The sequence below is a fragment of the Athene noctua genome, chromosome 24 (genome assembly GCF_965140245.1).
Source record: "Athene noctua chromosome 24, bAthNoc1.hap1.1, whole genome shotgun sequence".
Lineage (NCBI taxonomy): Eukaryota > Metazoa > Chordata > Aves > Strigiformes > Strigidae > Athene > Athene noctua.
Genome location: NC_134060.1, coordinates 4,572,871 through 4,632,714, shown reverse-complemented (window position 1 = coordinate 4,632,714; position 59,844 = coordinate 4,572,871). Strand labels below are relative to the sequence as shown.

Below are 59,844 nucleotides of genomic sequence, written 5' to 3'. Positions count from 1 at the left end.
AAGGAGTGGGGTGCATGGAGCAGGACCCCAAGAGAGGGGTCACCTCCACCAGGTTCGTCTGGGCCCCATGGCGTGGCTTTGCACCCTGGTCCAAAGGGTCGCTGGGCACTGTCCTGCCCGTGCCACACACCTCCACAGATCCCCTGGGGCTGAGACAGGGGATTTGCCCATGACCCCACTCCACACGGGGCTGCTGTGCTCAAACTCACCCAGGACCAGAGCAGAGGAGGACGTGTGATGTGACCTTAACTGTCCCCGCGTGGGCATAGTGACTCTGCAGGCTGGGCGTCAGGAGTAAGCCAGGCAGGAATTAGGCACGTTAACTTCCAGGGCAAAACAAACCAATTGCTGAGGTTTAACCAGATCAGTGACTTAAAGAGCTTTAGCGGGGAAGAGAGAACTCAACCAAGACACGCTTAGCACGGTGAGGCAAGCACAGGGGCTGGGCAGCCAGCCTGGCAGCCACACGCAGAGGCAACAGGCTCCCAAGACATGGTAGCCCACCAGAGCCAGGGCAAGACCCTGCATGGGGACATGGGGACAGGCTCCACCGGGCTGGGGGTGCTGTGAGAGTGGGGCAGGGGGAGACGGGGTGATGGGGACAAGGGGTGTCCTTCATCACCTGAATAGCCCCGGGCAGTGTCCCCCCACCTCCAGTGCTCTTCACCCAGGGGACAGGGCAGCTGCAAGCTCACAGTGACCCCCCGTCCCTTGGGCCTAGGGGGGGTGTCTCAGGTCTTCAGTGGGGGGTCTGGGCAGGCATGGGGAGATCAAACCCAGCTCTGGGTCACACACCCAGCCCCTGCAGACACCCCCGGGCACCGGCTGCTCTGGCCATAGGACAGAAAGAGGCCAAAGTCCCACTGTGGTGACTTCCAGCCCCCCCTGGAAGCTCGGGGGGAGCCCAGGCTGGGTTCAGTTGCTGGAAGGGGCAACTCAGAGGCTAGAGGGGCAATTCCCACCCTCTGTGGCTAATTGGGGCCGTAACAACCTCTTAAAGGAGTAAAGGCTGGAAGGAGGGAGAGGGCGTGAAATGGAGATCGGGGGGGTCCCAAGAGGAAGGGGGGGACTGGAGAAAACGTCCTTTAAGTGCTAACACAGCTCTGTGCGGGGAAACGCTGGGCTGCGGGGAGCGGGGGGATGCTGCGGGGCTGAGGCCAGGCTTGGCTGGGGACCCCAGCGTCGGGGGGGGTCACGTCCCAAGGCCGGGGCTGGAGGAGGGAGCCGGGGTCCGTCCCCCCCCCTCCCGCCGGCACCGCGGAGCTGCTGCGCGTCGCCGGGCTGCTGGAGGCGGCTCCTGCAGTGCCCTCTTGCGACGGCGACTCGAGGGGCTCCGGGCATCCTCGGGGACCTCCTGGGACCTGGCCTGGGCACCTTCGGGGGGGGCAGCCCTGTCCCTCCATCACCATCGCCCTCGCCCCATCCCTGTTCCCCTCCATCACCCTCCCACTGTCCCTGTCCCCCCCTGCCCTTGCTCCCACACCAACCTTTCCCTCTCTCCACCGCTCTCACTCCATCCCTGTCTGCCCCCCCCCAGTCACTCTCAACCGGCCTTTCAGCAGAATTTCAGCTCTGGGGAGTTTCTGTCCCTGCCCATCGGTGCCTGCCCCCCTGCCGCTTGTGCCAACAGCGGGCCTAGCCCGAAGGAATTATCAGCAGAAAGGAGAGAAGCTGGGTTTAGGTATTAACATGCCACATTAATTTTATTTTTCCCAGAAAGTCTGTAACAAGATAATCTCATAAAACCAACAAGTGTTGGTGCTATTTATGTAACATTATTGCTGGCTGCTGGCAGGAGGGCAGAAAGGCGAGCGGGGTTACGTAAAGCTCCCAGGGCAGGGGATGCTCCCCACGCCGGGCAGCGAAGGATCAGGCTGCTGCTCGGGGGTTTCCCTCTGGAGGTGTAGGGGGGGGTTCTCCCCAAAATTCATGCCCCACATGGCCCCAGGACCCTTCGGCAGGACTTTGCCGCTGTCCCCATTGTGCGTGAGCAGCTCGGTCACGGTGTTAGCTGGAGCTTTCTGGGGGTGGCACAGGGCTCCTGCAGGGTTCACAGGCCAGGTCGCTCACAAAACTAAACCAGGCTGGTCCCTGGCTGGCACTGTGGGAGGCTCCTGGGTGGTGGCTGGACCAGCCTTGTCCATCCTGAAGTGAACACGGACGTGTAGGTACCAGCACAGCCACGTCTGTGGTGTGGGGACAGCTCTTGCTGCACCCCACAGCACGGCTTTGGGAAGCCCCAGCGGGCTGGGGACGGGTGTCTTGCAGGAGCTGCTACAGAACTCACCGGGTGAGGATTTACCTGCAGAGACGTGGCCCAAAACCACGGCCCAGGGCTTCGTGCAGATGCAGGTGGTGACGTCTGCTCCCACGCAGCAGAGGCTGCGTTATCCCAGCCACGAGCAGCCACCATGTAACGAGACTCTGGGGTTAGTTTTTATATTCTTTTTATTCTTTTTCCTGAAGCAGGTATTGCGTGCGCTCCAGCATCAGCCTGGAGAGCTGCTGTTACTCCTCCACTCCAAAAGCCAGGTCTCGGCTGTGGCCACAACCTCCCTCCCCATCACCCCTCTGCAAGGTTTAACTGCTCTTCTAGAGGGGGGACACCCCGGGAGATGGAGGGGGCCCCAATTGCCTGCCCCCATCCTTTGAAATCCCCAGTGTGGGGGTCCCTGGGTACCTGGAGCAGCCTTATTTCAGCTAAATGTGCACTTATTTGCAGGGTGGAGCTGGGAGGAGACCTGGGATCTTCTTCTTGCCCTTCCACCCACCCACCACATCAGCCTCCCCTGCCCGGTAGGAAAATGGGAATAAGTGTGTGAATTGTAATGGATGTCACATTCCAGCTAAAGGTACTCCAGAAACACAAAGCGTGATGAGACCATAACCTTACCCAGACAAAAGGGTGGAGAGGAACCGTTGCATTGAAGGATTTTGAATGATTTTGGTCTTACTGGTTTAATGGAGTTGATTTTTTTTTTTTTTTTTTTCTTTTTTAAGGTCTTTCCCTGCAATTCCTTTAAGTAGGTTCTGCTCTAATCAGGTCAAAAGCTGATTTGCAAATAATCACCAGGGAGGCAAAATCATCGAGGGATTTAAGACCAAGCTGTGCATTTCATACTATTAATTGAAAGCCTGGGAGAGATAATGTGTCCCTTCTCCTGGATGAGACCTGTAAGCTGCTATTAGCAGCAAACTCCCCACCCGGCTCGGGGAATCACCTCCTGGTTGGGATTACAGCCCTGCACACACGGGAAAACCTCCAGCCGGCAGTGGTTTAGTGAAAGGGCAGAAATTAGGGAGCATTGAGGAGATACGGGGTGTCAGAGCATCTGTGAGCTCCACGCAGGGCAGCACAAAACCAAAAACAACTGTCTGAAACCAGGGATTAACAGGAGAGAGACACATCCCACCCCAGCGCGTGACTGGTCATGCTGGTAGCTCAAATATTTCTCTGGCACCCATTTTCTGCACACATTCACGTGGAAGTTGTACCTTATTTGTGACCTTATAGCAATTTTTCAGGACAGACTATGTCTGTATGTGTGTGTATATATATATATAGGTACATCTGCAGTGCCTCACAGAGACCCCAGACACCCACAGTGCTGCAGGCAGCTCCTAACACATTTTCCACGTCCCCACATACCCGGAGGAGGGAAGAGGTCACTAATCAAAGACCTCTGGTATTAATTACACGCCGTTACCAGGGTTTATTTGCTAATCCCCATTCTAATCACCCTCTTGGTTATATTTCAGCCAGCACCTAAGGACACCGCATGTAATGAATAAAATATATCAAAGTTTACTTCTGCTCGCGTCCCGCTGCAGAGCGCAGGCAGCACCGTGCTGCAGGCAGGAGTCCGGCAGCAGCACCAGCCGGCGCAGAGGCGAGAAGCGAGGATTACACAACAGACCTGCTGTCTCACACCAAGGTAGTCGCGGCACATTCATGAGTCAGTGAAATCTCCCCCCACCTCCTCCCCCCCCCCCCCCCGCCCCCCCTCCAACCCAAATGGAGTGTGGGGTGTTTGGTTTTTTTTTCAATTTAAAAAATAAATAATTAAGGGGGGTGAGTTATTGTTTTCCAGCAGGAGGAAGGGATTTGTGCAGCCTCCAGGGAAAGCCACTGCGGAAGCTTGGCGCAGCAAAAGCGAGACCCCGTTTCGGCAGCTCGGCCGCGGGATGCCGTTATCCCGGGGACGGCGAACGCTGCGGCTGTGTTCGGCGAAGGAGCGGGCTCACGGAGTTCTTCACCGGCTGAACCGCTGCGGGTCCCAGCGGGGAGGGGATGATGCTGTCAGGTCCCAGTCCCCTGTCCTGAGGCCGGCTCAGGGCTGGTGGGGCAGAGATGGGGACAGCGATGCCGGGGCCCTGCACAAACCTTCTGCCCGGAGAGGGGTGCTTGGTCCAGAGCCCACCTCCACCTCCTCGTGCCTTCTCGCCTCTCTGGTGCCCACAGCGACAGGGTGACATTGGGGGTCTGCAAGGACTCGGGGAGGCTTCAAGTGTCACCTGCTTGCTCAGTCATCAAAGCAGTCCCAAAAATCCAGCTTGGTGGGAGACTCGCGGTGCCGGTGCCATCGTGAGGACCAGTCTTCTTCTGTTCTCTGCCCCCGCGGGGGTGCACAGTCTGGAGCTCAAATCACTGTCCAGGGACGGTGGAAGTGGGGTGACCCCGAGCCTGCTCGATCCCACACTGAGTCTTGCAGGGGGGGCACACGAAAGCTGCACCCAAGCCCCAGCGTGAGGCATGGTCCCACCAGTGTCCTGCTGGCCCAGGGTCTTGGGGACCCCTCCTGGGGGGCAGTGGGGCTTGGACAGGGAAGGGGCCCTGCCCCACAGTGGCTGCCCTGAACCTGCTGCCTTTGCAGGGGGAGGTGATCCCAGGCTGGGTTGGGGGTGCTGGCAGCAGATTCCCCTATAAACACCCCCCCCCCCCAAACCTGGCAAGATCCTCCAGGGACCCCAGACCCTGTAGGGTCCCTCGTGCACCCCAGACACTGCTGGGTTTCCCAACCCCACGGGGGTTCCCAGACCCTGCTGGGTCCCCAGTCTCACTTGCCCCCCCCCACAGTCTCACAGCTCACTGCACACCCCTGGACCCCAGAGCCTGCAGGGTCCGTCAAGCACCCCAAACCCTCAGGGTCCCCCAGGGACCCCCCCCCCCAGATTCCTCAGGGCACCCCAAGGTCCCCAGACCCTGCTGGGTCCCCTGGAGTGTCCCAACCCCACAGGGTCCCCTAAGGAACCCCAAACACCCCAGATCCCAAAGGGTCTCCCCCCATCAGACCCCTTAGGCCACTGCTGAAGTCCCCAGATCCTGCTGGGTCCCCCCAGCTCATAGGATCCCCCAGACCCTGCAGGATCCCCCTGGGACTCCCAGGAACACCTAAACCCTCCTGACCCACTGGTCCCAACCCATCAGACTCCTCAGGACACCTCTGAGGTCCCCAGACCCTGCTGGGTCCCCCACAGCCCGTAGGATTCCTTTGGGACCCCCAAATCTGTCGGGTGCCAGCCCATCAGATTTCCCAGACCTTGCTGGGTCCCCCCAGCCCACTGGGTCTCCTGGACACTTCATACCCTGCCGGATACCCCCCAGGATCCCCAAACCCACAGGTACCCAACTCAGACTCCCCAAGACCCTCTAGAAGACCCCAGACTCTGCTGGGTCCCCCCACCCATGGGGTCCCCCAGATCTTGCAGGCTGCCCCCAGGACCCACAAACCCTGAAGAGTCCCCACCACCTCCTCAAGGATCCGAGGCCTCGCTGCGTCCCCCCACCCCATGGGGTCCCCCAGACCTCTTACGTGCATCAGGGTCCCCCTGGGACCCTCAAACCCTGCAGAGTCCCAACCCATCAGCCTCCCCAGAACCCCCTCAAGGACCCCAGACCCCGCTGGGTCCCCCAGGTCCTGCAGAGTCCCCCCGGGACCCACAATCACTACAGGGTCCCAACCCATCAGCCTCCCCAGGACCCCCTCAAGGACCCCAGACCCCGCTGGGTCTCCCCACCCCATGGGGTCCCCCAGATCCTGCAGGGTCCCCCCCAGAACCCCCAGACCCTGCAGAGTCCCAACTCATCGGCCTCCCCAGGACCCCCTCAAGGACCCCAGCCCCTCCAACCCCCCCAGCAGTCCCCCCCCCCTTTAGGCGGGGCTGCGGGGCGCGGCGGGCAGGCGGCGGGTGGCGGTGGCCGGGGCGGCGGCTCCGCGGGAGCGGGCGGGGGCCCAGGGGACGCAGCTGCGGAGGGCGCGGGCCGCGGCCAGGAGGGCGGCGGGACGGGGCCGGGGGCGGCGGCGGAGCCCCTTCTGCAGCCGCTGGCTCTGCGCCGCCAGCGCCAGCTGGGCCTGGGCCACACCGGCCCCGAGGCGGCCCAGGGCCTCGGCGCGGGCGGCCAGGCGGAGCTCGGCGTGCCGCAGGGCGCAGTGCACCTGCCGGACCCGGCCCTCCAGCTCCGCCGCCGCCCGCCGCCGACCCTCCGCCGCCACCAACCGCCGCCGCGCCGCCGCCAGCTCCACCGACCCGGGGCTGCTGCTGTTGCCGCCGCCGCCGCTGCTGCTGCTGCTGCCGCCGCCGCCGCCGCTACCGGTGGTGGTGGTGGTGCCGGTGTTGGTACCGTCGCGATCGGCGCGTTGCTCGCCACCCGCCACCGGACCCGGATCCGCCGCTGTCGCCGCCGCCATGGGAACGGGAACGGGAGCGGGGCAGCGCCGCGGAGAGGATATATAGCCCAGGGGCGGTGCCGGCTCCGTGCGGCTCGGCCCCGCCGGGGGCGGCTCCGGCACCGGCTCCGCACCGGTACAGGGCGCGGAGCGGAGGGGGGGCGACGCGACCCCGGCCCAGCCCGGCGCGCCCCGGCGGGGGATGCTTGGGCTCGGTATGGCCCGTACGGCCCCGGGCTTGGTATGGCTCGGTACGGCACCGGCACGGCCCCGGGCTTGGTAAAGCACGGCCCCGGTACGGGCACCGGCCCCGAGCTTGGTACGCACGGCTCCGGGCTTGGTACAGCACGGCCCCGGTACCCCCGGTACGGTATGGCCCGGTACACCGCTGTCCCGGTGGCGTTAGCAATTGGGGGTGCCCGAAAACTGGGGGGTGGTTGCTGGGACATGTGGAGCTGGGGAGTGGAGGGTTACTGGGAAAGACTGGGCTGGGAGGGAGTTACTGGGAAGGGTTAGTGGAGGGGTTATTGGGAAAGGCTCTAGGCTGGGGAGGCTTACTGGGAAAGGTGGGGTGGGGGGTTACTGGAAAAGGCTGGCCTGGGAAGGGATACTGGTGAGATTTACTGGGAAGGGTTAGGGGGAAGGACTGGACTGGGACAGGTTACTGGAGTGGCTGGTTTCATGTCTGCAGTGGGATGAAGCAGCTTAAGAAGCTCCTGGAGCTGGCTGGGGGATGCTGGTGTCCCAGCTGCCAGCCTGGGGCAGGGAAAAGGATGGGGGCAGCCCCTGTCCCCCCCCCCCGGGTCTGTGGCTGGGGTGCCCCAGCCTTGGGGTTGTAGATGTGGCACCAGGACAGCGTGTCCTTGGTTGCATGACTGTCACAGCAACGTCGCTGCCAACGTCATTATCGTTTAAGACAGCGTTAATAGAGCTGAGAGTGGGCTGAGACGGCACAGGGAGGGGGCTGGAGTGGGAGGGGGCTGCTGCCACCTTGCTCCCCCCAAGGAGCCTGATTTTTTGGGGTTCCTCCTGCCAGAGACATCATGTTCCACGGCTGCATCTTCACGTAGGTGTGTGTGGTAAAGCCTGCTCATATTTCGCATCAGAACAGCACAGAGGATAAAAGGGATGACAGGAACCAGGTGCTGAGGTCTCATCCCACCCCCAGACAGGAGCAAAAGACTAAACCAAAAAAAAACCAACCACAAACCCAAACCCAACCCAGCCTAAATCTGTTCCAGTCAGAGCCACATCCAGGCCTGCAGTGGATGTCACCCCCACCTCACGTGGGCTGGTGGCAGCTTTGCCTTACCTTACCTTAGGGGGAAAAATAACCCATCCCTTGTGCATTGCCTCGCATTCCTGCTCTTGCCAGCGCTGCCACACGTCTGCCAGACATCGGAGCAGCGTCAGAGGCTGCTGCGTCACCGCTCCCGGCCCCCGCTGCCTGCTTGTCCCTTCCCTGCCTGTCTGTCCACTGGCTCCCACCCCATCTCCACTGCCCGCTGTTGGAGACACGGCCGTGACATTTGCTTAAGCTCTGCAGGCTGCGTTTCAGGCTGTAGGAAAGCTGAAGTCCAGGCTGAGCTGTCTTCATGTCTCTGATGCAAATGATGCTATAAAATGGGATTTGAGGGGTGCTGCTCCATCGTAGGTTCAGGGGCAAAGCTCAGCACTTGCTCCCTCTGCCTCCAACCCAGAGAAACTGTGGGGACAGGCAGGTATTAAACAGAACATCCTCCTCTCTGATTTTTTGCTCTGCTTTGGTGGAACCTGGACCCCCAAGGGTACCCCCAAGGGGGGAAAGGGCCAGGGTCTGTCTTTTGGTGATCTTTCCCCGTTTCCCCAGAGTGAAACCTCAGAATCACTGAGGCTGGAGGGACCTCTGGAGGTACTTGCTCCATCAGTTACCTGCTCATAAAATAATTGCTTTTTTGGGTCACCCCCCAGGTCTGTGCTGCTCATCACCTTTGCAGCTCCAGTCCCTGGTCCAGGGTGAGAAAAGGAAATGGAAACGGGGAGAAGCTGTGCCTGGACATGAGTTTAAGAATAATAAGGCTGGGGATGTGACTGAGCCCCCTGCAGCGGCTGCATCCCAGCTGTCATGGCACATCCCAGTAGATGAGCAGACAGAGGCTGGTAAAGGCAAATAATAGAAAAATACAAGAAATGCCCCTGAACCTCAGGGCAAGTCACTGCCTGAGCCCCCAAAACCCTCCCACGCTGCTGCGGGATCTCTGCCTGGGCTGATGAGCTATTAATGATTTAGCAGAGGAGTCTGAAATTAGCAGTGCTCAGAATAAACCTCTTTGATGCAAAAGCCACCGGTTAAGAGCGTTGTTCTCCCTTCCCTGGCAGCAACCTCCTGCATCCCGCAGCCGTACGTGGAGACACCGCCCGCCGGGATAGGGCAGCACCTGCACCCCGCAGCCGGTCCCGGTACCCCGGGGATGCCGTGCTCTGCCCCGGGGTAGGACGTAGCCAAGGGCTGTGCGCTGGCCTCATCTCCAGCTTCTTTAAAACCCCACATTGGGATGTGCTCCAGAAAAGTGAAGCCTTATTATTAGGCAGTAAATGATTAATGTTAGTGCCATCTCTCCCAGTCCCTCTGCAATTTTCTCCCCTGGTGTCCCAGTTACCAGCGCAGGGGGGGGACCCAGGTGGTGCGCTCTCATCCTGGCCCCCTTTAAGGGAAGGAATCCTGTGTCAGGATTCAGGTTTAAGCCCCAGGACTCCTGGGTCGACCTAGCTCCCTGCCCCACTGTCCCAGCCCCAAGGCTGGACTGGAGCCCTGGCACACGGTGGCAGCTCGGCTGGGAGGTGATGGGAAATGTGGGAACCGAGGGGCACTGAGCAGCGTGGTGCTGGGCTCAGGAGGCCACACCGTGCTGCTCAGCTCGTCCTGGAAGTGCCAGGCTCAATGGGGCAGTGCTGGCAGAGGTTTGGTGACCAGAATTTGTGCTGAAAGCACCTGGCAGAGAAGGAAACAATGCATTTCCAAGCAGTGCTTTGAGTTATACACAAATGAAAGCCCAAGCAGGGAAATGACACCAGCTGGAATTAAGTACGGTGTTCCTGTGCCAGAGGCTTAAATAAATAAATGCGGTCTTTGTGCCCTTTAGAGAAGGAATGAGCTTCTTGGCACTGGCACCATCCTTTAAATTGATTTCTCTCTCCCCTCTTTCCTCTCGGTGTGTGAGCCGAGCAGCTGCCGCTCTGACTGCAGCCTCAGTGCTGTTCTGCCGGGTTCCTGCCCTGCTCCCCACTTTCCCTCCCGGTTTCCTTCCTTTCCTCCAAACTTTCAGGGAAGGATCTGACACCCCCCCCCCCCCCCCCCCCAAGAGTGAATCACCAGCTCTTTGGAGAGAACCACTGAGTCACCAAGTGGCAGCAAATAGGATGGGATGAGCCTGGCAGCTCCAGTGCCTGGGGAGCACTGGGCATCCCTGCAGCACGTGTCCCTCGGTGCCACCGCTGGCCCCAGGGGCACTTGGGCAAGAAACAACCGCTCCCAGCAGGAGAAGGGATGGATGATGCTGGTGCTTCGCAGGGTGCTTCGCAGAGAGGGTGAAATCACCCCCCACAAAGGGTGTGGGTCCCTCCGTAGCTGCAGTCAGGTGGGAGAGCAGGGCTTGGGGGGGCGCAGGAGGAGTGGCCAAAGGCTTTGGGGGTGTCGAAGCACTTGGGCATGGCCTGGGTGGAGGTTCATCCTGGGGTAGGTGGGCTCCTGACTCCAGTGTGAGGCACCCAAACCCGCAGGCAGCACCTGGGGAGGCACAGGCGAGATGCTCTCCCTGGGGTGCAGGTCCTGTGGGATCCCAGGGGACACACGTGGCCACCCCACACCTGCAGATTTACAGCCCTCGGCAGGGAGGTGCTGCCTGGTGGAGGCAGCACAGTGTGTGTGGGGGGTGTTTGCCTGCAGGGGAGTTAAAATGACAAGGAATGGTGTAGGGCAGGCTGGGGGGATCCTCAGGGTGAGGACCCTTGGGGACAGGGACCCTTTGGGACAGGGATCCTCAGTGACCTGAATCCATGGGGATTGGGATCCTTGGGGACAGGGATCCTTGGAGGTGGGGATTGTTCAGGGCAGGGACCCTCGGTGACAAGGATCCTCAGGGATGAGGGTTCTTTGGGACAGGATCCTTGGGGATGAGGATGCATGGGACAAGGGATCCTTTGGGACGGGGATCCTCAAGGAGTGAGACCCTTAGTGCTGGAGACCTTGAGGGTGGGGACCCTGGGGACAGAGATCCTCGGGAAAGGGGAACCTCAGTGACAGAGATCCTCGGGGAAGGGGAGCCTCAGTGACAGAGACCCTTGGGGACAAGAATCCTCAGCGACAGGTCTTGTTTGGGACACAGACCCTTGGGGATGAGGATCCCCGGGCAGAAGGGTGCTTTAAGATGGCGTTCTCGAGGCTGGGGGTCCGTGGGGACAGCGGGTCCATGGTGATGGGGGGCCGTGGGGTCGGGGATCTGTGGGGACAGGGGTCTGTGGGGACAGTGATCTGTGGGGATAGGGATCCGTGGGGACAGGGGGCTGTGGAGAGAGGGGCCGTGCGGACAGGGGTCCGTGGGGCCGGAGGGTCCGTGGGGCCAGGGGCCTGCGGGGACGTGGGGCCGGGGGGTCCGTGGGGCCGGGGGGTCCGTGGGGCCGGGGATCCGTTGATCCGTGGGGCCGGGGCCGGGCCGGGGCAGCTTCGCCCGCCGCGCTCTGCTGTCCCTCGCGGCGGCCCGTCGGGCGGGTCACGTGTCTCACCTGGCCCAGGTGGGGCGGGGCCGGACGCCGTTCCCTGGCTGGCAGGTAACGCCGGGGCGGGGGGGCCGCGCCGCCGCCGCCGGGAGTTTTGGGGGACACACACACCCCCCCGGCTCTGACCCCAGCTCCGGCCTCAGCCCCGGGCCCGGCCGCCGCGGCAGCGCCCGCTACCGCCGCTTCCCCCGGCGGGGCCGCCCGTCCCGGGCCTGGGGGCAGCAGCAGGCCGCGGCCGGGAGGGACGGCGGGAGGGAGAGGCGGGCGCTCCCCCCCTCCCCGAGGATCCCCACGGTTCTCCCCGCCGAGACCGGGGTGCCCCGGGTGCCGTCCCCCTGCCCCGGGCCTCCCCCGAGACAGGGGCCGTGTGCCCCGGCCCCTCGCTCAGGGCTGGGGGCCGGCCGCCCCCCGCCGCCTCTTGTCCCCGTGCTGTCGTCGTTCCCCCCGCTCTGTCCCCTCCCGCTGCTCTGGGACCTTCCGTATCCTCGCCCCGGGGGCTGATGTCGGGAGGAGCTCTCCCGCGGCGGGGGTCGCGTCTCGCTGCCCACTACTGAGGCCGGCTTGGCTTTGGGGGGCTGAAGGGGGGAGCGCGGGGGGGAGCCTCCGCGGGAAAGGGCAGGCCTCGCCGGGACGGTCGGCGGTGCCGCTGGGAACCAGCTCTTCTCCACTGCCAGCTTCTCTTTTCCCCAAAACCCACCGTCTCGAGGACGCCCGGGGGCCCAGGGTAGGCAGAGGGGTCTCCGCTTGTCCCCAGGCAGGTCTCCCCCCTTTGCAGCGCTTCGTTTGTGAGAAGGAAGGGGCAAATCTGTTTTACCTGCATTGTGCTGGAGTCCTGGTTGTCAGCTGAACAGGGGATGTTGGGGGGGGGCGGGGGGCAGAGGGAGGCATTTGGTGAGAGGCAGTTCCTTGGCCGGGTTGTTTATATCCCAGGGAGGTGAGCGAGGGGACACAGAGGAGAGGCCGGATCCGTGTTACTCTGGGCCAGGGTCTCCATCGCTGCCAGCAGAGCAGTCAGGAGTCCAGGAGCTTTACCAGGCAGCTTTCGTCTCCTGCCAAGGCTGCTTAGAAAACTCAGAAACAGCTATTGATGCTTCCATATATCTAAGAGAAGTTGTATCTGTGTGTAAATCTTGTATCCTGAATTTAGATCCTCTGGCCCCTTTTTAAGTTAATGCTTTGCCTTCCCCAGCTTCAAACAGCACCAGCAAGATGCTTATTTGCTTTACTGAGTAGATTCACAAATTGATTTAGCGTTTTTTAAAAAACTTTCAAAGGAAATCCTGTCCTCTGAACAATGAAGATCTTAGACCCCGGCTAACCCTTAGACGCGCAAACTGTCTGTGAATCCCTCCGTGCTCTTCTGAAGCAGATGTTGAAGTTGTTCAGAAGGATCTTCTCTATTCACACAAGGTGCCTGCGTGAGAACAGACAAGGCTCCCAACGATCTTGTGAGTATCAACTCAGCTGTGGATTTTAGTCTGAGCTTTTGTTTGTGGCTGTCTTAAGCAGTTGGCTGCGGGTTCGGGTCTGGTCCATCACTTGTGCTGGAGAAGCTGCTGGATCGAGGAGCTGTGCCTGTGTGTGCTCCTGGGGAACTTTTCTGTGATCCAGTGGTCACGGAAACATGAGCTGGGATGGGAAGGGGGTGAGCTCAGCGCTCGGGGCTGGAGATGCAGCTGGGGGTTTGTGCAATGTCAGGCAAGTGGCTTAGTCTCTAAGCCTATGAATCTTTTTCTGTAGAGCTGAGATAATGCTCTTCTCTATGTCAAAAATGCTCTGAAATTCCAGAATATTATATATTGTTATATAAAGGATTGTTACTGTGCAATGCAGATGTTGGATCTCTTGATGAGGCCTCAATATTGAGAGAAACACCCCAGTAAGCAGTTCTGTGCTTAGATCAGCTCAAATGTTTTCCATTTGTTTTTCAATTTTGAACTGCATTACAAAAATGGTGAAGCTGAGGAAGAAAACCCTGTTGTTGTGAAGTGAAAGCAATCAAAACTCTCAGCTGATACTGAGTCTAGGGAGCTCTGCCTGCTCAGCACTGAAATTGGAGCGTCTGGGGCTTTTATATTTAACATATTGTCCAGGAATGTGCAAAGGGAGCTCCTGGGACATGAGCTACTTACGGATTTTTATAAGCTAATGGAGCCAAAATATTCCTGGAAAGCAGTGGTGTGCTGTAACTGCCTGGTTTTCAGTCTGCGCCTGTTTCTTTGTGGAGGCAGCGTTGCTATTTGTTTTTTAAAAAAGGAGGAAAAAGAGACAATGCTCTAACAAAGTAGGACAGATTTATTTATTCATGCTTGAGGTGCCCTATAGAAAGTATATAGTAGAGCAGCAGGGATAGTCCAAAAACACTTAAGCTATGGCTGGGCTCTCACTGCTTATTAATTAGCCTAATTAGTATTTAAAAGGATCTCTTGGGGGTGAAAGCAGTGTTAGCCAAGAAGCTTAGAAACCGTGGACAATTTAGGGGCCCACTATAGTCTGGGATAAAAGCAGCAGCAGTAGAAGTGGAGAGTGACAGCCTTGACCTGACTTCCCTCACCATTTCCCGGTGCTGAGCTTTCTTCATGAGAGGGAGATTTAATGTGCCAAACTCTGCGTGTTGGATCTGTGGAGCTAAAGTGTGACGTGGTACCCTGTAAAAAGAGTTTTCTCCTGCGTGCAGACCTGGGGCAGCTGTGTTAGTACGGTGTCAACGAGAAAAACAGTTGAGCTGTAGGATTTCTCTAGAAGGTAAAGGTTTTGCTCCCGTGAGGCATGATTTGAGACCAAGTTGTTGACAAGATCTTTTCTTTAATCCAGATGAAGACAGTTTTCCTAGGGAAATCCTTAGGGTAACAGCCTTAGCACGAGTAGCAAAAATCATCAGTGTCAGTAACGCTGTCATTGCTAAATCCTCTAGATTTGAATAGCATCGAATAACCTGGAGACTGAATTGGCAGTTTGTATAATGATTGATTGCTTGTCATCTCCTCCTGGGCACGGTGTGTTTTGAAACAGATAAGCGCTGTCAGGGCCCAGCTTAATCCTAAGGAATGCAAGACAAAGGGGAAGTTGTTTAAAAGAAGATACTTTCCCTTAGGAGCCTGTCAGCTGGCTCCACCTACGGCTGTGCCGCTCATTTATTGCTCTGGAGCCTGACTTGTCTTCCAGCTGCATTGAGGAAACCTCTTCTGAAGGTTACAGGGATTTTGATGTCTGAAAAACAGTCCTTTTAAAACACAGCTCTTCTGATTCAAGCGTCTACTGAAAGGAAGCAGCAAAGCCAGAGCCGTCGGAGGGCCCTGAAACACAGCCTGGATTCCCTCTCTATGCGACAAGTGAGAACAGCATGGGTCCTAATGCAAAATATTTCTGTAAATAATTGAAACGTTGAATTTGAGAACTGCTGAATTTGAATGTTAGAGTCCTCCTCCGCTGAGCAGCGGCTCACTAAGGTGGGGCTGGTGACAGATGCTTGACTTGAGACCTTCTTCTTCTCCAGGTGTGTGAGGGGTGAGCCATGCTGGGCCGGAAAACAGGACTCCCCCACGACCTGAACAGCCACCGCCAGCTGAACCAGTCCTACCAGGAGGCCGTGCCCCTGCGGACCAGAGCATCCAAGGAGACAGATGTCAGTTTGGAGGTGTTCAGTGGCTCGACGCCCGAAATCAAACAGAGCCGGAGCAGAGCCCAGCAGATGCGGGACAGGAAAAGCCGCAAAGCTGATGTCAAAGACTCCAACGGGAGAGAGGCAGAAACAATCACCTTTATTTCTGGTACAGCGGAGGCTCCCCCAAACCAGAGCTTCTGCTGTTCCTCTCTGTCTCAGGCCTGGAATACATACAAGGCTGTTTTCTGTTGTATAGTGACCTGTGGGGGCTGCTTTCAGGACTGCAGTGTCTGTATCCCCTATCCGGGGCCCACCGAGACCTCCACTGATGATGGAAAGAACGGAGATTATAACGGGCGACTGCCAAACAGCCCCGCCAACGTCTCTCCCACTGAGAAGAATGGGAACCAGATCAAAAAGTCCAGCATGGGTAGCAGTTTCAGTTACCCAGATGTGAAACTGAAGGGCATTCCTGTTTATCAAAACAGGAGCCCCAGCCACCACCTGGAATCGGATTCGTGCTGCAAAGAGCTACTCCCAGAGAAGCCCTTCAGGAACAGCATAGAAAAGCCACCACTCCCCAGCAGCCACCGGAGTTCAGAGGAGTATTATTCCTTCCACGAGTCCGACCTGGACATCAGCGAGCTGAACGGCTCCATGTCCAGCAGGGAGATCGACGTCCTGATCTTCAAGAAACTAACGGAGCTCTTCAGCGTCCACCAGATCGATGAGCTGGCCAAGTGCACATCAGACACTGTCTTCCTGGAGAAGACCAACAAGATCTCAGACCTCATCAATAGCATAACTCAGGACTACAACCTGGACGAGCAGGATGCTGAATGCAGGCTGGTCCGAGGCATCATACGCATCAGCACCCGGAAAAGTAGGGTCCGGCCCCATATTTCTATCCCAGCCAGCCAGAGCCACGAGGAGAAGTCCAGCAGAGGCAATGCCCCAGACAGCGGGAACGAAACGATGCTAGAGTCCATGGTCATCAGCCAAGACGGTACGTGTGGGTTCCTTGGTGTCACTGCTTCAGTAAAAAAGGGTTATTTTATCACAGCCATGGAACAGGGTTTGCACGCTGATGTCTGTCTTGGGGCTGGGTTTGTTCCCCTGGGATGTGTGAACAGAGGTCCTTCCCCATTACTGGAGACCTCTGCTCCTCACCACTCACTGTGTCCTGGCTTCCTTCATAGTATCTTTCACTGTCAGTGCAGTTTGTTCTGAGCAATATAAGGGCTTATTCTGCTGCTACTGCAATGATTCCTCCGCACCTCTAAGCTAGGCAGAAAGACCGTGAGTCAAACTTAACTGGTATGACCAGACGAGCTGGCTTGTGCCAGAGGATGTCCAGTTGCTAAGCTGTCTCTCTCCCCTGTGTTCTACCAGGGCTCTTTGCTAATGCCACCCTTAGACTGCCATGACAGGGGGTCTCCTTGGAGCTGAGAATTCCTCTACACGGTGGGTTGAGGAGCAGTCAGTAATACCCCTGCAAAGAGGAGGGGAGGGCTGCTGCCGCAGCGTGAGTGCCTCCTGGCTCTGTTGAGGATGCTTTCCTCCTTGTCTGGAGAAGCCTGACCTCCAGAACAGGTTGTAAGAGAGTTTGTTGTAGAAAGACCTTGAAAAGCTGAGTATGGGGGGTGAGGAGACATCCAGAAGTAGCAAAGGAAACCCAGTAGCTGTTGTGCTTCCCAGTTTAGCAGTAAGGCTGCTGTTACTTCCTGGTATTTAGGGACTACAAAACTCAGATTACCAAGACAATGGTGGAAGCAATCTGAAGAATCAGACTCTCCCTCTCCTATTACCTGAGGTTGGTGCCTTAGGAAGGAGAGTCCTGTGTGTTCCCTGACAGGCAGCTTGAGTCAGAGCTGCCTGTCCTTTCCTGTCTCAGGCCCTCTTGGTTTCCATTCCAGATCTGGCCGTGCAAATATCGGAAGAAACACCAGCAGATGTGATGGCCAGGAACATGAGGCGGCACAGCAGCGCAGGTAACGGACCTGGCCAGGGGTCTCAGCTGCAAAGGCATCGCAGGAGTGAGGGGAATGCCCTGACCCCCTCATGCATGGCTAGCAGGGACAGGGAAGGGATCTGAGCCCTGGGCTCGGCACTGGTGAGGCCGCCCCTCGATGAGGGGGTTCAGTTTTGGGCCCCTCACCCCAAAAAGGCCATTGAATGACTCGAGCGTGGCCAGAGAAGGGCAACGGAGCTGGGGCAGGGTCTGGAGCACAGGTCTGCTGGGGAGCGGCTGGGGGAACTGGGGGGGTTCAGTCTGGAGAAGAGGAGGCTGAGGGGAGACCTCCTGGCCCTCTGCAACTCCCTGCCAGGAGGGGGCAGAGAGGGGGGATGAGTCTCTGGAGCCAAGGCCCCAGCGCCAGGCCCCGAGGGAATGGCCTCAAGCTGCCCAGGGCAGGGTCAGGCTGGCTCTGAGGAAGGATTTCTGTGCAGAAGGGGCTGTTGGGCGTTGGAATGGGCTGCCCAGGGCAGGGGGGAGTCCCCGGGATCCCTGGAGGGGTTGAAGAGTCGGGCTGAGCCAGCGCTGAGGGATCTGGGGGAGTTGGGAACGGTCAGGGGGAGGTTCGTGGTTGGGCTGGAGGAGCTGCAGGGGCTTTTCCAACCCAGATGATTCTGTGATCCTGTATTACGTATCCCCTCAGTTTTCACCATCTGCAAAGGCTGAGCTGACATCTGCCTCTTAGGTTACCGTAAGGGTTGTAGTTCTCTCGAGCTCTGGGAGTGAAGGAGGCTCAGAACCTGATGTCTGCCAGGGTTGCTGGGTCCTTCGGAAAGAGAATGAAACCCAAGTTTGGAGTGCTTTCCGTCCATGCACAGCATTTAGCCTGAGAGTTAATTTTGGGTCTCTGGGTATCCTGACAAAGTTTGGGGCTGTATTTGGGGTGTGACCAGCTGAGGTCACAGCGGGGTTATACTGGGAACAAAAGGAACTGTGCAAAAGGGAAGCAGGGGAGAGTGACAGGCTGTCCCCTGAGCTCTGATCCTTGTGGCATGTGTGCTCCACTCCAAAGAGCAGCCCAGGGCTAAAAGACAAGTTTTCTCCTGCGTAATAACAGATCCCTCCTAGAAGGTGGCTACAATACAGGCAGGGCTGTTCCCTGCCTGTGGGCTTTGTGTGGCTTTCTCCTCCCTCATGATACACAAAGCCTTTTGTGGCAGTTGCTTGCCTAACTGCCAGGAACTGCTATAGTTCACGTTGTCTAATGTCACCATCTGTTCTCTTTCCTCTCCAAGGCTCTCCAACAAGCAGAGATTCTTCTTTCCAAGACACAGAGACTGACTCATCTGGGGCACCTCTGCTTCAGGTGTATTGTTAAGGAAAAGGACCCAAGCAGCAGCAGGAGTTCCAAGTCTCTGCTGCAATCAGATTTCTCCTCTTTCAATATGGAGTGTGCTATGCCACTTTTTTTTTTTCCCCCCAGTCTACCCTGATCGTTTGTTGAAGCCAAATTTCTCCTGCTGTCTGAATTTCACTGGATTTTTTTTTTTTTTTTTTTTTTTGGACTATGTAGAACATCAAGGAAGTGAACTGTGCAGCTGATGAACTTGGGAGGTGGAATGTGTGCCCAGGGAGGAGAAGATGGATGAGGAAGTATCAGATAACTTGTGCCTCTATGATTTCCATCCTTCAGGTGTAGCTTCAGCAACCTCAGTGGCCCAGTCCTTTCCCTGCTTTGAGGTTCTGTTGTACAGTTCTTGCTTTCTGGCTTTGCATAAGTTAACTTGGGTAGGGAATAACTGGATGGTGTGTCTGTGTTTGTGCTGACGCTACAGTGAAGGCCAAGCCCCTGCTCTCTAGGGACCCAAATCTCTATTTAAAGTGGCTGGGTTTGTCCCAAAAACCGAAGTCCTCTAGCCCTGGTGTTTGCAGTAGCCAGATGTGCCTCCTTCCTGCTGACCCTTAGTGGTGTCGTCATCTGCTGCCTTGTAAGGAGAAGGTTCAGGTAATGTGTTCATTTACTCTTTGCCCTCTTGGCGTGTCTGCCGAGAGAGTGCCCCTCGCGGAGGGGTGGGGTGCCCGGCCACCCACCCTGCTCGCACCTCCCGAGCAGATCACCACAGGGAGCAGATCACCACAGGGAGCAGCTCTGCAGCCGCCGCCAGTCCAACGTGAACTGCAGGCGTGAGGTGTTACCAACTGCACGCGCTGACCCGTGCCGTGCAGTCACCTCTTCCTCACTCCTCCACCTTCCCCCGTCACCCTTGGTGTCCCTGGGCCAGCCTTGAGCTCCGGTTATGGCAGCTGAAGGAAATAGTCAGTTTATTTTTAAGTTTTTCTAACTAATTTGACTTTTTCTGCTGGAAACTCTCTTAAAAGTAGCTTGCTTCAAAAGGAAAGCCTCTCCTGAGAGTCTCCAGAGGGTCTGTTAGGAACTGCTTGGTCCTGCCTTTGCCCGGTGGGTGCTCGGCGCTGGCTCCTTCCCTTCACCCCTCTCCAGCCGCCCGCCGGAGGCCAGAGATGTGAAGTTGCTAATCTGAGGGCACCACACCAGGCGACCTTGAGGGCTGCAGCAGGAGGAGGCTCTATTTTACTGGTGTTGCCACTTGGTTTTTTTATCATAAAGTAAACACGTGAAGCCATGGGACCTGTTTATACATTCGGGTGCCCTTGGACATGAATAGAAAACGCTTAGTTGAATTTACCAGCCATAGAATAAACGCTCACTGTTTTCTGGGGAGAGGAAAACCAAAATAGGCCCTGTGATTTGGTGTGGACCACATTTTTGTGCCTTAATTGAACTGAATTGTGCCTTAATTGAACTGAATTGTGCCTTAATTGAACTGAAATGTGCCTTTATTTCATAGCCTGTGATTACTCTTCAAAAGTCTGGATAGGGGGAAAAGGATTTAATATTTTCACATGAGCAGTCAGGCTTATTTAACCAGCCAAAGCCCTTTGAAATGTACAGTTTGAGTCCCTGTTAGAGCCTGTTTTTGTAAACTGCTCGTATTTCAGAGCATGCTTTCATAAACCACGGACAGTACTGAGAGCACACCTTGAGACACTGACAGAGAGAGATTTTTGAAAATACAGGGGAGAGACTGAGATGTGGATTTTGCTTCCCCTCCCTGCTTTGTTTTTAAAGCTGTTTATGCAAGGAAAAGACTTGAAGCGAGGCCAACCCAGGACTCCCAGAGGAGCTGTGTTTGGTCACCTCCTTCTGAATGCCACATGTACTGAGGGACCCGTTTGGCGTCCTGCTTCTGAATGGATTTGTACATACGTATTTGGACAAGTTTACTTAAACCTGTGCACTGAGGCGTCAGTGTGGGTCACGCTGACACGGAGCTCTGTGGTCTGTGCGCTGGAGCTTTGGAGACGAGGGGTGAGGATGGACTTGCAAAGAGCTGCCAATCGCTATGACAGATGCAATAAGACATTTTTTTTTAATGTTTAGTCTGTGTACGAAGAGTGAATGTGTATGGATTAAGCTTGCAAAAAAACCCCAAAACCCCCAAAAAACCCCAAAACTCACTAAGAGGAAGACTGTCAACTTGATGGTCCCTGAAGCTGGTGCACCTGTGGTGTCTTACGGGATTCTTTTGCACTCCTTGGCCTTAAACACCTGATTTGGTCTTTTTTATAAAGCAAAAGATGTGCTCTTCACCTGTGCTGTGTCTTTTACATTCCTGCTTGCATCAGTTTGGGGAGAACATCCCTCAGCGAGGGAGCCTGGGCCAGGCTGGGGGGGTTGCAGGGTGGGGTGCTGATCCCCAGACAGATTTTTTTCATCCATTTGGCAGCACTTGCCCATGCCCAGGGAGACTGATCACAGGGCTGGATGCTGGGCTGGCGGGACACGGGGAAGCTGGGCACTGACTAAAGGAGCCTCTGGGGTAGTGCCTGTTTGCACACAGGGAAACCCAGGCCTTCCCTGAGGGGTGATGCTGGAACTGAGCTCTGGAGGAACTGAGCCTGAGGGGAGAATTTCCAACTCTTTTCCTGTGGTGCTGACAGCTGTTGCTGGAAAATGCACAAATTGCTCCAGAGCGGCTGCTGTCCCTGATGGTGGGGCAGGATCTGCCTGGGGAGGGAGGCTGGCTCAGCCTTGGACCCTGTGACTTGAAGGACCAGTTTTGCACTTTCTAATTTCACTACAAAAACTCAGCTGATATCCCACAGAGCTCCGTTCCCTGCCACTGACCGTCCCTCACCCTCCCTGGGCAGGGGACAGCCGGGAGGTGCTTGTGGGTGGGTTTTGCCCTCTGGTGCACAGGACCAACTTCCCTTCGAGGGAAGAGAGTGGATGGTGTGAAGGATTGGCACTAACCCCTCTTTTTTTTAACTTAAGTTTGGTCTGTCCAGGCAGAAGACTTAGCCTAAACTTGAGTCCTTCTGTGCCCGGTCCCCTGCCTGTTCTGCCCCAAGTTCAGCCTGGCCAGTCACCCTTCAGCAGCAGGCAGAGACCACTGCAGTTGTGCAAGAGATCTTTTCTGGAAGGATTTTAAAGCCATGGACAGGTAAATGCTGCCTTCTCTCAGCTGGGAAGGGTCTCCAGAGATGTTTTGGTGTCTGGAGCCCTTGAACCAGCCAGCTGAGGCCGCAGGGGAATAGAGCAAATGCTGCCAGCAGCAGCAGCTTGCTGGCCAACCGCTGGCACCCTGTGCGGGCACGTGGCTCTGTCACTGCTGTCTCTGCTGTCCCCACCTGCTCCTAACCTGCCTTAATAGTTTCCCCTGTAAGTCTGGGCCCATTTTTCTGCCCTCTGCCTACCCTTCCTCTCTAAATTTCTCCAGTGCTTTTCCTGGAAGCTGTTCAGTCTCCCCTCAGCACTCAGTCAAGCAGCTGGAGTGACCGAGGGGCTGTAACACACAGAATTGCTTCTGCTTCTCTTGGGCACGTTGAATCCCTGGAGAAAAAAAATGTTTCTGGAGGCTTCAATCCCAATCCCTGCTCAGTGCAGCTCTGCTGGGTGCTCAGCACAGGAGGTCATCCCCTGCCCCACAGAGCTGCTTCCCAACTAGCTTGGCTGCTTCCAAAGTGCTGCTGCAAGATCACGGCAATTTCTGGACAGATTTGAAAACTTTGCATTTAAAACCATGACATGTGTCTCTGCTGTCAGTCCTGTGTTCAGCAACTCTCCTGCTTTTGATTCGCCGTGTGGATCGTGGGTTTCCTTGCTCACGTGGAATGAATCCACAGGGTTTTTTTGTTTGCTGTCGATCGAGCTGTCTTGGCTGTTGCTGTTGTGGTTTTTGCTCTGAGCAATAACGTTGAGTGTTCTGCTGAGTGATCTGGCAGAAAGAGTTGGTTGCCCAAGTGGAGATCTTATAAGCACGAGAGCCCTTTACCTGGCCGCGTGCATGTCAACATGCTCTCTTCACGCAGGTACTTCCTTTTGGGAGCCTGACTCAGCACCTTTCTTTTCCTGAAGACTTTGTTTGATTTTATTGGGCTTGGTTTTGCCACTCTCCAGAGACTCACACTGTGCGTGAGTCCTCACTGTGCTGCAAGTACAGGGACTTCAGCGGGATCCCACACACTGCACAGCCCAAGCCACCCGCTGCCAGTGGTTCCTTGGGTTTGGGTTAAGATCAGTAACTCTGCTGGGAACAGATGCACAAGGCTTTGAGTGTTAAAGAAAAGAAATTCGTCTTCCCCATCCACACCCTGAGCTACTAAATTATTTCTTTCAGTGTGGCTTAGAAGTTTGAAAGTTGAAGGATTGACCCCAATTCTTTACCACCTGGTCCTGAGCAGTGACAGAGGAGCTGTGACTTTTCCTCAGATTAAGCAGTAATGTTAAATACCCAGCGCCTCCGTTTCCCTCTTTGTGGTTTTGCTGTTTCGTTGCTCTCTCCAAAGCACTCCTGCAGTCTGGGCTGTTTCCAAAATAGTCAGAGCTGCGATATTCATTAATAAAAGCTACGCCAAGAGCTGCTGTTAGGAAAAAATAAAAAATGAGGGAAACTTTTACCATACGGAAAGCCCTCTGCAGAGCCTGTATGCCTGCAAGATTTTACTTTTAAAGGACGTGAGAAGGGGCCTGGCAGGGAGGGAGCCACGGCCAGGCGGGCGCAGGAGCTCCGGGCTGTGCCGGCAGCGGCGGCTCCGGCGGGTGGCAGCACCGAAACGGCGTCTCACGGTGCCGGGACACGGGCGGGGAAAGCAAAGGGACCTTCATCACCTGCCACCCTCCTGCACGGCCCCCCGCGCTCTGCCGGGCCTGGGGCAGGGAACATCTGCTGGGAGCCAAGACAAGGATGTATTTGTAGGGTTTGGTCCCCGACATCCCTCGTGGTGCTCAGTGGTTCCCTGCTGTGGCCGCAAGACCGAGGCCACGGGCCGTGGTCTCCGGTAACTCTGCCTGAGGTGGGGCTTTGTGTTCTTTAAGCCACTTCTGGAGCTGCTCAGGCCAGCGCTGTCCTGCCCCGGCGTGGTTTGTTCCAGGGGAAACTGCCTTTTGGAAGCAAAAGGGTGTTTTGGATTTGCCTTGGCCTGGGGAAAGTTGGTGGCAACCAGGTGTTTGCAGAGGACAAGGCCGTCAGGAGAAACACCTTCTGTTCCGCTGGCTGGAAGGGTTGAAGTCCAGGGGATCAACCGCCGTTCACAAACAAACACAGCCCCGGGCATTCACCTGCCGGCGGGTTCGGAGCTGCAGTTACAGCCCCCTTCTCCCGACTGTTTGCCTTTTCCTTTTATCTGCCTGAAAGGCGCAATGACACTCCTTGCACCCCCAAAAAAAATCTCCCCCAGCTTCTTCTGGGGTTCCTGCCACTGCCTCTGTCAACGCTGTCTTCTCTCAGCTCCTACCCAACCTGCCTCCTGCAAGCGACACCAGGTAGAGCCTGGAGAACTCAAAACTGTCAAACTCCTCCTTGTCACAACCCTGCGGGGGCTGAGGACAGGAACAGCCCCAAGATTGGGGTTTTGGCCACACGGAGGGAGCTCTGCCCTTAGAACAGGCAGCACAAAGCCCTCTAACATCCCACTGATCCAGGCAGCTGCCAGCGATCGCCTCAGGTCGCCTCGGGGTTTCTGGTGTCGGTTACAGGGCTGAGGCGGTAACGGGGAAGTAACAAAGCTACTGGTTGGGCTTGGGGTGGTGCCGTGAACTGCACCAGTTTACAACTGGTCCCCATCTGCTGCCCCGCTGCCTGCCTGTGCTTGCTCCTTAGGAGGAGCTGGCGGCTGGATGCGGATCCTGCCGCAGGTGCAGAGCATGGTCACCTCCCCCCACCTCCGACAGCCCCAGGGAGCAGCAGCAGCAGCGCTCTGACACAGCTGAGAACAGGGTGAAGCTCATCACAGCCCCAAACAGCTCAGCCCTCCCCGCTCACCCCCACCATGGTTCAGAGCAGACACTGGCAGGTACGCTCCCTCCAGGGCTCAGCACCTTCGAAGCCAGCACAGTCTGACTTTTTTTACAGTAACAGGAGACGCTGTTGTTTTATTAGAGCCGAAGGAGACACGCAAACGTGTGTGGGGTGAACTGTGAGATGAACTGGTGGGAGGACCTAGAGCTGAGCAGTCAAGAGGCAGCTGCCCCGACCTGAGTCCTTGTTCAGCACAAGGTCACTGCTCAACTGGGTGGGTGCTGGTTTTTGACCCCAAGAGCCTATAAAACTGGGAGACTAAATGCAAACAACAGCCTACTATTCAAAAATAAAATAAAAACACGCCAGGTGCAATGCCAGGCTGGACTTTGCCCAAGCAGGTTCTTCAGCCGTTTGTGCCTGCTCCCTCTGCTAGAAGGGGGAAACGTTTCGGGAAGGCAGAGGCAAGAACCACAGCAGCAGGGACCTGGGGTAGCCTGTAAAGGACTGACAGGAGCCTGGGCTTTTGTGACACCTTCCTCGTTAGCTCGTCATAAAGGAGACCTGGGGCAAGGGTGGCTTCCTCAGTGCAGTCACGCGCTGCTCCGTGGAGGGTGGAGCCTTGGTCATCCCCGAGTGTTTAAGCTGGGCTTGGAGTCTGTCAGCACTCCTGAGCCGGGCACCAGCTCCAAGTGCCTCTCCTGAGCCGGGGAGCAAACACTGGGTGGGAGCAGGGAGCCCATGGGGTATTCACGACCCCCAGCCCCTGCCAGGCTCCCTCATTCCCAGGCGGTGCCCGCTCCCAGCTCCCGTCCCAGCCTGGATCCCTTCTGTAGGAGAAACCACACACTCTACCTGGAAATTTTTTCGTTTTTTCTTTATGTTGCACTGCAGTTTTAACAAAGATACGAACATGCAGAGTAATGCCACTTGTTGGCAGCTCAGAAAGAACGCAGTGATGCCTGTAAGGAGTCAGCAGGGAGAGAGGCTCTTGGAAAAGAGGCAGGAGACACACTCCCAGCGAGAACAGCACCCCCAAAGACCCCCCCACATCCTCTCCCTTGCCCACAGCCACAGGCTCCCCAGCCCTTCCTTGCTGTAGGACAGCAGGTCAGCCTCTCCAGCTGCGAGGGGAGCCCAAGCCCGGGGCTCAGCCTCCTCCACTTCTGGCAAGAATCAAAACAGCAGCAAGGAGGAGCAGAGTCTGTCTCTACTGCAACAGCTGGTTTTCAGGCTGGTGTTTTCCTTTCTCAAGGAGGCAGAAGGAGAATTATTTTAGAAAATTAAACTGACCCTTGTTTTCACAGGAGAGCAGGAAAGCTGAGGGGAAGGGAGTGAAAACTCAGGAGTACCTGCTGCCAAACCAAAATGGCAAAGAGTGGATTAGCAGCTCTGAAGAGCCAGGAGATGAAGCGAAGCGATGCATTAAGGATATGTCCCAAAACCTCTCAAGTCTGGCTCTTGTAGCCCTAACGCCCTTTCTCGCTCTAACCCCTCCTTCTCTCCTAACAGCCGTTTGGGAAGTGTCGCGGCGGGCTCCAGCTGGAGCTGCCACAGGACAACCGAGGGCGACTTCATGAAGCTGCCTCTGCAGCAAGCTCGGGTGGGGTGCTGGAAGTGTTTACTTGCCCAAGGTAAGGGATATCCGGCAATACATATCCTGCCCCATCCTGACTGAAAGAGGGGGGAGAAGGGGAGGGCTCAGTTGAATTTAGCCTTTGAAAAGTCCATTTCTGGGTGCTGTTCCATGAACCTGCAAGGAAAACAAAGACAAGAACACGGGTGTGAGTCAGCAGGAGCCACAGAACAGCTCTGGTTTGGGGGGTAAGGCATCCCTACTTCCTGCACTATCAAGTTTGCTTCCTCCCCACGCCCTCCACAGCAGGGACTGTTTTGCTGAGCTCCTTGGGACGTGCTCTCCACACTACAAACAGGCTTTCCTCGGGTCAGTGGTATCAGCAATCCTACCAGCCATCAAGGTCAGCAAGTCCAGACACATGGGAGTTATTAATTATCAAACACACACCCTTTAACTGTTACCTCTCGGACGGACACGTAGCAGCTATGACACTGATTATGGGGCAGAGGGGAGATTGTGAGGGCAAATTACGATTTAAGCTCAAACGTGTTCGCTTAAGCATTACTGGGGACATTGGGAATATCTCCAGTGCTGCGACAGTGAAAACTCACGAAGGACGTGACCAGAGAAATCTGGTTTCAAGCTAGATGCAAGCCAATTGCCACTGTACTGCAATCCCAGCAGATAGGACTATTTGGACTCAGGTTGCCACATCAGAAAGTTCTGAGAATAACACGCTGTGCCTAGGAGCAACCAGGAGCGATCAGTGCAGGCAGAAGCTCCTGGCTCCCTCCTCTGCCCTGCAGTTCACCACGGGATGCAGCCCATCACAACGCAGAGGATTCACGCACAGCGTGCAAGGGCAGGCCTCTGTCTTGTCTTCCTCCGTGCTCTCACCTCATGGTTTCCCCTGAAACGCCACCACAGCATTTCCACTTTCCATTTCCACAGAAATACTGTTGCGTGAAGAACGTCCTTGTTTAGCAGCCAGGAGGGCTCCACTGGCAGAGATTAGGACCCACCTTGGCACCACCGAGTCTACTTTGGCCTGAGCAAAGTCTAAACTTCCTACCCGTTCTTTAACAACCAATCTGCGCCCAAGCCAAACTTCCAGAGCATGGAATGAGTGATCTTGCCAAGGTGCCCTGTGTGTGGACTTACCAGGAGGAGAGGGCTACCTCCCGTGCTACTAACTCCAGAGCCAGGCTCTACAAAGCCTGGTCTCTGCTCTAAAACAGCTGTACCTGGCACACTGATCACAGCAAAGCTCCTGCCGCTACAGATAAGCCAAGGAAGGAAAGGAGTCAGGCCTGCTACACTAAACCCTCCTTCCAATCCTGAGATAAGATGTGTGTTTGCACTTGCTGAAGAAGCTGCATGACCCAGAATTGCCTCCACGCCTTCCCAAACGGCCTTGGGAACTCCAGGAGTCATTTCCTCGCCAAGGTGCATTTAGGCCAAACAGGGCAATAAAGATATAAAAGCACTATTGGCTTGGAGACAGCTGTCTGGTGGCAGGTGTGTGGGGAGGGGCCATTATCTGGGCTACTGAGTAGAGGGAGATTAGAAAACAATCAAGACCATGTTAAAGTTCAGCAGAGACGGTACCTCCAGTCTCAAACATGCTTTCTGGACTTGAAATCAGCAGATTAAGACAATCCCAGAGCTAGGCTATTCCCAGAATTTCCCGTTATGCTTTCTGCCCCCACAGGCTTTTATAGACACTGGGGGTTGGCCAATGACTGTGTAACTGCAGATGTGAACACAGGTAGGATTGAAGGCCAAGCTGTTTTCTGCTCACGTATCTGTGTCAAAGAGGAAGAGAAGAGGGGCTTGGGAAAGCAAATACCCACAAATTCACAAGCTCTACGCACTTTTTCAAAATGTCTTGCTTCTTCTGTTCATCAGATGTGGGGAGGCCCATGGATTTCTGTCGTTGATCATACATCATTTTCTCCACCATACTGCGAGTTTCACTGTCCAGGTCTGACAACTAAAAGCAAAAACTTCTATCAAAATTGGAATAACTTGTCTCAAACCCATACATCCACCCCGCTTGCAGAGAACATAAATACATGGAGGTTGCGCTACGCTGTGCACACGGGCTGCAGAAATAATTACACAGACACTAATCTATAGACTCAGCTACATTCATTTCCAGTTCTGGGGGCACTTATGCAGCAGTACTGCCAGTACTGGTTTCATGCTGGTAAAAAAAAAAAGACACAGAAGTTGAATGTGAGCCGAGTCTGAGCACATTTATGAGAAGGCTCCAGTCAGTAAAACAAGGGGAGTTCTTACCTTTGAGTTCTCTGGATTGATTTTCTTGGTGTTGATTTCTGGGTCTGTGGAGACTAGTTTGTTCCACCATTCCATCTTGTTGATCTAAAGGATGAAGAAGCAAGAATATTTTATTTTTTCCTGGACTTCCTCTAGGAATTTATGTCTCTGACAGGAAAAAGCTGCTGAGATCAACCTTTATTTGACAGTTTTCAAAATGTCAGTACAATCTGAACATGGATTAAGGGTACTACTTTCATTCTTGAACCACTTTATGTAGCCTGAATTTCCACAACTGTGAAATCTGAGGGCAAACAAATCACCTGGAGAGGCCCAGAAGGGACACAACACACAGTAAGGTCTGTCCCTGGATTTTCAGGTCACTAACAGATGTCAAAACATGGCATTATTCCACAAGGAACAATTATAAAACAACTGATCTCCTTCCAACTTTTCCTGAACTGCTGGGCAATCAATTGGATATCCTGGACTAGCATGAAGTTAGGCTGAGGACAGGGGGAACCTGCAATACCGCACTTCCAACAGCATCACTGACACTGTGCCAAGGGTCAGCATGGTTCTTCTCTTTCAGGTGACAAAGCCCAAGGCTTTGACAGGTTTTGTCAGACTCTTACTTCACCACGGAAGAGGCAGACAAGTCTGAATCCTCCCTGATACATTCTGCTTTACCTTCTCCAGGTGCACGGTGACTGTTTTACCATCTTCAATGAGCCAGGAGCTCTCCTCCACCTTCACTTCATTGAAAAGTTCTCCATCAATGACAGGCGAGTGGCCCTTCAGGCCAACTTTGAGGCGCCGTCTCTGGATATCAACCACCACGTCCTTCCCCTTCAACCTGAAGTTCACCTTGAAAGGGATGGCCAGCTGGACCAGACAAAGATCAGATCTGAGCAGCTGAGCAGAGTAGTGTCTCCTCACCCTCTTGTGCTGCTGTTCTAAGACTTTCTGCCTTGGTTTCACCTGACTGAGAGCACACAATATTGTCCTTGGGGTACTGAGTGAGCAGGAGGTGAAAGGATACAAGAGTAAGTTTGGCAACAGGATGGCCGATACCTCAAAGGGACCATAAAAAGGGAAGCGGATTTTAACGTCTTGTTAAAACAAGACCAAAGTTTGTCAAAGTTAACTACAGCTTCTGGGCATTTTATTTAGTTACCAAGCTCTCTCCCAGCTATCAAAATGTTGCTGTTAAGTACAACTAACAACTTTCCACAGGCAACTGAGATACAGGCCATCTGCTCCACGGTTCTCACCAGCACCTGCTCTTATTCCCTATCTCAGATTCCCCAGATCCTGGCAATAAGACAACACTTACATCCAGTTCTGAAAGAGTCTGTGTCCATCTGTAATTTGGAAGGTCAGCTCCATTGCCAGAGTTGGGTTTAAGTTTTCCTTTATCCTTCTCGTCTTCCTCTTCATCATCTGTTTCCTAAGCAACCAGTTTAAAGCGTAAAGAAAGAAGCTTTTCAAGTTTCCATTAATGTTTCTTTGTTTTTGTAAGAATTTCAGGTCAGGTGCACATATTTGATATTCACATAAATTTAGCCCAAACTGAGTAAGTGTTTCTGTTAAAATGTAATTACAAGAAAAAAAGTCAAAAAAAACTCCAACATATTGAAGCCTTTGAGAATTAAGCATGCATTCTTAAAGAAAGCCAGATGGGACATCCCCTCACATTCACAAGAGTTCTCAGGGTTGTCCAGAAACATATTTCACCCTAAAATAAAGTCCCTAGATGAGCTTTACCTGTTTGTTAGAATCTGAAGATTCACCTTCATCCTCTGAGGGTTTCACTGGGACACTGTTAACCTGTCCTTGTGCCTCTTTCTTCTGTTTAGAAAAGAGAACGAACACGCTCAGACAAGTGTCGGCACTTTGTGTTACTTGCTGGTCTGACACTAGGTGGCCTCAGTCTCTACAGCTGAAACTAAAAGAGCAGGACTCGGAACTGCACCCAAGACTGAGAATGTTCAGACATTAAAAGTGTTACAGGAAAGCAGTACCACCAAGGGGAAAAGTCCCTCGGTCCTCACACCTTGACGGCTGTAGCTGAGGGTGTTGCTACAGTCAGAGCGCTTGCTGAAGGCAGAAGGGCAAAGTGAGTTAATGAAGAACCCATGGAAAAATGCAATGGTTGAGCCTAGGCTAAGTTAATTTTGAAACACAACACCTGCTCCAGTCTGGTGCTCTCAACACTTCAAAGGAACCAGTCTGAGCCATTTGAACCGCTCACTGCTACCCGAGCTACACACAGGGCCAGTGGAGGAGACGACCTAGATGGTCCCTGCAGGCATCAGACATCGCTCTCACCTGGTTGATTTCCAGCTCCAGCCTTTCTGCTTCCTCATCTGTAAGCTCCTTAATCTTTGGCTCATTTGCTTCTTGCTTTTCTTTAGCAAGTTTCGCAGCTCTCTCTGCCTTTTCACGCCGCTCTGCCTCTTGACGAGCCTTTTTCTCTTTCCGCTCCTTCTGAGCTAGTTTGTTGTGATGGTTGAAGGTATCTGTGATCAGCTGAGACAGGAACATATACCAAAGGGTTTTTAAAAAAATCACCACTTTTTCAAACTCAAGTGAAGCCAACTCACTGTCTACTGAGGAGCACGAGAACATTTGTTAGTCATACAGATGTGACTTTTCCCTTCATTTTCACTCTAGTTTTTTGACTGAGAATCTAGAGCAGGAGAAAACTCAAAATATTTAAATGAAGCCCTTCTCTATTTCTTCCTTACACAGCGAGTGTAGTTCCATGGAGATAACAAGATAAAAAGTCTCCATTTATTTTGGCCTTTGTGCAATTTCAGCAGGACGAGCAGAGCAGATGACTAACCCAGCCATTTGACAGCTCCAAGAATGGAGATACTGGATCCGAGGGGGTTTTTTACCTATTTCTGATCTTTCCCACAACTGGTCTAAGATTAAGTGTCATGATTTAGAGGAGAAATGTTGGAAAAGCTCAGTGTTTTACACTTAGGGGCCAACTCCTACACCAATTTTAGCTGCAAACCTCACTCCAAATTCTCATGCTGTTGTGATTATGAAAAGCAAAATCTCAAGGTCTCTGATACAAAGGGCCGTACTGCTCAGAGGGAAAGCTGAGTACACAGGCAGGAAGCCAGAGCAATTGCTGGTCGATAACACCAGCAGCACTGTGCAAAGCAGCACGTATGAGAACTGAATTCTGCTCTGGAAAACAATATAGACAGAACCCGAGAAAAGGAATCACAGTGGAGAGATTTTGCAGATGGGGGTTTTAGGTACTGATAAATACTGGTATAATACATCCCAGAAACTTCTAGGGGGATTCAGCAACTTTCCAGAGCAACTCAAAGCATCCACACCTTGCAGTTTTGTAACCAACCACCAAGTATTTCTCTGTTTTAAAGGAAAAAGCAAGTTGTATTTGTACAACATGAGTCTAGTGTCTCCTAGGATACAGAATTCAAGATGTGCATCTCCCAGCCTCTGTTCCCAACCGCACGATGATCCACGGTGAGCAAACTACTGACACTGCCCCAGCTTGTCAGTGTGCACACACTGCACTTCTCTCAGCGAACCACCACACCCCCCTCACTCCACACCAGGGCTTCTGGAATGGCACCCCATAAAAGACAAGGACTTTCCCACCCTCTCTTTCTCTTTCGTGCCAAAGGGTGAGGAGAATTGGGGAAGCAGCTTCTTCAATTTTTGTCACAGTTACTATGGTGTCAGAGACTCTGTATTGAGCACCTTTTCAGAAGACCATAAAACATTTTAACAGATACCACCCAAGGACACAAACGCTTTCCTTTTACAGGCACAGACATAATTTGCTATGGAATTGCCAGCAACAATAGCACAGTCCCCAGGAATTGGGGGAGATTTGCTCTCTAGTCTAAGAAAAACGACAGTAGGCTTCATCTTTCTTACTTTGAAATCATCTTCTTTCCCATCCCTTACCTGCCTTAGTTCTGCCACTTTAGAGACTAGAGAGAGTACGTTACACACCGTGTTAGCAATTAGTATGTGCCCTAACACATTCAACACGGCAGCTTTGCTGGTGGAGTTCCAGTAGTCCAGAAAGGGGAAAAGCTGATATTTGGTTAAGTACAAGCAAGAAATCTTCAGAAAGCCTGGCCAGTTTGTGTTTGAATGCTCTGGTTCTTATTTCCCTACAGTGAAACAATTGAATTTCTCAGCTCCTGAGCTGGGTGAGGAATACCTGCTGGATAGAGATGCTGAGGCTGCCAGTGAGGCCGCCCAGACCCCCAGTTCGCTCCCCAGCACACTCGCTCCGTACAGGCACAGCAGCCCCGAGACAAAGGTGCAGAGATGTGGACTTTGTGCTTTTTCTGAGATGAACAAACAAGGTAACCTGGGGTTATCGACACTGCGGTGTCTGTCACCGTTAAGTCAGTGTGTCTGGCAGATTTGCTTTCCAAATAAGCCTTTGGCCAGAGCATGGCAAAAAACCCTGCACTGTCGGTACCATTCGAACAAGCAATCGTGTGTGCCTCACCTCAGATAGGGGCAGCTCATTATTATCTTGCTTCAGTGATGTATTTCACCAGCATCACGGACTGCTGGTCCCTCAGATGGACCATAATGCTTTGAGTTGTTCAGGCAGGGAAGTCTTAATATGGCACAAACATGGGTGGCATTTAAGTTAAAAGACATAAAAGCTTGAGGATTTTTTTTACCTTCTCTGCTACTCCATCTTCTCCACCGGTGAAGAAATCTGTTTTACGCCTCAGGAAACTAAAGAATGTGTTCACAAGCTGGTAGAGGAAACGGGGAGGGGGGTGGGAGAAAGGGTGGAGAGAAGAAAAGAGCAATGAGACCAGATCATGTCCCTTGAGCAGCCTTTATTCTTTGTACTCCCTGCCTGTGTCTGTGCCAAGATACCGAAATCAGCCTCGTGACCGATTCCCAGAGAAAACATCCAGTGGCTTTTGTGGAGATCCAGTTCCTGGATTCTCAGTTTTCAGAAGAGGCACTTGTATGGTTTATGTGAAGAAAGGGCAAGCAGTTTATTCTCAGGTGACCTTGGAAGCAGAGCTACTCCAACCCCCCAAACCATTATCCAAGGCAGGAATTTGGGTGGGTATGCATATATACACATATACCATATTTTGCTTCTTTTGCACACCTAAACCCTCAGAGTGTGCCATGTTTAGTTTATTTTTACAAAATAACTACTAGCTGCCTGCCAGACATCGCTGATGAAATAGCGGTTACGAACTGGCACCCCCAAACACCCCTATGGAAATCCATACTCTCAGCAGACTTGGCTTGTCATTATTTCCCAGGAATTCTGTCCTGTCAGTGATTCAATCAGAGGGTGAAACCCCAGAGCCCCCAGCAAGAGTCAGCATGGTGGGAAGCGTGAGGGGTGTCAGCAGAGCCCCAACCACGAGGAAGGGAACCATGTTCGCATTCAAGCTGGGTCAAGATGGGTCGAGTCTAAACCCATCAGGTCTCAGGGGGCCCCTACCAGGCAGCTGTGCTGGGAAAGGGGGACAGAGGGACCCCATCCTCCCCTGCGGGGTTTGGCTTTGCTCTGACCCGGCACGGGCGGCAAACTGAAACCTCCAGCGGGGCAGCGGCGTCGGCCGGACCGAGGGCTGGGGACCTGCAAGCGGGAAGCCCGGAGGGGGCAGGAGCCGGGGCACAAGGCCACGCGGAGGGCGCAGGCCTCCCCAGCCCCTCCTTAGCATCTCACTGATTAATGAGCGTGTCCTCCGCTGGCGCGGGCCTGTGCCATTATCGCCGCTCTTGGAGAGGGGGGAGGACACGTGCGCACCCCGGGAAGGGCCGAGCCGGGCCCCGGGAAGGGCCAAGTCGCCCCCTCCTCCGCTCGCTCCTCCCGGTGAGGTCCCGCCCCGCCTCCTCCCGCCCCTGGCATAGGGAAAAGCTTCCACCGGCCCATCCCGCGCCCGGGCCCGGCGGCGCTACCTCGCGCACGCCGCCCTGGTGCTGCTGAGCCATGGCGAGGAGCATGCCGTCGAAGCGGTCCTCCTGCTCCGCCACCTCCTCCGCGCTCAGCCCCATCCTGCCCGCCGCCGCCGCCGCCCCGGCCGCCTCAGCCCCTCACGCCGGCACCCGGAAGCGGAAGTGGCGAGACGGAAGCGCGCGCGCGCTCCTCCACCACCCACCAATCCCAACGCCCGTCCGAGCCGCTCTCTTCGCGGATTGGTCACGGCCGCGTCCAATCCGCCAGAGAGAGGCGGGACTTGAGGCGCGGGGCCCGGTTGCTATGGCGACGGCCTCTCCGGCTCCTTCCAGAAGGCTCGGCTGAGGCCTGTGACCCCGCGGGGGGTCAGAAGTCAAAGTGCTGATGGCGGAGGTCGGGGGGAGCGGGCAGAGGCCGCCCGGGGGTCTCGGGCGCTGCTCCGGGTCTCGGCCGGGCCTTGCTCTGCCCTCACGGGGGCCACGGGCCCGGGAAGCCCCGGCCGCCAGCTGCAGTGTGGGAGGCGGCTCCAGGAGCTGGGCCGGGGCCTCTCCTGGCTCTGCCAGCCGCCCCCCCTCCCCTCCTCTCCCCTCTGCCCGTGCCCCTTGGCGGGCCAAGGCCCGGTTCTGGCCTTCCCACTGGTTGCATTACCACCATCCCCGGGAAGGGGGGATTTCCTCCCTTGCTGCCACAGGAACCCCTCATCCTGCCACCAGCCCCCTGGAGATCAGGGATCAGAAGCTCCTCAGCCTCTTTTCTGGTTTCACAGTGGTTTCTCAAGGACGAGGGAAGGGCCTGTTCATCACACCATGGGCCTTGTGCCTTCCTCAGCTGCACAACCAAGAGAAAGGCACGAGTGTGCACAAACCATTTCCTGAGATCCTGCTACTCTGAAACGTTACTGTGGGCCTCCCTGGAGTACTGCCCTAGCATCCACACTGTTCATAAGAGAAATCTTATAAAGAGATTCATTTTAGATGGATGATACAGTTAATACTGAAAAAGAAGCCCACCCTGGTGGTGGCTGAGTCAGCGAGGTTTTGGCAAAGGCACCCACCGTGAGCTAGAGGTGTCTTGGGAAGGAATTAAGAGTATGGAAACAGTGACACCCTGCAGCCTCTCCCTGCTGTGCCAATGCCCGTGGGCAGTTAGTGGAGCTCGGTGCCTGCACAAGTAGGTAAATGGTAGGGTCGGGAGGTTGTACTGTCCCACTGCGACAGGAGGGGGGGGTGCAAGTGGCAGCCCTGTGTGTGGCAGGCAGTAGGGAAGGTGTAAGAGTTTGTTGTGAAAATGAATCCCAAAGTCGTGTTTTGGGGAGCCAGGCAGTAATCGAGCCACACCTGTGGGGTGCAGAGACAAGGGCTGGAGGGGAAAGGTTACAGCTCACCCCAACCGTTTTTACTGACCGCCAGCGGAGACTGGGGGTGATGCCCAGTTGGGTTCCTGTCAGACCTGAGGCAAAACCAGCTTCCCCTCCTGCCCGCTCTGCCCTCGGCAGCTGCTGCGCGGTGGGTGGGGGCTGCAGCAGGATTTCCTGTGGGAGGAGGCGCCGCCAACAAGGCCCTGGGCTGGCTCATGGCCGTGCCCCCAGCAGGTGTGTGACACCCACGGTGGGGCACAGGGAGGGCAGGGAAAGGCACCAGGAAAAGGGGGAGAAAGCAGCACCCAGAGGCAGGGTCAGGGAAACAGGAATTTATTTTCTATTTAATAAAGCCTTGCTGCAGCCCTGCTAGTGCTGCCGGCGGGGCGGCCTCTTGCAGGGCTGGGGAGAGTCCTGGGGGCCGGGGGCCCTCCTCTTGGCGGCGCGCCTGGGCCTCCCGCTGGAGCGGTCCCTGCGCTGTCTGCGGCTACGGCCCTGGGCAGAGGGACCTGCTGCTGCCGCCTCCCCCAGCCCCTCCTGGGGCTGCTCCTGTTCTGCCAGGACAGGCGCAGATGGGGGGCGGCCTTGACCCACATGGAGGGCGGCCTCCGCCGTGCTGGCTTCCTCCCCCCTGTTACCGCTGGAGGAGGCCGAGGGGGGGCTGCCAGTCCTGCACCAGGAGCAGTCGCAGCTGGGGGAGATGAGGCTGGAGTTGGTCTCAGACCTCTGATCCTCCACCCCCACAGCCGGGGATCGCAGCAGCCTCCGGGCCTCCTCGCTGCACTGGCTCGCGACGACCTCGATGATGCCCCGGGCCAGAGGTGCTGCACGTCTCCCAAGGCCCGGCCGCAGCGCCTCAGCCATGGCCTCCTCCACCGGGCCGCTGACGCACAGGGCGTGCACGATGTTGACCCTTGCACGATATATGTGCCACCAAGCTGACCCGTGTATCTTCCGCAGCTCCTGCCGCAGCCAGGCCACCACGGGATTGAGGAGATGCGGCTGGCTCTGGAAAAGTTCTGCCCAGACCTCGGGCAGGAGGCCACCCACGGCCTCTGGCTCTGCAGCCCCCTGCTCGTGTGGGGACAGTGTCCCCTGTGGAGAAGACGGAGGGGACGCCGTGGGGTGACGGGGGCTGTTTTCAGCCCGGCGGCTGGGAGCTGGGCCTGCCTGGCTGCTGGCTTCTTCTGGAGACACTTCGAGGAGTGTCATGACATACTGCTGACCGCCAGATCTACCCTGCCTGGAAAACCGCACCAAGTCCACCAGTCCTCTGCAGAACGGGCACTCTGCTTTCATCCGGATCCACCACAGGACGCAGGACAGGCAGAACCGATGGCCACAGGGCATCGCGTAAGCCGCATCATCTTGAGGGTACCAGCACATGTAGCAGATGATCTCTGTCTCCGAGGCCATGTTCTCGTGCCGCAGCAGGTTGGGGAGCGCTGAGGATGAGGAGGTGCTCCTGCTCGCTGGCGCCGGCTCCGCCAAAGGGTGTCACGTGCTGCAAAAGTGAGCGCGGTCACTCGCTGTCCCAGCAAGTGGAGGGGAGGGAGGGGAAGAAGAAATGCCCAGGCCCCTGGCGGAGGACACCCTCTCGGCTTCCCAAGCCCAGTCACCCGCCCCAGGGCCGCCCCGGGGGGACGCTTCCCTGCACAGCTCACCTCCGCTGCCACAAGGGTGCCAGCAGTGCCCGGCTGCCTGACCCAGGCAGGGCCGGGGAAACACAGGAGAAGGCTCGGGGATGGGCACCCAGAGCTGCCACAGCAGCCCCCAGAGCACCACCCAGCACTGGGAGCAGCCTCGCTCAGCCCTTCAGAGCTCGCAGGCTGCCTGCCAGAGTCCAGGCTCGAGCCAGACTGAGCCAGGCTCTGCTGGTGTCCAAGGCATCAAGGGGTGTGATGTCACAGTCCATAACCCGCTGACGTCACAGTCCATAACCCGCTGACGTCACAGTCCATCACCCGCTGACGTCACAACCCACCACCTGCTGACGTCACAGCCCTCCCCGTGGTGATTGGACACCTACCCCTGCAGCACTCGTGCCTCCTCACACACGTCTGGGGCGATCGCAACCCCGCTTTCCTCTCCCTCTCCGCAGCTCTGTCTCCCGCTTGCCACCAGTGTTTCATGCCAGTCACCAAGGCCTTGGCTGTGTCTTCTCTTCAGACCCCTCAATGCCCCCAACTTCACTGTAGTGGTGCAATTCCCCCCTCTCCCCCCTTCTCTGCCACTTGGGGATTAGTGTGATTCCTCCCCTACTCTTGGGCCACAGACCAACCTGAGGAGTTAAGTCCTGCTGATGGCACAAAACAGAGCATTAAGACGCTGCTTTCTGGCTCTGCCCTCCTTATCAATTGGGGAGGGTTATAACAGCCCCTCACCTCCTAATGGCCTGGGAGAACAATAAGACAATTGCACACCCAGCAAGTTCTTGCACATGCAGAAGACACCAGAACAGCTCATTGTCCGAGCTCGGCCAGAGTGAGAAGTGTCTGACAAAAGTCAATGGGACAGCTTTGTAGAGTTGGGCTGATGGTTGGACTTGATGATCCCAAGGGTCTCCTCCAACCTGAATGATTCTGTGATTCTGTGATCTTGGACCCTATAAACAGGACCCTCCAAGCTCTCCTGCACCGCAGTGGGCCTGTGACCAGCATCTCCCCTTCTGCTGCTGTGTTTACTGGCAACATTCTTACATGCCCATGCTTTGCTCTGGGCTTCTGTCCAGCTTTTCAATTTCTGTTGGTCAACAGATAAAAATACCTGGTAATTCAAAGTGAAAATCTGATAATTTGCCCTTTCCCTGCCTCATGTTTCCTCTGAGAGACATGAACTGATGGGCCCAGCCTGGGCTTGAATACTACAGTCTGCCAGTTCACTGGGTTTCTCTTCCTCGCCTGTAAGAACACGAGTCTCCCGTCAGCAAGGTTAAGCAAACAGCCGCTGATAAAACAACTTCCAGGTTGCTCTTTCCAAGGCCGAGGCGCACAGGCCGTTGAACACAGGGCCCTGTGTGTGTGCGTGTGTGAACCTCCTGGCAGTGACACCTGCCACACAGCGCTGCCCGATGACAGCGCGGGCCTTGGTGCCATGGTACAGGCTGGGTTAATGACTTTGTTTATACTGTTTGGGCAATCGCGATAAGGCCGCCCAACCCACCGGCCCCCTCCCCGAGCCGCTGGCGCTTCATTGAGAAAACGGCCGTTGATGCCGTGCACTGAACTCATTTGCCCCGGCCAATCAGCCTGGGGATGGCTGGGTTTTTTGTGGTGTGTTGTTTTTTTGTTTGTTTGTTTTTTTTTTTTTTTTAATGAGGACTGCTTAATCACAGAGCGGTCAAGGCTGTGAAGGGGTGTTTCACTGGTGACCCAGTCTTATAAGAGCTGGTTTAAGCTGGGAGGACGGGGAGAATCCAGCCTGCGACAGAGGGTTTGGGAAGGATTTTTCATCCATCTCCTGTCTGCTGGAGCTGATTTTCACGGAGGATCCAGCCACCCAGCTCAGCTATGTCCACCAGTGGCACGGACGTGGACTGTGAGAGGTGCCAGTGCCACAGTGAAGCCAAACGCACCGCCATCCTCTACACCCTCCTCAGCCAGAACCTCACCCACAGCCGCGGCGGCCGCAGCCCCAGCCACCAGCGCTGCCTCTGCCACCAGCGCCGCACCGTCTGCCTCCGCACACCCCACGTCACCTGCCAGGCGGCCTCCAACGTGCTGGTAAAAACCATCAGCTTTATGAAAAACCTCCCTTCCTTCCACCTGCTGCCGCGAGAGGATCAACTCCTGCTGCTGGACAGCTGCTGGGTCCCCCTTTTCCTCCTGGGGCTGGTCCAGGAGATGGTGACCTTCGAGGTGATGGAGACCCCGGCCCCCAGCATGCTCAAGAAGATCCTCCTTGACGGCCAAAGCAAAGGGCAGGAGCCCGAGCGGACGCAGCCCACGCTGGCCGCCGTGCAGCGGCTGCAGTGCTGCCTCAACACCTTCTGGAGCCTGGACCTGAGCCCCAAGGAATATGCCTACCTGAAAGGAGCCATTCTCTTTAATCCTGGTGAGTGCCTGGCCCTCGTGGCTCTGCTTGCTGGCAGGAGAGCACATCCCACACATGTTAGTGCCTGAACATGCACCTCTTGGCTTGGAGACGCTCAGAGCGCAGGCAGGCACAAGAGCAGAGAGGGCTGGTTGCCTTATCCTTAACTCTGATCGTTACCAAATGCCCCGGGAAGCAGGGAGAAGGGATGTCAAACATAGTGGTAAAATCCAGAAACCTTTGCCTGCCCTGCAGACAATAAAAGACCCTGGGATTTACTTTGTAAAGAGCTTGCCCAGGTAACTCCTTTTCCTCCTTCCAACAGCAGCCCTGGAATAGCTACATCTCAGTAGTGCTGCGTACATCTCGTTAGCATGGCCTCAGAGATCGTTTCTGAGAAATGGGGAAGGGGAAGGGTGGCAATGGGAGAAACCTGGGGCTGTTTTCCAGCCTTCCTCATCATCAGCTTTCCCTCCTCTCCCTCGGCAGATGTCCCAGGGCTGAGGGCCTCCCTGTACATCGAGAGCCTCCAGCGGGAAGCCCAGAGAGCTCTTCAGGAGGTCCTGCAGCCCCTGCACCCCGAAGACCAGGGCCGCTTTGCCCGCATTTTGCTGATCGCCTCTACCTTAAAATCGATCCCTCCCGCCCTCATCACTGATCTCTTCTTCCGACCCGTCATCGGCAACGCGGACATCGTTGAGCTGATTGTGGAAATGCTGTACGAAATAACCGGCGGGCAGCTGGCTCCCGTGGCACACGTGGCGTGCTGAGGGCCAGCGGCCCTCTGGATGCTCCCCACGGCTCGCCGGGGCAGTGAAGCAAATCCGGGAGTGGGGATTTAGCGAGAGAAGCACTCTGGACTCTGCGGGAACCTGCGCCTTTCGGTAGGGCTCAGGCCAGAGGATTCAGCCAAGCTGCAGCAGAGCACACGGAGAAATGGCAGCGCCGGTTCAGCAGATGTTTACAGCAGCTCCTGCTCTGCCTCTGCCAGTCTCCGGTTCAGGGAGCGTGTGCGGGCAAGGGGTTTCTTTCCCTGTTTGCAGCCAGAGCAGCTCAGCCCCCTGTGAACAGAAGACAAAGCAGGTCAGGTTAGAGCTCAGTCTTGCTCTTGAGTTAACTCAGCAAATCCTTGGTTCTGTTGAAATCAATGTGCATTTTGCTGTTAACTCCAAGAGATGAGGTTTGTCCCCAGCTAACAGCTTCATTCTGCAGTGTTTAGACACACTGAAAAACGTGTCTTCAGTGGGATCGCTTACCAAGTGCAAACATTATGGGAATTAGGTGTGGGTGAAGTCTTAGCCTGTTTATTGTGCTTGAAATCTTAGAAATATTCATGAAAGATGGCACCAAGAGGGAAAAACCCAGAGTATTAAATCTTACAGGGTGTGCAGATCCACCCCTCTTACGTTTGCTTAGATTGTAACTTTTCTCCACATTGCCATAAAATACAACAGGACTGCTTGCGAAACAATGGGATTTACCTAAGAGCACATCACTGTGGGCCGAGGGCTTACCTCTGTTTGTGCGACAGTAAGTGACTCCCTGAGCTGTGAATGCTGCAGAGACGAGCGGAGCTGGTTTAGTGGGAGAACCAAATGTCCCTCCCTGGAGTTAGAGCCAGGTGCACGCGTAGGAAAACTTGTTCCTCCTGCCTGCAGCTTCTGCAACAAGTTAGATGTCAGTATTTTATAAGTGAAGGTTCTTGCGGTTTGTATATAAGATGCAGTAAATTATTTTTTTAATAAAATGTTTTGCGTTTTGGAAAATGGTGGTGGTACATTTTGGGGAGGGTTAGAAAAAACAGCTGCAGACCTGGCAGAGAAAGGATGCTTGGATGAAAAGAGGGTTTTCACAAAAATCCGTCTGTTTCACCCTCGCAAGGGAGCGTTGTGATGCAGACACACATGAACGGCTGCCAGTGGGAGCTGTCTGATGAACAGCCCCGCAGCACAAAACCCCTCCGAGCACCCAGCAGACAGAAATTCGCAGAGGCAGCGGAATCGCAGCCTGTCCACGCCTTGCGCCTTTCTGCAGGCGTTGAGCCTCGCCCCGAGGGCTCCCGGCGCAGCGGCGATGTCAGAGATGGATGCTCTGACTCACCTGGACGCGCACGCAGCTGCCAACAGCCACAAACCCCATCCCGTTTGCCATGCCCGACCCAGCCGAGGTGTCAGATAAAGCTGTGCAAAGCCTCCCTGTGCCCCGTCACCCTCCCACCCATGGAAGCACCTCAAATGTCAGCCAGCAGCCCAGTGGGAGGAAGGACTGCTTTGTCAGTCTGTCCCTCCACCTCTCACCGTTGCTGCTGAACGGTGACGGATGGCTTCCAAGGTGATCTCAACCCCATGACGGCCATTTTCCACGGGGAGGGAGCACATGAGTCACCGGCTGATTTCCACAGGCCCATGCCAGCCACGGGCAGCCCTGAGCCACGCAGCCTGGTGATGCGTGCGTGAGTCACGGCACACGGGATGCCAACCAGCCCCGCGGCCAGAGTTACCCCGAACCGGGCATGCAGACACAGCCCCTGGTGCCTCCAACCTGCCACCACCAGCCCCTGGGGACAGGGGATGGCTGGGGGCTCCCCTGTCCAGCGTGGCACCTGCCCTGCCACTGCCCACGAGGCAGCTCTGACACTGCAGGGCCACCCCTCCATCGTGGGAGACACAGCGCTGGGGCTTTACCAAGAGGGCAAGGCCAGGCCCCCTTGCACAGCACTACACTGCACTGCACCGCATGGGGGCCCTGGACACCCCCAGCGCCATGCCACCCCCAGGGCCTGTAACCCCCATCAGGGCCTGGAGGACCCCCAGGGCTTGTCACCTCCATGGGGGCCTGGCAACCCCCTGGGTCTGTACCCCCCCGGGGCCCGGCCACTTCCAAGGTCTGTCTCCTCCACTGGGCCCTGGCCACCCTCCCCCTCCTGCCACTGGCAGGGCCTGTGACCCCCACTGGGGCCTGGCCACCGCCAGGGCCTGTGACCCACCTCAAGGCCTGGCCACCTCCAGGGCCTGTCACCTCCATTGGGCCCTGGCCACCTTCAGCCACATGCCACGGCCAGGGCCTGTGACCCCCACTGGGTTCCGGCCACCCCCAGGGCCCCCCGCGCCCCGCGCCCGGCTGCAGCGCGCTCCTCCGCCACCAGGCGGCGCCCACTCGGCGTTGAGGGATGTGACGTCATCACAGCGCGCCCAGCCGCCGTGACGCGCCGGCTCGGTGGGGCAAGATGGCGGCGCCCAGCTGTGCCGCCGCTAATGGCGGCGCCGCCGCCGCTCGTTACTGCCTGGTGAGCGGCATCCCGGCCGCGCTGCGCTCCGCCCAGCTCCGCGCCTACTTCAGCCAGTTCGTGGAGGCCGGCGGATTCCTCTGCTTCCACTACCGTCACCGCCCCGAGCGCCCGCCGGCGGGCGACGGTGAGGAGGCCGCGGCGCCGCGGACTTGCTCCTGCCTGGTGGCCGTGCAGCCCGGCCGCGCCCGCCGCTTCGTCCGCATGTACTCGGGCAAGCGCTGGGTCGGGCCCGGCGGCGCCTCGCTACCCGGCCGCTGCCTCATCTGCAGGGTCCGCCTCAGCCCCGGCACAGGTACGAGCGGGCACCGGGGTGGGGGAGGGCCGGGACGGGCCTCGCCTTGTGGGCCTGGAAAGGTCCGGTGGACGCGTTGGGCACCGGATCCACCCTCTGCGGGTCTCAGCAGCCAACCTGAGAGCACTTGGTGGTTAAAACCCCTCATGGAGTTTCCTTAATGCCTTAAATCCATTATGAGGGAAACAGAGTCGGTTTGGGGTCTGCTAACCCCCCCTCCTGCCCGGGAAGGCCTCGATTTACCCCTCTCTGGTGGAGTGTGTGTTCTCTCCCAAACCCATTCCTTCTCTCCTCCAGGCACAGAGACGTTTCCCTACAGTGGAGACAAGACAGCTGCAGGCGAATCTGTCGCAGAAGCAGACTTGAAACAGCTGCCCGAGTTCAACCCCCCTTCCTTTATGCCTTACGGGAACGTGGGCACCCCCCTGAAAGTTTTTCTGGAGCTGATCCGGGCCTGCAGGCTGCCTCCCCGGATTATCAAGAAATTGCAGCTGGATTTTCCAAAGACAGGCTCATCCCGTAGGTATGGGAATGTGCCTTTTGAATACCAGGACACTGAGACAGTTATAGAAGAAGAAAGAGTTTACACTGCTGCGGGGGATGAGATCACAGAGGAAGAGGGGCCTGTGGCAAGATCTGAGGTGACTCACCCAGACAGTGCTGAGGAAGATGAGGAGGGGCACGAGAAGGAGAAACAGGAGTCGCGCTCGGATGATGTAAGTGGATTTTTCTAGCATCGTCTGAGGTTACCTATTGTAGCTGCAAAGCTGGGAGGGCTGATGTAACTCCCCCAGTGCTTATTTTTAATCTTTTAGTTGTATTGCATAAATCTTGCACTTGACTAGAAATGGTGTTAAAATACAGTTGTTCATGTTTTGATGTACTGAGCTCCTTGGCGCATGAACAGCGTGGGCATTACCGCCTCCAACACTGCTTGTCCAAATCAAGCCGGTTGTAGGGGCTGAGCCCAAAGGGTTTGGTCAGGGCTGAGCCCAAAGGTTTTGGTCCAGAAGAGTGAGCGCAGGCTCAGCTGGTGCTGTGAGAGCAGATCTCTGCCCCGCTGCACAGCAGATCGGCCTGACTCTGCTGTAGCTTGTAAATGAGGTGACTGGAGATTCGGGAGCACGTTTGTGTGCTGCAAACAACATGCGGAGCTGTAAAAATGGTTGACCTTGAATGATCCTGTGATTGAAGTTAGTCATTCTGAGAGAAATGGCTTTCATGACAAAGACTCCTAGAAAACTGGGCTGGACAGGCTCTCCAGAGACTATCTCGCTCCCTCCACCTGACAGACGCCTGTCTAGCCTGTTCTCACAAACCTCTGTTATTACAGAGGCAGCCCAATCCCGAGGCAAGCCATTCCCGTTCTTTGCTATACCAGAATTAACTTAGATGCCAAATCAGTGCTGCAATTTAATGCCATTAGGTTCCCCTAGCAACAGCGGACACAGAGAATGCTTTGTTCCTTCCTTTACAAACTTTTTATTCGGTCTTTTCTTCTCCAGATTAAACAGACTCCTCTAGCTGTTTTTCACAGGCTCTGTTTCCTGGATCTCTGGCCATTCTTTTGGCTGTTCCTTGCCTAATGTCTTCCTTGGAGGGCTCTGCCCAGAACTGGGCAGGCAGCAGTAAAGCTGTCAGTCTGATCTGTGTCTGTGCCAGCGAGCTGCTTCACTGGAACTGACACAATCTCTTTAGGGATCAACTTGAGTGGAATTAATTTGTTGCTGACTTTACGTACAACACACCTGCTCCTTAAATGGGCATCTTTGCGTTACGGATGGGGTACGCTGCTGAAAGCATGCTGTGAAGTGGGTGTGATGTGGTATTTTTCACCACTTCTGTCTGCTGACTCTGAAGATGGCATTAGTCACGGGAATGAGGTCATCAGTGCTGGTCGTGTTAGTGCCTGAAAACAGCGGGCTGAGACGAGCTCTGTTGACAAAGCTGTTTCGTAGGGACGGCGAGGGTCAGGGGAGCAGGGAGGAGGCTGCGTGCTGTTGGTGTCACCCACCTTTCACTGGCTCCTTTGCAGGACAACGATACCTGTGAGGAGTGGGAGCGACATGAGGCTCTGCACGAGGATGTGACCAAGCAGGACCGCACAGAGGAGCGGCTCTTTGAAGAGGAGATTGAGCTGAAGTGGGAGAAAGGCGGCTCTGGCCTTGTCTTCTACACGGATGCTCAGTACTGGCAGGAGAAGAATGGAGGTAACGTTGGCATTTGTGTCACTGAGTCACTAACCACCATGAGCTGGGGGGCCCAGCCCTGCAGGCGAATCAGGTATAACCCCATATGAGCATTCCAAATCAGCTACAGATATGAGCATCTTGCCATCACTTTTTAAACTTTCCCTCAATCACAAAACCTTCAGTGGCTCAATCCAGTCGCCAGAGACCCCGGCGGTCCCACTGGCAGCCTGTTGTGTAAGTGCTGTGGTTTGTGGAGTCTCTGATACTGTTTTCTTCCCATTTTATTAAAGAAAATAGGGAGCTGGGCCAGCAGCAAGCAGCTCTTCTGTGTCAAACTTCCACAACCGTCACTAAAACTGGTGCTTTCCTTCTCTTGGCAGACTTTGATGAGCAGACTGCAGATGACTGGGATGTGGACATGAGCATCTACTATGACAAAGGTACCTGAGCTGAAACCTTCCCTCTCAGGAAACCAGGGAGGTTGGGTAATTCTGACCCTGCAGAATTGCTGCAGTGGGATTCTGTCATCCTTTGAAAGCATCCAAGATGTCAGTGCACTTGAAACAGTGTTTTTCTTGTCTGGCAGTGAGAGTTGCCAAAAAGAACAGGTTCTGCCTCCTTGTTGCGTGGTGCTCTGGGGGAAACGAAGGTAGTGAATGGCTTTCCCGAGCTGTGCTGCTCTGACTCTTGCTTCTTCCTCCCTAGATGGAGGTGATAAGGATGCTCGGGACTCAGTCCAGATGTGGCTGGAGCAGCGACTCCGGGATGGTTTGGAGGATGGGTCTGTTTCAGGGCAACAGATTGGCACCTTCGAGAGATACACCAAGGTGAGCTTTGGGAGGGGATGCGGCAGGACAGGAGAGGCTGCGGTGGTGAAGCCCAGAGGATGTGGGCTAGGGAGAGGAGGGCTCTGGGAAGATGAGGGTGGGCTTTGTCTAGCAACTCTGTGACATTTTTTTCCCCCTCTCCCAGGGCTTTGGCAGGAAGGTGCTGGAGCAGCAGGGCTGGACGGAGGGGCTGGGGCTGGGGAGCAGGAACTCTGGAATGGCCGAAGCTCTGGACAACGAGGGTCAGAACCCCAGATGCAAGAGGGGGCTGGGGTAAGTACCCAACCCTGCCCTGACAGCCTGTGGTCAGAGCCTCTGCCCGGGCTCTCTGAGCTGACACAGCAGCTAACAGCCCACAAAAGGAGCCGAGTGTGAACCAGAACTGTAAAGCTTGTCCCGGGGATCTGCCTTTCTCTGCACAGCTGTTGGCAGAGCCTGTCTCAGAGCTCCAGAGCTAAATATGCTGCTTTCCTGATGGTCCAGTGCTCCTTAGAGGAGCTTGTAATGTTAGAGCAGGACTGGAACCATTTGCAGTGCACAAGCACAGGGAGACAGCTGTGCTTGGGGCCCGAGGGTCACCTCTGCTACAATATTCTGGTCGGGAGAGCCCAAGTGACGTGAGCTCTAGCTGTGCACCTTCACCCTTACCTTCTCTGGGGTTTCTGGAGGCTTTGTGGGGTGCTGTGTTTCACTGTGAGGGCTGGCTTTTGTTCTAGAGCAATCTTGCAGCTGGGAATAGGACAAAAGTCCTTACTGCCCTGTCTTGGCCTACTTCTCCCCTGCAGCGTGTGAAGGAGATGAGCTGGGACGCACGGGCGTGTCTGACTGCCTCAGCAATGTTGGACCAAACGTTTCCTGCTTCCCTCTAGGTACCACGGGGAGAAACTGCCAACTTTCAGCAAGGTGAAAAAACCCCGACAGGACGCTCCCATCCTCATTTCAACCATCTATGATGACCCTGACCCAAAGGACAGCGGTGACCAGCTGCTCAGGCGCCAGCCACCCACTGCCATGAAGTACAGGCAGGACATGGCGTTTGTCCGGGCGTCACACGGTGCTCTGGAGAGCTTCAGAGCCCAGTCACGCTGAGCAGAGACTCACAGCCTTTGTACTGGTTCTGCTCCTGTCAAGCACAGGCTGGCTCCTGGTATCGGGTTTGGAGCAGGGCATTCAAATATTTATTTTTGGAAGAAATACAGCCTTGTAACAAAAACTGCCTCAGTGTTTTGGTTTGTGTTTTTTTTTTCCCCCTAATTGAACCATTCAAATGAGGGGAAATAGTGCTGGTCCTGGCTGTTCAGTGGGAGCGGGGAAGGGTGCTGTGTTTTGACTAGCAGTTTAAAGCCAGTGCTACTGCCTGGATCAACAAAGCTTGTGTGCTAGGTCAGCCTGGAAAAACAGAACTCATAGTTTGTGGCTGCTTGAGACCCAAGGAAGGACAAGTACAGACAGGGCCAGCCATGGCACGGTAACTGTCCTGCCGAAAGCTCGCTGCTGGCCTGCAGCTTCGCGTTGCTTGGGCGTGACAATCCCACACTCCTGGGAGAAACTCGTCGGGATGAAAGACTCGTCCTGGCAGCCTCCGGAGGAATTCTGTGGGAGGCGTTTCCCTGCGGTCGGGCGTAGCGGGTGCTTCCTTCCACAGCTCTCTGACGTGCCCCGTTTTCCTGACGCAAGCACTCTGCTCTGCCGAGGGGGAGAGCCTTCGTCCCAGTGACCCGGTCCTGGGGGGTTGGATGGGAATGCGCAGCTGGCAGGCTCCTGCTTGCCCACGTGCGTCTTCTTTACGGTTATCGCTGTGTAGGGGGGGTGCGGGGTGCAATTTCCCCTTCCCTTAGAGCCAGAGCTGGGGGTGGGGTTGTGCTGGTGGGACAAGGAGCCGGCGCCGGGACTCGAACCCGCGACCCACACCCCGATTCCGGGCTTCGGGTCGCGGGTTCGAGTCCCGGTGACGGAGCAGCTGCGCGTCCCTCCGGCCGCCAGGGGGCCCTGTGGCGGCGGCGGCCCTTCCTCAGCCGGAACGCGGCGCTCGGGGCCCCCGCGGCGGCCCGGACCCAGCGCCGGGGGCACCGGCGGCGGCGGCGGGCGGTGAGCGGCCTGAGGGGGCCGGGACCGGCCTAACGGAACCAGGGGCGGCCTGCCGCGACGGGGAGGGGGGCGTGAGGGAGATGGGTGGGGTATGAGGGGTGAAGGGACCTGGGCAGGGAGGGGGGGATGTGAGGGAGAAAAGGGGGACGTGGGGCAACGGGGGTCGTAGGGGAGAGGAGGGGACGTGAGGGAAAGGGAAGCGAGGGGGGGGATATGGGGCTAACTGGGGGTGCAGGGAAAGGGCGTGGGGGAGAAGAGAGGACATGGGGGGGGAAAGAGGGGGTATGGGGTGCAGGCGGAGGGGGGATGTGGGGGGAAAGGGGGACATGGAGGGAAGGGGGGCTGTGGGCAGAAGGGGATGTAGGCAGAGAGGGGGACATGGGGGAGAAGAGCGGGCATGGGGGGACACAGGGGAAAAAAGGGATGTGGGGAGAAAAGGGGATGGAGGAGGAGGGACGTGGAATGCGAGGGGAGAGGAGACATGAGATGTGGGACATGGGGGATCGGGGATATGGTGGGGAGAAGGGATATGGGGTGGCGGAAGAAGCGTGTGAGTGAGGGGACGTGGGGAGAAGGGGGAATATGTGGAGAGTGGGGGTATGGGTGTTACACGGGGAGGAGGGGGGACATGAAGGAGAAAAGGGACATGGGGATGTGGAGAAATGGAGCGGAGGAGATGGGATCATGCTGGAGCAAAGAGGGGAACTTGTGGGTGCTGCCACATCAGGAAGGACCCAACTAGGGTAAAACTCACCCCCCACACAGGCGGGAGTAGGGGTCTGTGTCCTGCAGGCACAGCCCTGAGGGTCTGGCTGGGGGTTTGCGCCTGTTCTCAGCCACGGCATCACCATCTGGGGGGTGACAGGGTAACGTGGGCTCGGCTGTGCAAGGAGTGACACAATGGCACTTTCCCTTCCTCTCCGCCCGCTCCCTGGGTGCAAATTCCAGTAGATCACATTCATATAAATGCAAATAAAATGGTAAATGGGAGCTTTTCCTTTCTTAGTCAACAGAAGGAGAAGGAAATGAGCCAACATGTCTGAGGGCAGCAAGGGGAGCTCGCTGGCCTTTGGCCAGGTGGTAATCGGGCCTCCGGGCTCTGGGAAGACGACCTACTGCCAGGGCATGCAGGAGTTCCTGGGCAGGATCGGGCGCAAGGTGACGGTGGTGAACCTGGACCCCGCCAACGAGGTGATGCCGTACCAGTGTGCCGTGGACATCGCCGAGCTCATCACCCTGCCCGACGTGATGGAGAACCTGAAGCTGGGACCCAACGGGGGGTTGATCTACTGCATGGAGTACCTGGAGGCCAACTTCGACTGGCTGCAAGAGAAGCTGGCTGCGTTCAGGGGTCACTACTACTTGTTTGACTGCCCGGGGCAGGTGGAGCTCTACACCCACCACGACGCCCTGAAGAACGTCTTCGCGCAGTTGGCCAAGTGGAATTTTAGGGTAGGTTTGGGGCTCTGCAGGGAGCTGAGAGCAACGCCCGGCACCCCGTGTGCTTGTGCAAGGGGTTCAGAAGCTGTAAGACACATGGTCAGAGCTTTTGATTGTGGGTACTAATGACAGTTTGCTTTACTAACCTGTTTGGCCTTTCACGAGAAATTATTAGGGAAGGAGGGGAATTTTGTCCCATTTTATGCTCGGAGGGATTGGAAGAGTGGTTTATTCGGGGTATTTAATGCAGTGGGGTTATCATGAACAGAAACATGGGTTCCTTCTGTGCTGTATTTTGGAGTGGGGAGGTAGATGTGTTCTGGGTGAGAAATTCAGGCGTCATCTCAGGCCCTACCTGGCTCTCGTTTAGCCAAGCCAAATCGCTCTGCACGTTGTAGTACGTGCTCAGAGCTTTCTTGCACAATGGAAGATGCAAATGAGGAAGCGCAGGTGAGAAGAGTCCCATAACCAAGCGAACTTGCTTATGTTGCATTTGTTTTGCATTTGGGCCAAACCATGAATGTGCAAACCCTGTATGGTGTGAGCAAGAAGGGCAAGTTGATTTGCTTGAGAATGTCACGGGGAATCTGCACATTAGAGATTATTTTTATTCAAATAAATGTACGTGAAATTGTAGTTACTGAAAAAAAGATAGTTACACTGCTGTTTTGCTGCCCGCTTGAGTGCTTACACCTGCCTGTGAGCTGTAAACTGGCTTTTTTTGCTGCAGAAGCACGACTGTGAGTCAACCACACTCGACTGTAGAGCCCTGACTTTGAGTAACATTGTGTAACAGGCAGTAACATAACAGAGATCTGGGACCACGTTGTTACAGATGCACAAAACACAGGGAATCAAACCGCTCATTAATTTAATTATTAATTATTATTTCAAACCGCATGACAATTGGTTCTCCCAGCAGAACGTGATGTGCTACAGTTACTGCTCCTGAGCATACGCTGTGCCTGAGCGTTCCAGGGAGGGAAGGTGGAAATCAGGAGGCAGTTGTGTCGTTCAGAAGGAGAATTAACTCCAACTCCCACCCCCAAAAAACCCTCAGAGTTCAGACAAGTGTAGAAACTTCATCTGCAGAGAAAGAAGCCCTGAGAAAAAGGAGAGCAGTTGTGGGTTTAAGTGTCTTTCAGTACGGCTGGTGGAGCTCAGCACCCCTGTAAGGCTCCCCACAGCCCTTTCTGTGCATCAGCACCCTGGATCCTGAATCCCCAGGGTGGTCCGTGGGTTTGGATGTGGTGATATAGTCTTGTATATGTGCGCTCATATATATGAGAGCGTTTGATATGCAGGAGCTGGAAGGTAGGAGGAAACTTTCCCTGCGTGGGAGTCTCTGTGGTTATAGTCACACAGATACTGTCCCACAGCTGCTTCTCAGACTGTCCCAGAAGGAAGCGGATGGATCGTCACGGGTCTGACCTTGTCCTGTCCCTTTGTGCCTTTGCTGTCCAGCTGGCTGCGGTGCATCTGGTGGATTCTCACTACTGCACGGACCCTGGCAAGTTCATCTCTGTTCTCTGCACCTCGCTCTCCACCATGCTGCACGTGGAACTGCCCCACGTCAATGTCCTCTCCAAGATGGACCTGATCGAGCAATATGGCAAGTTGGGTAAGAGCCTTTGTGAGGGAGACACGTGGAATTGGGCTGCGGCCGGTGCAAATCAGCTGCTGGGGTATGGGGATGTGTTGCTGGGAGATGGTGGGGCAACTGGTGTAAATCTCACTGCGTCCTTCAATTTACAAATTGTCTTCAGAGCTTCTTGGCATTTCCCTTTAGCTTTCAACCTGGATTACTACACGGAGGTCCTGGATCTCTCTTACTTGGTTGATCATTTAGCTTCCGACCCCTTCTTCAGAAATTACCGCCGCCTCAATGAGAAGCTGGTGGAGGTGATTGAGGACTACAGCCTGGTGTCCTTTGTTCCACTCAATGTCCAGGTGATGCAGCAGGAGGAGTGGGGCAGAGAGAGCAGGGAGTGTTGGTAGCAGCCCATGAGGGCTGAAAACCTCGGGGATGGAGGAGGACAGTGAAACACACTCAGACTTGTAAATACCCTGTGGCAGCCAAGGCAAAAGAAAAGGCTAATGAGCTTGGGGCTATGTGGGCCTTGTGTCCTGGGGTGGGGAATTAAGGCTTCCCCTTCACTCAGCTCTTCTGTGCCTGCATTTCAAATCTGGGCAAAGTATTACCTATAACACTGTTAAATTAGGTAGCACAAAATAATTAAAAGACTGGGAGGAACACATTTGGGAAGAAGGGCTGAAAATGTTCATCTGGTAGTTCTCAGAAGTGTCAGCAAAGGCACATGGGCTGAGACAAGAGGTGATGAAAGGGAGTGAGAGGGTGGAGGGTGTCAGCCCATGTCTGTCCGGGCTCGGCAGGGGGTGCCCCTGGTTCTCCTCTGGCTCAGGGGGGCCGGCAGCATCCTTGGGGCGCTGGGTGGGTGGCCCAGAGTCTTGGAGAAAATCCGTGGTAAAGCCCAACATGAGCTCTTGCCTCTGGGGCAGGACCAGATTCCCTGTGTGTCATGTCCCTCCCTTTCAGGATAAGGAGAGCATGCGGCAGGTGATGCAGGCGGTGGACAAAGCCAACGGCTATTCCTTCGGAGACCAGGAGCACAGGAGCCTGGAAGCTCTGATGTCGGCTGCAGTAGGAGCCGATTTCCACTTTACTTCGTATCCTTCTCCACCAAGCCTCTGCTGAGTTTTAATTTCTCTTTCCTTGGGGACTGGAGGTGGGGTTGGCAGTTTGCAGGCCCAGGTTGTTGCTAACATCATCCGATGCTGTTTGGTGATGGCACGGAGCAAGTGGTAGAGCTCAGCCCAGACCTTAGCAGACAGTTGTCCACACCAAAGCCACCACATTTGTTGCTAACTGGTACTGTGAACGTGGGAGGAATCTTTTGACAACTTTCCTCTCTCACACTCACTTGGACTGCTTCGTTCCACCTCATCCAAACCATACAATTGTCGGCTCTGGGATCAGCCAGAGCCAGAAATAACTCAGGTGATGCGTGCTGCTGCCAGTACTGCCTCTTCCTGCCAGCCTTCAGGCTAATGTGGGGCTGGTTCCTCGCTGAGAACGTTAAGAACTCCTTGCAGAAGGGAGTGTTTGAGCCCAGCCCCTTGTTTTCCTTAATTACTGCGTTATCAGCACACTTGCAGTGCAGGAGAAGTATGTGCAATCTCAGGACAAAGCTGTGGAAGAACAAGTGATGGATCTGTAACACACCCACCTCTTCCACAACTGCTCTCTGTTTTGACACCTCTCCTTTTCCTACCCGGAGCTTAAGGGATCTCTGCGTCCTGTGACTCAGAGCAAGTGAAAGCCTGTCCAGGCAGAGGTCTGGCTGCTGGACTCCCTCTCGGTAAGGGTTTGACCTCTCGTGCTTCAGCCCCGCTGCACAGAGCAGTGTTTTTGCAGAAAGGTGGTGGCTGAGCGCAAGGCAAGCCAGGTCTTTCCTCAGGAACAGGGGAGATTTAGCCAGGTGAAGGCATGGTTAGCAAGAGGAGAGAAGCAAGATAAAGGAGACTGACCTTTGCCAAGTCTCCTCCCCATCGTGACCAAGGTAGATCCAGAGGAAGAAAAATAATTCTGAGCTGTCTCTTCTGCAGTGACACTTGAGCCCAAAGTTCTGCATTTACTGCATAGGAGGGACGTGCCTGGGCCTCGCGCTCAGGAGTATCCAAGCCTCCAATCTGTCTCAAGGAGGACAGAAAGATGGTTGTTTTTCTTTTGTTATTTTTTTGAATAATGATGGACTCTTTCTTAATAAAACACTCCTCCGTCTTGCTTTAATCTTCTGAGTTTGCTGAACCTGAATAAATAAAACCAAAGTGCTACAACGCCCAAGGCTAAAAAGCCTCTGGTGGGAACGTCACAGCAGCTGGCGCGTTGTGTGCTTTGCAGAAAGGCTCCGTGTTTGCGACGTCCTGTCCCTCTGTGATCCACCTGAGCTACAGACAAAGCCTTTGCTGGAGGGAGGGAGAAGAGCGACTGTGGGATGTGAAAGCAGGTCACTCCTGTTGCTTTATCCAAGGGCCCAGCGCTGGGCTCTGGTGTGCGCACAAACTGTAGGCTCAGCTTTTGTAGGCCCTGCGTGGCTCGGCAGGAGGTGGGAACCCATCACTGGCCTTTCCCCCATCCATCCACCTTCCGTTTTCTGGGCTTGCTTTCTGCCGTACCTTCTCCAGCTCCCAAACCCTGGGGCTTCCCCTCCTCCCCGTCACTAATTCCCCTCTCACCAGCCGGTGACACCAGCAGCCTCGCCCGCCATGTTGCTTGGGCCCGTCCGCGCTGTGACTCGGGAAGGTTGGGGTGGTGAAAAGCACGGCAGCCGCCCCGAGCAGCCCTCCCAGTGTTCCCAGCAGCTCACGTAGGGTGGGAGCGGGTGAGAATCCCGGCTCCCAGCTCGGGGTGCAGACTCAGCATCGCCTCTTGCCCAAGACCTTGCATAAGATAAGGCGGCTGCTTTGTGCAGGCCGGCTCGGCTCTTGGCAGAGCGCCTGCAGACCACCGACTGGTGAATCTAAATGGCAGCGGGGTCTTGCTTAGCAGGGACTGCAGCTAGGCGGGGAATTCAAACTAAATTTTCCTGCATCTCACAGCTTTGAGGCCAGGCGGAGCTCCAGGGGAGAAAGGAGAAGACACACGCTGCCCTGCGCGCACACACCGGCTTGTGCTTTAACCAGAGCAGGTCACAATTAAAGACTGCACTGACATTTCAAATATAAAAGTCAAATTCCTGTCTGCTGTCAGTGCCTGAGCTCCTTTCCTGAGAGCCCAGGGACTTCCCTGGATGTTCCTGACTGAAACCCAGTGGTCGCATTTCAGTGCGATGAGGGGGCTGAAGGTCTGTCAGCTGATTTAACCATAACAGGAGCTGAACCTCCAGCCTTGCCTCGTGGTCTCGCAGATTTGTTTTTGATCCCTGTAGTAGGATGTAAGATGTGATCATCAAAATGTGTATTTTATAGTGGCTTTTTCATGGCTTTGAGAGATTTGGTGGCTTAAAAGGGTATTGTCAGGTCAAGCTGGAGTTATGCAAGAACCATCAAAGCTTTTGTGGCTGTTTGGCTTTTTTATTTTAATACCCAGGCAGTAGCTGCAGCACCAGCCCGGCTGTGCTGTGCCCGTGCCGGAGAAAATGGCAATCAAAGGTGACAGAAACTTCTCAGCTCACGGAACCTCTGCTGCGTCCGAGCCAGGAAATGCTGAAGCCTAAAAGAGCTACAGCTTGAAGCGGTTTTGCACTGAGGGGCTCGTTGCAGCCTGGGTTTGGAAATCAGGGGCTGACTTGGGCCCCGCAGGGCTGATACTCTCTGCTCCTGGTGAGGGGGAAGCAGAAGATGGTTCTGCAGCAGGATGGGATGGCCGGGGACCCTGGTGTGAAATCCAGCTGGCTCCTGCACCCACATGTCCCCATGTTGGGAGGGGACGGCCTCGCCAAGGCTCCCGGGGCTGAGGGAGGTGACACCTTGGCTCCTGTCACTCCCGTTGAGCAATCAGCTGGGGCGAAGGGCCAGGATTAGTCACCCCGATCGAGGCACATCCCTGGCGGAGGGGGGAGGCTTTCTGATGAGCTGGTCCTACCTGCCCCGACCCCTCTAAGCCTGGTGCTGGCAAAAACTGGGACCTCCTGGGCCAGACTGAGCACAGCAGGTCATGTTTTTGGGGGATGGAGGGGTTTGGGCTTCAATTGCAGCCACTGAGCTGGGGTTTGTTGTGCCTCCTACCTCCAGCTTCCAGCCCCAACCCCTGTCTTGTGGCCGGGCCACCGCACCAGAGCCCTGGTTGCAAATAGTCACCACAGCTGCTGCTGGGGAGGCAGCAGCACCCCAGAACTGTGTTAACCTCCCCCCGGCAGCTGCAAGTCCTTCTCCATAGCCCAAAACATGGTGCCTGGATCAGGCCAAGCCAGCCAGCCACATGCAAGTGTGGCTACCAGGCTGAAATGCTGAGCGTTTTTGGCAGCCCCCAGCCATCACAATGTGGGTCAGGGCTTGGCCCCGTGCTGGGAGTCTTGCCAGGTCTGTGGGATGGATGAGGGTGTGGGGTAAAATCCAGAGGATGGGGCCAGCATGACCTCACAGCATCTGCCCCAGAACAGGTCAGGGGGCTGCTGGCTCCATCACAGGGCTTCTACTGCTTCTACATGGGGCTGCGAGTTTCCCCATCAGGTGCTCTCTAAGGGGGCATGAAAAGCCTCTCCAAAAACTAAAAAGCCCCCAGACCAGGTCTTCCAGGGCAAGCCTGGCACACCCCAGTGCCTGCCTGGCAGAAGGCTGCCCATTGCCACCCAGGGCCAGGGGTGACAGCCACCCAGCACCTGTCCCCTGGGTGCCACGACACCGGGGTTTTGGTGGCTCAGGCTCAGTCCTGCAGGGAGTTGTGAGAGCTGGGGACAAGGGACAAGGCTGGCTGTGGGTCCTGCAGCCCTCCAGCCCTACTCCAGACTGGCAGGCAACGTGGCCAGTAGCAGCATCCCCAGCTTGCCCTCAGAGACCTGTTGCAGTAGCCTTAACCCCATGGCTGCTAGCCACAGTCTGTGCCGGGACCCTGCACCCAGGGCCTGGCTGGGAAAGTGGCTCCAAGGTGGGGGACACTCCCTGGTCCTGGGGCACCTATGTCCTTTTGCTCTTCTTTGTCCACTAAAACACATAAATTGGAGAGTTTTGCTGCGTGCCCCTTCCTGGGGGGTGTCAGGGATACTCAGAGCATCCTCTGGCATGTCCCAGCCATGGCACAAGGGTGGGGATCGGGCTCCAAACATCTCCCTGGTCCCTTCCATCTGGGTCCCACCCAGCGGAACAGGCGGTCAGGAGGACCCCGGGGAACACCCCATACTCCCCACCAGCACAACCCTCTCACGGGAGAGGTCACGGGGTCCTGGGGGCCTCCTTCCCAGTCCCAAAAAGCTGCTGGACTGGCTGGGAGGCCGGGGAGCATCGTCCTCCCACACAGCCCAGCCAGGCTGCAATTTCAGGCGCTGTCGAAATCGGTTAACTCGTGGGAGGCCAGAGGGAGCCTCCTTGTCCTCCTGCCCCGTGGGCCCCGAGAAGCAGCAGGGACAGACAGTGACCCCCAGTTAACCCGGGCACCAGCACCCCTCAGCTCCCACCTCACCGCTCCCCAGTTTAACCAGCCCAGGCTGCTCGTGTCCCCAGACCGCTGGGTCAAGGGCCAGCGAGAGCCCTTGACTCGTTTTTCACATCGGCCGGCCCCGGTTTGGCTAATTACAGGTGTGGGGCTGGTTCCCAGGCTGGGAGTGCTCAGGGCCGGGCGGAGGCCAAGCGTCAGGGCCCCTCGCTGGCCTCCCCCCCGGGAACTGGCTGGGCTCCCCGAGACTGCCGGGGGCCCCCCCAGCTCAGCCAGGACCTGCTGAGCAAATTGCAACCTGCCGGGGCCGCTGACCCGGTCCTTGGCAGGGCCAGGGCAGCACCCGTGTTTGCTTCTACAAGATGCCATCATGGGAAGGGGACTGGGGTGGGGGGGGGGGGCAGGGGTGTGGGTGCGGGGCTGAGGCAGGGTGCTCGCAGGGGTTAATCCCCTCGGCTGGGCTCTGCTCCAGGTGCCTCGTCCCATCCAGGGCGAACAGGTTCTGGTTTGTGCAGCTCAGCCTCTCACAGCAGCCAGCGCTTTCCCACGGCTGAGCCCTGGCAAAGCTCATTACACCCCAGGCCGGTCGCTGCACAGGGTCAGCAGCCCTGTGGGCTTTGCACTGGGTGCCCCACGATCCTGGCACGCATCAGAAGGTGAGGGGGGGGGCTGTCACTTCCTTGGTCGTGCCTCAGTTTCCCCAAAGCCCAGGAGCATCTGGCACCCCAGGAGCTGGGGCTTGGCCACGCCGGGGCTCGGGGCTGGCATGTCCCCCACGTCCCCAGCTGGGGACCCCGCTGAACCGGGACGGCACGTCCTGAGTCACGGCGCGTTTCCTCCCGGCATCCCGGTGTTTCCCATCAAAGGCCGGCTCCTGCCCAGCCCTGCTGCGCTTGATCTGATGAGCTCATAGCCCAGGGTGCCATGACTGTATTTTATTGTAATTATTTTTCATGTCGAAACTCGTGCTGGCGGCGGGGAGTGGGGGGGGGGGGCTGCGCTCAGTGAGCTGCACCCTTCGCTGTGGCCAGATGCCAGGGCCAGAAGTGCTGAGCTTTTGCCCACTCTGGCACGTCCGGACCTCGACTGGGATGTCCCCACCCCAGTGACATCCCAAGGTTGTCCCGATGTCACTTCGTCCTCCCTTAGGGGAACACACCCTCCCACCCCCCCACCCTGGACGTAGAGGAGAACTGGTGGGGGGACCTGCACAAGGGCCTCGGTGACGGCTTTTGGGGCACTGTGGGTTTGCACCGAGGGGGGTGGGACACCCCACTTCAGGGTGGCAGACCTCGGTGCACCCCGCGGAGCAGCCAGTGCTGGAAATCACGACAGCTCGTCCGTGTGGGGCTGCCAAAACCTTCGCCCCGGGGGGGCAGAGCCCACCCCTGAGCCCTTCCACAGGCTGCCAAGGGACGGGGCTCGCTGGGCACCCCGAGACCCCGTTGTGGGGCTGGGGGGGGGGGAATCAGAAGCTGCCAAACCGGTGTTGCAGAACCCGGGGGACCCGGCCGCTCCCCCGTCCTGGCGGGGCGGGAGGCGAAGCGGGTGCCCGGCGGCGGCGGGAGCTGCCCGGACACGTGCGCAGGGGGAGAGACGAGGCAGACCAGAGGCAGGCGTGCAGGAGACGGTTTATTGGAGACGCACAGAGGCTTTGGCAATACGCGACCCCCCCCGCCCTGGGATGGGGGGCTGCCCGGACCCCCCTGTTAACTCATCCCGGCCCCTCACCTCCTCCCATTGCAGCTCCAGCCCTTTGGAATGGTGGGTTTGGAGGCGGCACATGCTGGGCTGTGCCCCTTTTCTACCCAAAATGTTAAATAGTGGGGGGCTGGCAGCCCTCTGGGATGGAGACACCCCCTCTCCCTCCCTTTCTGCCCCCCCAGACAAGAGCATGGGGGAAAGGGAAGACCGGGGAGGGGCCATGCCAAAGCCACCACACATGACCCCCCCCCCCACTCCCAGCATCCAGGCTGGGGGGGCCATGGGGGAGCTGAGACTCCTTCCCCCCCCCCTCCCCCCCCCCCAAAAGAAACAAACAAAAAAAAAATCAACCAACCGAAAAAAAAAAACCATGAAGAGATGCCGAAGGGACTGGAGTGGGGAGGGGGCAGGTGGGGGCTGGTCCCCGGCTCCACGGGGGCCATTCAGTTCTTGGGCTCTTCACCAGCCTCGCCGCCGTCTTCTCCGGCGCACTCGGCTGTCCATAGCGTGAGGTTGTCCCTGAGCAGCTGCATGATGAGGGTGCTGTCCTTGTAGGAGTCTTCGCTGAGCGTGTGCAGGTCCCCCATGGCCTCGTCGAAGGTGGTCTTGGCCAGGGAGATGGCCTGGTCGGGGGCGTTGGCGATCTCGTAGTGGAAGACGGAGAAGTTGAGGGCCAGCCCCAGGCGGATGGGGTTCGTGGGCTGCATCTCCTTTTTGCTGATGTCCATGGCCTCTTGGTAGGCTTCCTGGGCGTTGTCTATCGTCTTCTTGCGCTCGTCCCCGGTGGCCACCTCGGCCAGATATCGGAAGTAGTCACCCTTCATCTTCAGGTAGAAGACCTTGCTCTCAGGGTCGCTCGCCTTCTTGATAAGATACTTGTCCAGCAAGGCCAGGACGTTCTTGCAGACACTATTCAGCTCCCTTTCCACCTTCTCCCGATACTCGTTCACCAGCTGCGCTTTGTCGTCCCCCTCTTCAGTTTTGTGCTCGATGCTGGAGATGACCCTCCACGCCGAGCGCTGGCACCCCACCACGTTCTTGTAGGCGACGGAGAGGAGGTTGCGTTCCTCGTTGGACAGCTCGTCCCCGTGTTCCACCACCGCCTTCATGAAGTCCGCCATGTCCTCGTAGCGCTCAGCCTGCTCGGCCAGCTTGGCCTTCTGCACTTGGTGGTTTCTTGCCATGGCTGGGACGCGGGCACAGGGCAGACACTTGGGCGAGGAGCGGGGCCGGGAGCCGTCGGAGCCTCTGCCGAGCCCCACCGCTGGGATTCGTTTTTGGCTGAGCGTTGGAGCCTCGAGCGAGAGCAGGAGGAGCCTGTGAGGTCGAAGGAGTGTCCTCCTCCTCCTCCTCCACTGCTTCCTCCCTGCCGAGCCCGGCCTTAAAAGGAAAATTGCCGTGAA

At 56.2% G+C, this 59,844-nt stretch overlaps 8 protein-coding genes and 1 long non-coding RNA gene across 14 annotated transcripts; 4 read left to right on the top strand and 5 right to left on the bottom strand.

The window, feature by feature from the left end:
• Window positions 1-6,152: 6,152 nt before the first annotated feature.
• TRNP1 (TMF1 regulated nuclear protein 1) lies at window positions 6,153-7,573 on the bottom strand. Its single transcript, XM_074925847.1, has 2 exons — window positions 7,569-7,573; window positions 6,153-7,056 (listed from the first exon to the last, which is right to left on the bottom strand). The coding sequence occupies exons 1-2, from the start codon at window positions 7,571-7,573 to the stop codon at window positions 6,153-6,155; spliced, it is 909 nt and encodes a 302-aa protein (XP_074781948.1).
• A 3,865-nt stretch (window positions 7,574-11,438) lies between these two features.
• KDF1 (keratinocyte differentiation factor 1) lies at window positions 11,439-20,641 on the top strand. 3 transcript variants are annotated; one of them, XM_074926014.1, is made up of 5 exons: window positions 11,439-11,474; window positions 12,698-12,871; window positions 14,920-16,033; window positions 16,944-17,018; window positions 20,130-20,641. In XM_074926014.1, exons 3-5 carry the CDS (start codon window positions 14,938-14,940, stop codon window positions 20,222-20,224), a joined length of 1,266 nt encoding a protein of 421 aa, XP_074782115.1. In that variant the 5' UTR covers window positions 11,439-11,474; window positions 12,698-12,871; window positions 14,920-14,937; the 3' UTR covers window positions 20,225-20,641. The 3 variants fall into 3 exon arrangements, with proteins under 3 accessions (XP_074782115.1, XP_074782117.1, XP_074782116.1); XM_074926016.1 differs by having other exon boundaries at window positions 18,277-20,641; XM_074926015.1 differs by having other exon boundaries at window positions 14,676-16,033.
• Window positions 20,642-25,156: 4,515 nt separating this feature from the next.
• Window positions 25,157-34,252, bottom strand: NUDC (nuclear distribution C, dynein complex regulator). Of its 2 annotated transcripts, XM_074926308.1 has the most exons (10): window positions 34,112-34,252; window positions 32,857-32,934; window positions 30,491-30,691; window positions 30,351-30,353; window positions 29,927-30,010; window positions 29,496-29,609; window positions 28,850-29,044; window positions 28,181-28,264; window positions 27,754-27,872; window positions 25,157-26,053 (listed from the first exon to the last, which is right to left on the bottom strand). In XM_074926308.1, exons 1-10 carry the CDS (start codon window positions 34,205-34,207, stop codon window positions 26,002-26,004), a joined length of 1,026 nt encoding a protein of 341 aa, XP_074782409.1. In that variant the 5' UTR covers window positions 34,208-34,252; the 3' UTR covers window positions 25,157-26,001. The 2 variants fall into 2 exon arrangements, with proteins under 2 accessions (XP_074782409.1, XP_074782408.1); XM_074926307.1 differs by lacking the exon at window positions 30,351-30,353 and having other exon boundaries at window positions 25,158-26,053.
• A 1,540-nt stretch (window positions 34,253-35,792) lies between these two features.
• On the bottom strand, window positions 35,793-40,257 carry LOC141970013 (uncharacterized). The gene is made up of 2 exons (XM_074926306.1): window positions 40,124-40,257; window positions 35,793-36,970 (listed from the first exon to the last, which is right to left on the bottom strand). The coding sequence occupies exon 2, from the start codon at window positions 36,880-36,882 to the stop codon at window positions 35,836-35,838; it is 1,047 nt and encodes a 348-aa protein (XP_074782407.1). The 5' UTR covers window positions 36,883-36,970; window positions 40,124-40,257; the 3' UTR covers window positions 35,793-35,835.
• On the top strand, window positions 38,976-40,268 carry NR0B2 (nuclear receptor subfamily 0 group B member 2). Its single transcript, XM_074926309.1, has 2 exons — window positions 38,976-39,519; window positions 39,988-40,268. The coding sequence occupies exons 1-2, from the start codon at window positions 38,976-38,978 to the stop codon at window positions 40,266-40,268; spliced, it is 825 nt and encodes a 274-aa protein (XP_074782410.1).
• Window positions 40,269-40,271: 3 nt separating this feature from the next.
• On the bottom strand, window positions 40,272-42,604 carry LOC141970016 (uncharacterized). Its single transcript, XR_012635129.1, has 3 exons — window positions 42,485-42,604; window positions 41,013-41,159; window positions 40,272-40,559 (listed from the first exon to the last, which is right to left on the bottom strand). It is a non-coding gene; the product is annotated as an uncharacterized LOC141970016 (long non-coding RNA).
• Window positions 42,605-42,712: 108 nt separating this feature from the next.
• On the top strand, window positions 42,713-47,314 carry GPATCH3 (G-patch domain containing 3). Of its 2 annotated transcripts, none has more exons than XM_074926160.1 (7): window positions 42,713-43,079; window positions 43,377-43,795; window positions 45,115-45,289; window positions 45,652-45,711; window positions 45,977-46,098; window positions 46,244-46,371; window positions 46,968-47,314. In XM_074926160.1, the coding sequence occupies exons 1-7, from the start codon at window positions 42,725-42,727 to the stop codon at window positions 47,185-47,187; spliced, it is 1,479 nt and encodes a 492-aa protein (XP_074782261.1). In that variant the 5' UTR covers window positions 42,713-42,724; the 3' UTR covers window positions 47,188-47,314. The 2 variants fall into 2 exon arrangements, with proteins under 2 accessions (XP_074782261.1, XP_074782262.1); XM_074926161.1 differs by having other exon boundaries at window positions 46,884-46,996.
• An 801-nt stretch (window positions 47,315-48,115) lies between these two features.
• On the top strand, window positions 48,116-53,435 carry GPN2 (GPN-loop GTPase 2). Of its 2 annotated transcripts, XR_012635108.1 has the most exons (7): window positions 48,116-48,186; window positions 49,193-49,638; window positions 51,091-51,247; window positions 51,416-51,576; window positions 52,184-52,314; window positions 52,793-53,006; window positions 53,106-53,435. XR_012635108.1 is itself a non-coding variant. In XM_074926028.1 (6 exons), the coding sequence occupies exons 2-6, from the start codon at window positions 49,222-49,224 to the stop codon at window positions 52,863-52,865; spliced, it is 939 nt and encodes a 312-aa protein (XP_074782129.1). In that variant the 5' UTR covers window positions 48,116-48,186; window positions 49,193-49,221; the 3' UTR covers window positions 52,866-53,435. The 2 variants fall into 2 exon arrangements, 1 of the variants encoding a protein (XP_074782129.1); XM_074926028.1 differs by having other exon boundaries at window positions 52,793-53,435.
• A 5,449-nt stretch (window positions 53,436-58,884) lies between these two features.
• On the bottom strand, window positions 58,885-59,625 carry SFN (stratifin). Its single transcript, XM_074926148.1, has one exon. It carries the CDS (start codon window positions 59,623-59,625, stop codon window positions 58,885-58,887), a length of 741 nt encoding a protein of 246 aa, XP_074782249.1.
• Window positions 59,626-59,844: the final 219 nt, after the last annotated feature.

What these genes read in the sequence shown, in the direction of transcription:
- KDF1 (XM_074926014.1), top strand. Translation starts at nt 14,938, where the DNA reads ATGCTGGGCCGGAAAACAGGACTCCCCCACGACCTGAACAGCCACCGC. An exon ending in CATGGTCATCAGCCAAGACG is followed by an intron (nt 16,034 to 16,943) that starts GTACGTGTGGGT and finishes TTTCCATTCCAG; the next exon opens with ATCTGGCCGTGCAAATATCG. An exon ending in GAGGCGGCACAGCAGCGCAG is followed by an intron (nt 17,019 to 20,129) that starts GTAACGGACCTG and finishes TTGTTTTTAAAG; the next exon opens with CTGTTTATGCAAGGAAAAGA.
- NUDC (XM_074926308.1), bottom strand. Translation starts at nt 34,207, where the DNA reads ATGGGGCTGAGCGCGGAGGAGGTGGCGGAGCAGGAGGACCGCTTCGAC. An exon ending in ACCAGGGCGGCGTGCGCGAG is followed by an intron (nt 32,935 to 34,111) that starts GTAGCGCCGCCG and finishes TTCCTCTACCAG; the next exon opens with CTTGTGAACACATTCTTTAG. An exon ending in TCACCGTGCACCTGGAGAAG is followed by an intron (nt 28,265 to 28,849) that starts GTAAAGCAGAAT and finishes TTCATCCTTTAG; the next exon opens with ATCAACAAGATGGAATGGTG.
- LOC141970013 (XM_074926306.1), bottom strand. Translation starts at nt 36,882, where the DNA reads ATGGCCTCGGAGACAGAGATCATCTGCTACATGTGCTGGTACCCTCAA.
- NR0B2 (XM_074926309.1), top strand. Translation starts at nt 38,976, where the DNA reads ATGTCCACCAGTGGCACGGACGTGGACTGTGAGAGGTGCCAGTGCCAC. An exon ending in AGCCATTCTCTTTAATCCTG is followed by an intron (nt 39,520 to 39,987) that starts GTGAGTGCCTGG and finishes CTCCCTCGGCAG; the next exon opens with ATGTCCCAGGGCTGAGGGCC.
- GPATCH3 (XM_074926160.1), top strand. Translation starts at nt 42,725, where the DNA reads ATGGCGGCGCCCAGCTGTGCCGCCGCTAATGGCGGCGCCGCCGCCGCT. An exon ending in CCGCCTCAGCCCCGGCACAG is followed by an intron (nt 43,080 to 43,376) that starts GTACGAGCGGGC and finishes TCTCTCCTCCAG; the next exon opens with GCACAGAGACGTTTCCCTAC. An exon ending in GAGCATCTACTATGACAAAG is followed by an intron (nt 45,712 to 45,976) that starts GTACCTGAGCTG and finishes CTTCCTCCCTAG; the next exon opens with ATGGAGGTGATAAGGATGCT.
- GPN2 (XM_074926028.1), top strand. Translation starts at nt 49,222, where the DNA reads ATGTCTGAGGGCAGCAAGGGGAGCTCGCTGGCCTTTGGCCAGGTGGTA. An exon ending in TTGTTCCACTCAATGTCCAG is followed by an intron (nt 51,577 to 52,183) that starts GTGATGCAGCAG and finishes CCTCCCTTTCAG; the next exon opens with GATAAGGAGAGCATGCGGCA. An exon ending in GCCGATTTCCACTTTACTTC is followed by an intron (nt 52,315 to 52,792) that starts GTATCCTTCTCC and finishes CTGCGTTATCAG; the next exon opens with CACACTTGCAGTGCAGGAGA.
- SFN (XM_074926148.1), bottom strand. Translation starts at nt 59,625, where the DNA reads ATGGCAAGAAACCACCAAGTGCAGAAGGCCAAGCTGGCCGAGCAGGCT.